Source organism: Arachis ipaensis, chromosome B5, assembly GCF_059453495.1.
Source record: "Arachis ipaensis isolate K30076 ecotype BB chromosome B5, ASM5945349v1, whole genome shotgun sequence".
NCBI lineage: Eukaryota > Viridiplantae > Streptophyta > Magnoliopsida > Fabales > Fabaceae > Arachis > Arachis ipaensis.
Window position 1 is genome coordinate 31,731,665 of NC_142440.1, and position 72,089 is coordinate 31,803,753.

General features: G+C 37.6%; 2 protein-coding genes and 1 non-coding gene across 3 annotated transcripts; 1 reads left to right on the forward strand and 2 right to left on the reverse strand.

Moving 5' to 3' along the window:
• Positions 1-15,898: 15,898 nt before the first annotated feature.
• LOC148563763 (small nucleolar RNA R71) lies at positions 15,899-16,006 on the reverse strand. Its single transcript, XR_015885147.1, has one exon. It is a non-coding gene; the product is annotated as a small nucleolar RNA R71 (small nucleolar RNA).
• An 18,271-nt stretch (positions 16,007-34,277) lies between these two features.
• Positions 34,278-37,072, forward strand: LOC107643452 (uncharacterized). The gene is made up of 5 exons (XM_016347103.3): positions 34,278-34,291; positions 35,060-35,150; positions 35,255-35,359; positions 35,467-35,868; positions 36,980-37,072. The coding sequence occupies exons 1-5, from the start codon at positions 34,278-34,280 to the stop codon at positions 37,070-37,072; spliced, it is 705 nt and encodes a 234-aa protein (XP_016202589.1).
• Positions 37,073-67,414: 30,342 nt separating this feature from the next.
• LOC148563764 (protein FAR1-RELATED SEQUENCE 5-like) lies at positions 67,415-69,378 on the reverse strand. Its single transcript, XM_088488964.1, has 2 exons — positions 68,131-69,378; positions 67,415-67,979 (listed from the first exon to the last, which is right to left on the reverse strand). Exons 1-2 carry the CDS (start codon positions 68,811-68,813, stop codon positions 67,619-67,621), a joined length of 1,044 nt encoding a protein of 347 aa, XP_088345090.1. The 5' UTR covers positions 68,814-69,378; the 3' UTR covers positions 67,415-67,618.
• Positions 69,379-72,089: the final 2,711 nt, after the last annotated feature.

Genomic DNA, 72,089 nt, shown 5'->3' on the forward strand with positions numbered 1-72,089 from the left:
CGCGCGGGTGACGCGATCACATGTAATGGCTAAAAGAGTGAACGACGCGATCGCCTGGGGCATGCGATCGCGTCGCTGGGATTTATGCTAAACGCATGAATCCAGCGTCGTTTCAGCGTAACTATCTGTCTCCCTTGGGGTGTTCGTGCAATCCATACGACGCGATTGCGTCGCTCACGCGGTTGCGTGGGATTGGTTGTGTGCAAGGGACGTGATCGCATGGGGCATGCGATCGCGTGGGTCATTTGTGCGAAACGCACAATGGCCGCACGATTCCAGCCTAACTTTCTGGACGTTGGATCTTTACGCCGATCTCCAGGTCATGCGGCCGCATGGATGACGGGGTCGCGTGGGTAGTGTTTTTCGCAATATGATGCGATTGCATGAGTGATGCGGTCGCGTCGCGCACCCTTTTTTTCTTTTTTTATGCAGTATGCAGAATGCAATGATTAATATGAATGCGATGCAAAATTCCAGGTTCAATATTATAAAATAAAATAAAGTTTTAAAACAAATAAAACAAAATAGAAATTGAAAAAAAATGAACGATCATACCATGGTGGGTTGTCTCCCACCTAGCACTTTTAGTTAAAGTCCTTAAGTTGGACATTGGAGGGGCTTCCTGTTATGGCGGCTTATGTTTAAATTCATCCAAAAATCTCCACCAATGCTTGGAATGCCAATAGCCTCCGGGGTCCCAAACTAGGCATGTAAAGCTCCTGAGCAGCTTCAAACAAATTTTTAGGCTCCCGGAATGACGAATGTCAGAATAGATTCCAGGATCCCAAACTTTGCTTTTAAATCTGCCTCCGTCTTGATCTATATTTTTCCATCCGAGCGGTTTAGAAAGTAAATTCTCACCATAGTGACCAAACGTTTTCCGAGATCCATTCAATTGAACATGATACCAATCCGTGCACTTCAAGTTGGAGCGTGGAACCTTATTGAACCTTGTGCACCAGCTCTGAGCACGAGCTCATTCCCTCTTACTCTTAAAGCCGCAGAGAGCTCTAAGCTGGCCATCTGTTTCAAGCAAACCGTAGTCAAGTGAAAAAGTAAAGTTAAAGGTTAAGAATTGTACCCACTTGAAGCTTGTATTGGGTGGTAATGGCCTTGGGGAAGGTGTTTCCGGTGGTTCTGTAAGTTCTACTCCCTTGTGCTCATCTATGAATTCCTCCACTTCTTTGCAAGGTTCTTCAAATGCATCTGTGTCCTGGTCAAAATCTTCTGTGTCTTCCTCATCACTCGAATCATAGATTGGAGGTTGAGAGAAATCTACCTCTGCATCATCTTCGTATTCATTCGGGGAAGATTCTTCGATCTCAGAGAATTCACTTGCGGATGCAAGTTCATCACTAAGAGAACTTGACTTGTGACTATCATCATCAAGGGAATTTGTCCTGGGTTATTCCGTCTAGTTCTTCATAAACAACTTGCCTTGGGGATTGTGTACTGTCCTCCTTAGCATCAACTATAACGTCCTTGACGGAGTTCTCCTCAGCTCTGAATTCCCATGGAGGTTTAGCGTCTCCTAGATCTTCAACCAACTCTTCTTCTTGTGTAATGACAGCTTCTTCTACTTGTTCTAGTACGAATTCATTCTCTGTCTTGTCCACAGGAGTTTCTAGTATTTCCTTCATGCTACGCTCTTCGTTAGATTGTCCACACGGGGCTGTGGTTGATCCTTGAATGTTCGAACGTCTAGAAGCTAATTGAATTACTGCTTGCTCCAATTGTCGAATGGTTGTTTGAAGCTTATTTACTGTTTCCTTGAGGCGAACCTCTGATCCTTAGGGTGATGGATTTGGACATGAAACATAGGAAAGTGGTGGTGCTTGGGAGTGATTGGATTGGTACTGGGGTAAATAGGGATCAAGTGGTGGCGAATGGTGAAGAGAAGCTTGTGAGTGTGGTGGTTCGAGGTTATGTTGAGAGGATGGTCTATAGGCACGGGGTGGGGCTTGTTGGTAGTTACAAGGTTGTCCACCATATCTGTCAGCTGGGTATGCATTGTAGAATGGTCGTTGTCCATGATATCTTGGAGGGTGTTGTTGCCTAAAGGGTTGATTAGATCCCCTTGGCTCCATCCATCCTTGATTGGTTTGACCTTGATGCATATTCCTGCTGTAACTTTTATTTCCTTCAACAAAGTTAGAACCAAACTCAAAGCGAGAAGGGTGAGAGTTCATAGTAGCAAATAAAATTAAAAAGGAAAAACAGAAATAAATAAACAAGTAAAAGAAAAATATTTACAATAACCAATAATAAGGCACACGTTAACAGCTCCCCGGCAACGGCGCCATTTTGACGTTTAGATTTTTGCCAGTAAAGAATTTCATAAAAACAGTCGCGTTGTAGATATAGTCTCTAAACCGACAGAAATCCCTTCGTACAAATGTTTGATTGTCATAAGTAACAAACCCCTAAAAAATTGATAACCGAAGTATTCAAACCTCGGGTCGTCTTCTCAAGGAACTGCAGGGAAGTATGTTCTTATTATTGGTTATGGAGATTGTAAATTCGGGGTTTCAAGAATGAGGAGCAATGTGACAAATAATTTAAATAGCAATTAAAATAAATAAATAACTGTAAAATAAACCTTTGGCAAGGGATGAGAAATTGGAAGTCCAGATTGGTTACCCTTCTTAATAATAAAGAAGATTGAATCTTAATTCCACTTATTTAACCTTTACTAAAGCAAAGGAAAGTCAAGGGACTAATTAGCTTGATCTTCGAATCCTATTTATTTCCTAAGAAAAGGTTGGGATTATTGAAGTTCAGTTCAATTAGCAAAGATAACAGTTATCAATTATATTGAGCTAAGATAACTCCTGAGTTACTGATTTCTTAAGCAAGACCAAAAGGGGAAAAGTAAATCTATTGGAATAAAGATGTCTTCAGAGTAAAAGCAATAATAGCATAAATAAAAGAAAGCAATATTAAACTGAAATACCTCAAATAACATTAATTCAAATAATCTGGAACATAGAAGAATTCATAAATTAAATGGCAAAGTAAATAATCAACTAAAGTAATGGAATGAATAAAAGTGAAAGGGAAGCTTAAAATAAAGGAACATTAAACCTGGGATTGAGAGTCACTCCTAAAACTAAGAGAAGTCCTAAATCCTAAGAAAGAGAGGAGAGAACCTCTCTCAAGACTAACCTAAATCATGAGAAGTAACTAAATTGGCGAGCTCTATCTGAATGGATGCATTCCCTCACTTCATAACCTCTGGTATATGCCTTCTAGACTTGGATTTGGGCCAAAAAGGGCTTCAGAATTTGCTGGGAGCGTTTTCTGCAATTTCTGGTGCGTGGCCTCTGTCATGTGTCCGCGTGGGTCACGCGGTCGCGTCAATCATGCGGCCGCGTCATATGTGTTTTACTTAAGGCGCGCGATCGCGTCAGTCATGCGGCCGCGTCGCTATCGATTCGCGCTTGGCATGCGTCCGCGTCGCCCATGCGATTGCGTGGATGCCAGTTTCTCCAAAAACTCTGTTTTGTGCTTTTCTTCCATTTTTGTATGTTTTCTTTCCATCCTTTGAGTCATTCCTGCCTTAGAAGATCTGAAACTACTCAACACACTAATCACGGCATCGAATGGAAATAAAGGTAATTAAAATAATTAATTTTAAAGCATAGGAAACATGTTTTTCACATACATCACATAATAAGGAAGGGAAAGTAAAACCATGCAATTAATATGAATAAGTGGGTGAAGAATTGAATAAATCACTCAAATTAAGCACAAAATATATCATAAAATATGGGTTTATCATCCTCCAAGAAGCTTGAAAGTAATGTTTAGGAGGGTAGTGCACAACCTTCAAGGCATGTTTCCTATGAAGAATTGGATGGAATAGATCAAGAGGCGAGTTCCCTTGGTGATGATGAACATGCATCAAGCCATCACAGTAATGAATTTGCATCCACAAGTGAGTTAGAAGAGCCTTCTCCCGATGAAATTGAAAGCAATATCGAGGTAGATTCCTCTCAACCTCATATTTATGATTTGAGTGACGGGGAAGAGTTGGATGAATCCGGTGAGGAAGAGCTTGAAGGTGAAGAATCTCTCAAAAAGATGGAAGTCCTTTGACAAGGTTGGATGGGAGTTGAATATGCTTTGTCAAGATCATTGGAGACTTCTCTACCTAGGTTGCCATCTACTCCTTTATTTGAGTGGGTAAAACTTATCTCTATTAGCTTTTCTGTCCCACTTGAGTTTGGTATTCTTGAAACAGATGGCCAACTTAGGAGGCTTTGTAGAATGAAGCATAAGAGAAGGATGTTTAGTGGTTGGAGTTGCAAATCAAGACTCACAAGGTTGAAATTTCAAGAGCTAAATGCAAGGGTTAGACCGGTGATCACTTGGTTGGGTCTAAGAGAAGAGTTTGGTACCTCATTGAGAATTCGAATTGCTTGCCACCCGGTTGGAACAATGCTGATCCACTTAAAGACGGGTGTAGAAACAAAATTTGGGATCCCGACATACAAGAGGATCAACTTTGGGAGCTCAAAACTTGTGAAGAACTTCACCAAGGCTTGGTAAATTCACTTGGAAATATTGGAGCTTATTAGAAGTCCAAGCGTTGGTGGAAGTTTCAAGATGAGTTCAAGCACAAGCCACCATGACAAGGAGTTCACCAAATGTCCAACTTAAGGACTTTAACTAAAAGTGCTAGGTGGGAGACACCCCACCATGGTAAATTCTTCCTATTTCCTCTTTTATTTATGCTAGTAAGAAGTTGAATTTCCAATTTTAGTTAGGTTTATTTCGTTGAAGTTGTGGTTTCACTTGCTTGATCATGTTTGGCATTGCTTTGGTAGCCTGTTATTTCTCAAGTTTTAAAAAAAAGTGTCAAAAGCGTGCGCGTGGCCCACGCACACGCGTCACATACGACGCTACAATCTCTGGTATAATGAACAGAGAGTTGCACTGGAACCATGCGGGTGGGGTGCCAGGTGCACACTGATAAACCCCATTTTTAGGGTTTATCCTGTGCTTAATTGAGTAGATTTTATCCACTATTCTCACACTTATTCATAGAAATCGCATGTTATACATTTTCTTCCTGATTTTGTGCCATGATTGAAAACATGCTTCTTTGGCCTTTTTTTGCTAATATTAATCCTCTCTTATTACCATTCGATGTCTTGATATGTGTGTTAAGTGATTTCAGAGATTATAGGGCAGGAATGGCTTAGAGGATGGAAAGGAAGCATCCAAAAGTGGAAGGAATACAAGAAGTTGAAGGAACTGCTAAGCTGTCCAGCCTGACCTCTTCGCACTCAAACGGTCATAACTTGAGCTACAGAGATCCAAATGATGCGGTTTCAGTTGCATTAGAAAGCTAACATCCGGGGCTTCGAAATTATTTATAATATTTCATAATTACCCTGACGATAAGTGACACGAATGCGTGATTCACGCGGACGCATCGCAGTGACGAAAAATCAGCGTGGCTGATTTCGCAACCAGCGATTTCTGGGCTATTTTTTACCCAATTTTTGGCCCAGAAAACACAGATTAGAGGCTATAAAGTGGGAAATGCATCCATTCATAAAAACAACAAAATAGAGAACATTCATATTCATAATTTTAGGTTTAGATGTTGCTTTTAGAGAGAGGCTCTCTCCTCTCTCTTAGGATTTAGGATTAGGATTAGGATTTAGGATTTCTATTATGATTATGCTACTTCTCTTCAATCACAGGTTCAATGTTCCTTTAATTTATTTTCTATTTTTATTTATTCTATTACTTTAATTGTTATTTATCTTTTCAATTTGGTTTATGAACTCCATGATAGGATTGATTTTCTTAATTAAGACATATTGAGGTATTTCAGATTTATGATTGCTTTCTTTAATTTATGTTATTGATGCTTCTAACTAATCCAAATTATTTTCATTCGAGTAGATTTTCTTCCCTTTTGGATTTGGTTGAGTAATTGGTGACACTTGAGTTATCAAACTCAGCAGTTGATTGGAAATTGGGATTGCTGATTGATTTGGATCCCTCTAAAGCTAGTCTTTCCATAGGAGTTGACTAGGACTTGAGGAATCAAGTTAATTAGTCCACTTGACTTTCCTTTATTTAGTAAGGCTTAACTAAGTGGGAGCAAAATCCAATTCTCATCACACCTGTTAAGGATAACTAGGATAGGATTTCCAATTCTCATACCTTGCCAAGAGATTTTCTAATTATCAATTTATTTTTCTTGTCATTTAAATTACTTGTTCCTTATTTTAAAAACCCAAAACAAAATATACTTTTTCCATAACCAATAATAAATCATACTTCCCTGCAATTCCTTGAGAGACGACCCGAGGTTTAAATACTTCGGTTATCAATTTTATTGGGTTTGCTTAAGTGACAAACAAGTTTTTGTATGAAAGGATTATTGCTTGGTTTAGAAACTATACTAGCAACGAGAATTTATTGTGAATTCTAAACCATCAATCTTCCGATCGTCACACTCCCCAACCCACGTGCGCGCGTCGCTAACGCGTACGCGTCATCTGCGTTTCTGGCATTCCACGCGTGAGCGGGGGCGACGCGTACGCGTCATTTTTGCATGCCACCTCTGGTACAGCAAACAGAGAGTTGCACTGCCACTGTGCGAGTATTGTGCGAGAGCATAATTCACACCAACACGTACGCGTGACCGATGCGTACGCGTCATATCCTCGTTCTGCAACCCACGCGTACGCTTGCTATTTTCCATTCTTTTTCTTTCTTCTCTCCTTTCTTATTCTTTCCTCTTCCTTTCTCACTTTCTTCTCCTCCCTTCTCATCCTTATTCTCCTTCATTCTCTTTTACTTCTTACATTTGCATACCTTCATTCATGGCATTTTAATTTTGTGCATGTTTTTATTTTCTTTTCTAAGTTACTATTTTTCCATTGGCGTTGCATTTTCTTAATCACTTGTTGAATTTTTCTTCCATTATTTTGGCGCTTAGTGACTTATTTTCTATTGTTGAGTGATATTATTTATAGGTCAATACTAATCTTTTATGACATTTGTATTTCTTGCGCATTGATATGACCTTATATTGTCTTTCATGACCCACTCTCTCTCCCTCATTATTACAATTCTTGCACTATTGATATGCCATTCGCCTATATTGCTTTCTCACTTGCATGTTGTAGCTACCATGTAGTTGAGAACTTCATTATTATTTGGCATTAGCCCACCCATATTTTATTTGTTTACATATCTTTGTTTGTGGGTTACTCTTCTTCCTTTTTCTCTTCTTTCAGGATGGCCATCAAGAAGGGAAACAGAAAACTTCTAAATGGGGCGAACACCAAGTCACTTTGCATAAGCTTTTGAAGGAACTCCGCAGTTGTAGCAGCCCGTCCAATTGCACATCTTTGCATGCACCAAGGACAGTGCAATCTTTAAGTGTGAGGAGGTCGATACCGACTTCCGTAGGTTAGTTACTTTCTTTCCAACACCAATGTTTAATTTTCTTTGTTAGTTAGTTGTTGCACTGCATAATAGATTGCATGTGTAGTTTTATGTCTTACTTGGTTGAAGTGAAGAATTTCTCTTCCAAGAAACTATTCTATAACATTTTACTAATTTGAATTAAAACTTTTATTGAACTTACTTGAAGAAATTTATTTTAGAACATGGTTTAGAGCTCGAACACACAAAACCAGTGAGATTTTTTAGCCTATTTGATTGGTTGCATTTTATCAACCAATATTCTGTTTTAGTGTGTGTTATTCTCTCTAAAATTGTGATCTTTGTCTTGCTTGATTCTATATTCCATTGTTTGATGTATGCATGCATTTGTGTGATTGAGGCCTTTGTTTCACTGAGCTTACATACCCTTTCATTATCCTTTGCAAACCAATGTTGAGCCTATTTCACCCCTTTTGTTCTTTACTTTAGCAAATCATTAACTCTAAGAAAAAAATAATAATGTCCTTAATTTGAATCCTTGGTTAGCTTAGATTAGTGAGAGTGCTCATGAATTAAGTGTGGGGAAATTGGGTTTGGAAATATTTGGTTTGGGAATTGGGTATGTTATACTTTTTGTACAAATGTGAAAAGAATGTTGAGGACATGTTTATGCATTCAATACCTTACTCATATGCATTGAGAAAAACAAAAGAAAAGAAAAAAATAATAAAAAGAAAAGAAAAAAAGAGCAAATAATAAAAGGGGACAAAATGCCCCAAAGTAAATGGTGATAGCAATGCATATGTATTGTACTCAAATTTCAGATGCATGAATATGTGGAAAACATAGTTAATGGGTAGTTCGGTTTTGTATTTTGAATACATAGATTGTCTTAGGTTAGGTGGAAAGTTTAGGTTAATCAAGGATTCGAATTTTAGTCCACTTGACCAAATACAATCCTATCTTGACCCTAACCCCATTACAACCCTTAAAAGACCTCTTGATGTGTGTATTTATGCATTAAATTTTTGTTGACTGGTAGAAGAAGAGCAAACCTTAGAAAGCAAGATTAGTAGAGAACCGAGAGAATTGAACCTCAAACACTTGAGTGATTAGAGTGTATACACTTCCAGTGAGGGTTCGATGCTCGATTCTTTGTTCCCGGCTCTCATAAGCTATCTTCTTTTGCAAGTTTATTTGTATTTCATTTTATGATTTGAATTAGTGGAATCCCGTTCATATTTGTTCTTGGAAGATTTGATTTACTTTTAACCAAGTAGGTAAAAGCATTTTGCATATAGTTGCATTCATATAGATAGGTTGCATTTAATAAATTCTACCATTTCCCGTCACTGCTTTATAGCTTCTCTTGAACTTAGCATGACGACATGCTAATGTTTAAGTATGGGGAGATTGATAAATCCCATTTTTAGGGTTTATCTTATGCTTAATTTAGTGGATTTTATCCATTATTCTCACACTTATTCATTAAATTCACATGTTTTACATTTTCCTTCCTAATTTTGTGCTTTGATTGAAAACATGCTTCTTTGGCCTTAAATTTGTTAATTTTAATTCTCTCTTATTAGCATTCGATGCCGTGATGTGTGTTAAGTGTTTTCAAGTTTTATAGGGCATAAATGGTTTAGAGGATGGATAAGAAGCATGCAAAAGTGGAAGGAACACAGGAAATTGAAGTTTTGAGAAGCTGGCAGCGACGCGCACGCGTGGACGACGCGTACGCATGACTGATGCAGAAGACAAGCGACGCACACGCGTGGATGACGCGTACGCGTGACGAGCGTCATGTGCTGCAATTTACAAAAAATACTGGGGGCTATTTCTAGGCTGCTTTGGACCCAGTTTCAGGCCCGAAAATACTGATTAGAGGCTGCATAGTGGAGCTGGAAGGGGAGAGTGATTCATTCAACATTCATTCACATAATTTTAGGTTTAGATGTAGTTTTCTAGCTCCTCTCTCTAGGTTTTTAGGGTTCTTAGTCTTGCTTCTTCTCAATTTCAGAATTCTACCTTGCTTTAATTTAGGTTTCTTCTACTCTTATTTGTTCTAGCACTTTAGTTATCTACTTCTCTCATTGATTCCTTTATTTTGCTAATTTAGTTCATGAGTTCATGTATTACTCTCAATTTTCATTAATGCAATTTATGTTTCACGTTTCTTATGGTTTAATTGCCTTGTTGTTGTTATTTCCTTGCTTTGGTTAGTCTTAAATTTTGCTATGTCTTGTTAGTTTTCTCTATTTTTATTTTATGCCTTCCAAGTGTTTGATAAAATGATTGGTTGGATTTTAAATTAGATTTTTATGTTCTTAACTTGGATTGATCAATTAGAGACTCTTAAGTTATCAAAATTCTTTTGTTGATTAGTGATTGAAAATTGCTAGTTGGCTTAGGTTTCACTAAATCTAGTCTTTGATTAGGACTTGTGAACTTAAGTTGATTTTGCTCACTTGACTTTCCTTCATTGTTAGAGGTTAACTAAGTGAAAGAAAAAGGCAATTACCATCACAATTGATAATGATAATGAGGATACGACTTCTAACTCTCTTTTCTTGCTAAGAGCTCATTTAATTATTAGTTTATTTTATGTCATTTATATTCCTTGTTCAACATTTTAGAACCCCAAAAATATACTTTCTCATAACCAATAATAAATACACTTCCCTGTAATTCCTTGAGAGATGACCCGAGATTTAAATACTTCGGTTAATTTTATTGGGTTTGCATTTGTGACAAATAATTTAAATATTGATTGAGGTTAATTGTCGGTTTAGAACTATACTTGCAACGCGATATTTTTGTGAAATCTTTACCGACATTTTTCCCTCGTCAATTTTTGGCTCTGTTGCCGGGGAATTACAAATGTGTGCCTTATTATTGGTTATTGTGAATATTTTTACCTTTTTCGTTTCTTTGTTAGTTGTCTCTAGTTTTAGGAGTTTATTTTCATTATTTCGAATTAGTTTTTGTTTTTATTTGCTCTTATTACTATGAATTCTCACCCCTTTGGCTATGAGTTTGGTTACAATTATATTGTAGGAAGTGGAGATTACAATGAAGGCTTGCATCAAGGATGGGAAAATTAAAGATGGGAGGAGCCACAAGGATTTATCAACCCTCTTGGCAACAACCTCCTCCAATGTACTATGAGCAACAACCATTCCATGATGCATACCAAGACAATGGTTATGGTGGACCTCTTCGTGATAATAAACAATCCCCACCATATACCTATGAACCCCCTCGTCAATATAGCCCTCCACCATACTCACAAGTCCCACACTACCAAACATCTTCATATGACCCTAACACATATCCATCATACCAACCACCCTATGAGCCCAATGAACCATATATGGAACAACCCCAATTCCAACCCAGTTACTCCCAAGAATCACTACCTCAATATACACCACCTTCAATTTATGCGAGCTTTCAACCACAATATGATCCTAATTATGTTAGCCAAGTGAAACAAGAGCCACATGATCATTTTAAGGAAGCAATGGATCGACTTCAAGTAACCACCTATCAAATGGAGCGAGAGGAAAGCTGAAAAGCACACGAAGCTCTCATGGCTAACAAATCTCAACTTGAGAACACGGGACTGAAGTGTGTTGTGCAACAAGTGGAAAATATGGAGAGTGTTGAACCACCACATCCTTATCATGATGAACCACCCTCCCATTATGAACCTTTCCTCCCATGCAATGAACCCTCATATCTACCCAAATCTCCAATGGATGACACTCTTGGTGTTCTTCTTCAAGAGCAAAGAGAGATGCAAAGGACGACACTAGAGTTCATAGTTACCTTGACCGAGGTAGTAGATAATTTAGCTTCCCTGCGCTTCGACACTCAAAGTACCCCCATGGCTGCATGTGGAGAATCAATAGAAGAGCGTAGCATGAAGGAAAAATTAGAAACTCCGGTGGAAAATGAGGAATGTGACTTTGTATTGGAACAATTGGAGGAAGCCGTAATTATTGAAGAAGAAGAAGTGGTTGAAGACTTAGGGGATGCTAAACCTCCATGGGAATCCAGAATTGTAGAGTATTCCACTAAGAAGCTTGAAAGTAATGTTCAGGAGGGTAGTGCACAACCTCCAAGGCATGTTTCCTATGAAGAATTGGATGGAATAGATCAAGAGGCGAGTTCCCTTGGTGATGATGAACATGAATCAAGCCTTCTCTCGATGAAATTGAAAGCAACATTGAGGTAGATTCCTCTCAACCTCGTATTTATGATTTGAGTGACGGAGAAAAGTTGGATGAATTTGGTGAGGAAGAGCTTGAAGACAAAGAATCTCTCAAAAAGGTGGAAGTCCTTCGACAAGGTTGGACGGGAGTTGAATATGCTTTATTGATGAGCGGATAATTTATACGCTTTTTGGCATTGTTTTTAGTATGTTTTTAGTAGGATCTAGTTACTTTTAGGGATGTTTTCCTTAGTTTTTATGTTAAATTCACATTTCTGGACTTTACTATGAGTTTGTGTGTTTTTCTGTGATTTCAGGTATTTTCTGGCTGAAATTGAGGGACTTGAGCAGAAATCAGATTCAGAGGTTGAAAAAGGACTGCTGATGCTGTTGGATTCTGACCTCCCTGCACTCAAAGTGAATTTTCTGGAGCTACAGAACTCGAAATGGTGCGCTTCCAATTGCGTTGGAAAGTAGACATCCAGGGCTTTCCAGCAATATATAATAGTCCATACTTTGGCCAAGAATTGATGACGTAAACTGGCGTTCAACGCCAGCTTTCTACCCAAATCTGGCGTCCAGCGCCAGAAAAGGATCCAAAACCAGAGTTGAACGCCCAAACTGGCACAAAAACTGGCGTTCAACTCCACAAATGGCCTCTGCACGTGCAACAATTAAGCTCAGCCCAAACACACACCAAGTGGGCCCCGGAAGTGGATTTATACATCAAATACTTACTCATGTAAACCCTAGTAGCTAGTTTATTATAAATAGGACCTCTTACTATTGTATTAGGCATCTTTGGTCTCAGTTTTAATTCATTGTTCATCTTAGGAGACTATTGATCTCGTTTAGGGGGCTGGCCATCTCGGCCATGCCTGGACCTTCACTTATGTATTTTCATACGGTAGAGTTTCTACACTCCATAGATTAAGGTGTGGAGCTCTGCTGTTCCTCAAAGATTAATGCAAAGTACTACTGTTTTCTATTCAATTCTTCTTATTTCTCTTCTAAGATATCCATTCGCACCCAAGAACGTGATGAAGGTGATGATTATGTGTGACGCTCATCATCCTTCTCCCTTATGAACGCGTGCCTGACAAACACTTCTGTTCTACATGAATTAAGCTAGAATGAGTATCTCTTAGATCTCCTAACCAGAATCTTCGTGGCGTAAGCTAGAATGATGGCGGCATTCAAGAGAATCCGGAAAGTCTAAACCTTGTCCGTGGTATTCTGAGTAGGATTCAATGATTGAATGACTGTGACGAGCTTCAAACTCGCGAGTGTTGGGCGTTAGTGACAGACGCAAAAGGAGGGTGAATCCTATTCCAGCATGATCGAGAACCGACAGATGAATAGCCGTGCCGTGACAGGGTGCGTGAGCATATTATTCACTAAGAGGAGGGGATGTAGCCACTGACAACGGTGATGCCCTTGCATACAGCCAGCCATGGAAAGGAGTAAGACAGATTGGATGAAGATAGCAGGAAAGGAGAGGTTCAGAGGAACAAAAAGCATCTCCATTCGCTTATCTGAAATTCCTACCAATGATTTACATAAGTATCTCTATCCCTATTTTATTATATAATATTCGAAAACTCCATGATTATTTTATATCCGCCTGACTGAGATTTGCAAGGTGACCATAGCTTGCTTCATACCAACAATCTCTGTGGGATTCGACCCTTACTCACGTAAGGTATTACTTGGACGACCCAGTGCACTTGCTGGTTAGTTGTATCGAAGTTGTGACAATTATGAATTAAGATCAGAGCACCAAGCTTTGGAGCCATTACCAGTATTTGTTTGAGCCTGGAGATCACAATTTCGTGCACCAAGTTTTTGGCGCCGTTGCCGGGGATTGTTTGAGTTTGGACAACTGACGGCTCATCTTGTTGCTCAGATTAGGTAATTTTCTTTTCGTTTTGTTTTCAAAAATTTTTCAAAAATATTTCTAAAATTTTCTCATCTGTTTTCGAAAAAAAATAAATAAAAATGTTTTCAAAAAATTTTTATTCAAAATTTTTAAGAATGAATTCTAGTGTTTCATGAAGCATGTTGAAGCCTGGCTGGCTGTAAAGCCATGACTATTCCTTTGGGAATGAGTATGTCAGGCATGTCATATGTGAATTACATGCTGAAGCTTGGCTGGCCATTGGCCATGTCTAGTGTTTTGGACTGGAGCTTTCTTTGAAAGCTTGGCTGGCTAGTGAGCCATGTCTAATTCCTGGACTGAAGCTTTAGACTAACATAGCAAGATTCCTGGAATTCATATTAAAAATTTTGGAATCCTTATTTTTCTTTTTCATATTAATTTTCGAAAAAATACAAAAAAAATCATAAAATCATAAAAATCAAAAATATTTTTCTGTTTCTTGTTTGAGTCTTGAGTCACATTATAAGTTTGGTGTCACCTGCATATGCATCTTGCATTTTTCGAAAATTTCATACATTCATAGTGTTCTTCATGATCTTCAAGTTGTTCTTGGTAAGTCTTCTTGTTTGATCTTGATGATTTTTTGTTTTGTGTCTTTTCATGTTTATCATATGCATTCTTGAATTCTTAGTGCCTAAGCATTAAAGAATTCTAAGTTTGGTGTCTTGCATGTTTTCTTTGCATTAAAAATTTTTCAAAATTGTGTCTATGATGTTCATCTTGGCATTCAAAGTGTTCTTGGTGCTCATCTTGATATTCATAGCATTCTTGCATGCATCACATGTTTTGATCTAAAAATTTCATGCATTGCATAATTTTCATGTTTTTCATAAAAATTTTAAAAATCAAAAAAATATCTTTCCTTTTCTCTCTCATCAAATTCGAAAATTTGGATTGACTTTTTCAAAAATTTTTAAAAATCAAATTGTTTCTCATGAGTCAAATCAAATTTTCAATTTGAAAATCTTATCTTTTTCAAAATCTTTTTCAAAAATCAAATCTTTTTCAAAATTCTTAGTTATTTTCGAAAATTCCAAAAATATTTTTCAAAAAATCTTTTTCTTATTTTTATACCAAATTTTCGAAAATAACATAATCAATTAATGTTTTGATTCAAAAATTTGAAGTTTGTTACTTGTTTGTTAAGAAAGATTCAAACTTTAAGTTCTAGAATCATATCTTGTGATTTCTTATGAATCAAGTCATTAATTGTGATTTTAAAAATCAAATCTTTTTCAAAACTAATTTCAATCATATCTTTTCAAAAATATCTTCTTATCTTATCTTTTTCAAAAATATCTTTTCAAAATATCTTTTCTAACTTCCTAACTTCTTATCTTTTCAAAATTTGTTTCAACTAACTAACTAACTTTTTGTTTGTTTCTTAACTTTTTCAAAACTACCTAACTAACTCTCTCTCTCTAATTTTCGAAAATATCTCCCCTCTTTTTCAAAAATTTCTTTTTAATTAACTAATTATTTTTATTTTTTATTTTTGATTTCAAAAATTTTCGAAAATTACTAACATTTTTCAAAAACCATTTTCAAAAATCACTAACTCTTTTTCAAAATAATTTTCGAAAATTATACCTCCCCCATCCTATTCTATTTATTCATTCATATCCTAACATCTCATCTCACATCTCTTCCATTCGTACAGTTGTGCTTCTTCCTTTACATCACATTCTTTGTCTCCCCCTCTTTTCTTCCACTCACAAAGGGATCCCTATACTGTGGTATAAAGGATCTCTATTATTATTATTATTTTTCTGTGCCTTCTTCTTTGTCATATGAGCAGGAGCAAGGATAAGAACATTCTTGTGGAAGCAGATCCAGAACCTGAAAGGACTCTGAAGAGAAAATTAAGAGAAGCTAAAATACAACAATCCAGAGATAACCTTTCAGAAATTTTCGAACAGGAAGAGAAGATGGCAGCCGAAAATAATAATAATGTAAGGAAGATGCTTGGTGACTTTACTGCACCTAACTCCAATTTACATGGAAGAAGCATCTCCATTCCTGCCATTGGAGCAAACAACTTTGAACTGAAACCTCAATTAGTTTCTCTAATGCAGCAGAACTGCAAGTTTCATGGACTTCCATCTGAAGATCCTTTTCAGTTCTTAACTGAATTCTTGCAGATATGTGATACTGTTAAGACTAATGGAGTAGATCCTGAAGTCTACAGGCTCATGCTTTTCCCCTTTGCTGTAAGAGACAGAGCTAGATTATGGTTAAATTCTCAACCCAAAGACAGCCTGAACTCTTGGGATAAGCTGGTCACGGCTTTCTTAGCCAAGTACTTTCCTCCTCAAAAGCTGAGCAAGCTTAGAGCTGATGTTCAAACCTTCAGACAGAAAGAAGGTGAATCCCTCTATGAAGCTTGGGAAAGATACAAACAGTTGACCAAAAAGTTTCCTTCTGACATGCTTTCAGAATGGACCATCCTGGATATATTCTATGATGGTTTATCTGAGCTATCAAAGATGTCACTGGACACTTCTGCAGGTGGATCCATTCACCTAAAGAAAACGCCTGCAGAAGCTCAAGAACTCATTGACATGGTTGCTAATAACCAGTTCATGTACACTTCTGAAAGGAATCCTGTGAGTAATGGGACACCTATGAAGAAGGGAGTTCTTGAAGTTGATACTCTGAATGCCATATTGGCTCAGAACAAAATATTGACTCAGCAAGTCAATATGATTTCTCAGAGTCTGCATGGAATGCAAGCTGCATCCAACAGTACTCAAGAGGCATCTTCTGAAGAAGAAGCTTATGATCCTGAGAACCCTGCAATAGCAGAGGTAAATTACTTAGGTGAACCTTATGGAAACACCTATAACTCAACATGGAGAAATCATCCAAATTTCTCATGGAAGGATCAAAAGCCCCAACAAGGCTTTAATAATGGTGGAAGAAACAGGTTTAGCAATAGCAAGCCTTTTCCATCATCAACTCAGCAACAGACAGAGAACTCTGAACAAAATGCTTCTAATTTAGCAAATCTAGTCTCTGATCTATCTAAGGCCACTGTAAGTTTCATGAATGAAACAAGGTCTTCCATTAGAAATATGGAAGCACAAGTGGGCCAGCTGAGTAAAAGGATCACTGAAATCCCTCCTAGTACTCTCCCAAGCAATACAGAAGAGAACCCAAAAGGAGAGTGCAAGGCCATTGACATAAGCGCCATGGCCGAACCTGTGAGGAGAGGAGAGGACGTGAATCCCAAGGAGGAGGACCTCCTGGGACGTCCAGTGATCAATAAGGAGCTTCCCTCTGAGGAACCAAAGGACTCTGAGGCTCATCTAGAGACCATAGAGATTCCATTGAACCTCCTTATGCCCTTCATGAGCTCTGATGAGTATTCCTCTTCTGAAGAGAATGAGGATGTCACTGAAGAGCAAACTGCCAAGTTTCTTGGTGCAATCATGAAGCTGAATGCCAAATTGTTTGGCATTGATGCTTGGGAAGTTGAACCTCCCTTGTTCATCAATGAACTAAGTGATCTGGATCAACTGACATTGCCTCAAAAGAGACAGGATCCTGGAAAGTTCATAATACCCTGTACCATAGGCACCATGCTCTTTAAGGCTCTGTGTGACCTTGGTTCAGGAATAAACCTCATGCCCCTCTCTGTAATAGAGAAACTGGGAATCTATGGGGTGCAAGCTGCTAAAATCTCACTAGAGATGGCAGACAGCTCAAGAAGACAGGCTTATGGACAAGTAGAAGATGTATTAGTAAAGGTTGAGGGCCTTTACATACCTACTGATTTCATAGTCCTGGATACTGGAAAGGAAGAGGATGAATCCATCATCCTAGGAAGACCTTTCCTGGCCACAGCAAGAGCTGTGATTGATGTTGACAGAGGTGAAATAGTCCTTCAATGGAATGAGAACTCCCTTGTATTCAAAACTCAAGGATCTCCCTCTGCAACCATGGAGAGGAAGCTTGAAAAGCTTCTCTCAAAGCAGAGTCAACCAGAGCCCCCACTGTCAAACTCTAAGTTTGGTGTTGGGAGGCCACAACCAAACTCTAAGTTTGGTGTTGAACTCCCATATCCAAACTCTAAGTTTGGTGTTGGAGAGTCTCAACAAAGCTCTGCACATCTGTGAGGCTCCATGAGAGCCCACTGTCAAGCTATTGACATTAAAGAAGCGCTTGTTGGGAGGCAACCCAATGTTTATCTAATTCTTATTTTTATTGTTTTTTTTTTCATGTTTTCTTAGGGTCATGATCATGTGGAGTCACAAAATAAAAATAAAAATTGAAAACGGAATAAAAAACAGCAGAAGAAAAATCACACCCTGGAGGAGCATCTGTCTGGCGTTCAGCGCCAGAACAGAGCATGGTTCTGGCGCTGAACGCCCAAAATGGGCAGCTTCTGGGCGCTGAACGCCAGAACAGGCATGGTTCTGGCGTTCAACGCCAGAAATGGCACACAAATGGGCGTTGAACGCCCAAAATGGCCACCAACCTGGCGCTGAACGCCCAGAGTTGGATACAAAGGCATTTTTACATGCCTAATGGGTGCAGGGATGTAAATCCTTGAACACCTCAGGATCTGTGGACCTCACAGGATCCACTCAGGATCTGTGGACCCCACAGGATCCCCACCTACCTCCACTCACTTCTTCTCACCACTCTCTTTCACACAACCCCATAAACACTCTTCCCTAAAAACCCCTCACCAATCACCTCAATCTCTCTTCCCTACTAAACCTTCACCACTCACATTCACCCACTCTTCCCAATAAACCTACCTCATAAACTCCACCTACCTTCAAAATTCAAAACCAATTTCCCACCCAAACCCACCCATATGGCCGAACCTTAACCCCCCCTCCCTTCCCTATATAAAGCCCTCCATTCTTCTTCAAATTCACACAACACAACCCCTCTATACCCTTCTTGGCCGAACCACATCACCCTCTCCCTCTCCTCCATTTCTTCTTCTTCTTCATCTATTCTTTTGTTTATTGCTCGAGGGCGAGCAATATTCTAAGTTTGGTGTGGTAAAAGCATAAGCTTTTTGTTTTTCCATTACCATTGATGGCACCTAAGACCGGAGAATCCTCTAGAAGAGGGAAAGGGAAGATAAAAGCTTCCACATCCGAGTCGTGGGAGATGGAAAGGTTCATCTCCAAAGCCCATCAAGACCACTTCTATGATGTTGTGGCCAAGAAGAAGGTGATCCCTGAGGTCCCTTTCAAACTCAAAAGAAATGAGTATCCGGAGATCCGACATGAAATTCAAAGAAGAGGTTGGGAAGTTCTAACAAATCCCATCCAACAAGTCGGCATCCTAATGGTTCAAGAGTTCTATGCCAATGCATGGATCACCAAGAACCATGATCAAAGTAAGAACCCGGATCCAAAGAACTATGTTACAATGGTTCGGGGGAAATACTTAGATTTTAGTCCGGAAAATGTGAGGTTGGCGTTCAAACTTGCCATACAGGGAAGAGAACGCACGCCCCTACACAAGGAGAGTCAACTTTGATCAAAGGTTGGACCAAGTCCTTATGGACATATGTGTAGAAGGAGCTCAATGGAAGATTGACTCCAAAGGCAAGCCGGTTCAACTAAGAAGATTGGACCTCAAGCCTATAGCTAGAGGATGGTTGGAGTTTATTCAATGCTCAATCATTCCCACTAGCAACCGGTCTGAAGTTACTATAGACCGGGCCATCATGATCCATAGCATCATGATTGGAGAAGAGGTGGAAGTTCATGAGATTATACCTCAAGAACTCTACAAGGTGGCTGACAAGTCCTCCACCATGGCAAGGTTAGCCTTTCCTCACCTCATTTGCCACCTATGCAATTCAGCTGGGATTGACATAGAGGGAGATATCCTCATTAAAGAGGAAAAGCCCATCACTAAGAAAAAGATGGAGCAAGCAAGAGAGCCCAGTCATGGAGCTCAAGAGGCGCAAGAAGCTCATCACCATGAGATTCCGGAAATGCCTCAAATGCACTTTCCTCCACAAAACTATTGGGAGCACATCAACACCTCCCTAGAAGAATTAAGTTCCAATATGGGACAACTAAGGGTGGAACATCAAGAGCACTCCATCATGCTCCATGAAATAAGAGAAGATCAGAAAGCAATGAGGGAGGAGCAACAAAGACAAGGAAGAGACATAGAAGAGCTCAAGGACATCATTGGTTCCTCAAGAAGAAAACGCCACCATCACTAAGGTGGATTCATTCCTTGTTCTTCTTTCTTCTGTTTTTCGTTTTCTATGTTATGTGCTTATCTATGTTTGTATCTTCACTACATGATCATTAGTAGTTAGTAACTTTGTCTTAAAGATATGAACGTCCTATGAATCCATCACCTCTCTTAAATGAAAATTGTTTTAATTCAAAAGAACAAGAAGTACATGAGTTTCGAATTTATCCTTGAACTTAGCTTAATTATATTGATGTGGTGACAATGCTTCTTGTTTTCTGAATGTATGCTTGAACAGTGCATATGTCTTTTGAAGTTGTTGTTTAAGAATGTTAAATATGTTGGCTCTTGAAAGAATGATGACTAGGAGACATGTTATTTGATAATCTGAAAAATCATAAAAATGATTCTTGAAGCAAGAAAAAGCAGCAAAAAAACAAAGCTTGCAGAAAAAAAAAAAGAAAAAAATAGGCGAAAAAAATATGAAGAAAAAGAAAAAGCAAGCAGAAAAAGCCAATAGCTCTTAAAACCAAAAGGCAAGGGCAAATAAAAAGGATCCCAAGGCTTTGAGCATCAGTGGATAGGAGGGCCTAAAGGAATAAAATCCTGGTCTAAGCGGCTAAACCAAGCTGTCCCTAACCATGTGCTTGTGGCGTGTAGGTGTCAAGTGAAAACTTGAGACTGAGCGGTTAAAGTCAAGGTCCAAAGCAAAAAAACAAAGAGTGTGCTTAAGAACCCTGGACACCTCTAATTGGGGACTTTAGCAAAGCTGAGTCACAATCTGAAAAGGTTCACCCAATTATGTGTCTGTGGCATTTATGTATCCGGTGGTAATACTGGAAAACAAAGTGCTTAGGGCCACGGCCAAGACTCATAAAGAAGCTGTGTTCAAGAATCATCATACTGAACTAGGAGAGTCAATAACACTATTCAAAATCTGAAGTTCCTATAGATGCCAATCATTCTGAACCTCAATGGATAAAGTGAGATGCCAAAACTATTCAAGAGGCAAAAAGCTATAAGTCCCGCTCATATGATTGAAGCTATGTTTCATTGATAGTTTGGAATTTATAGTATATTCTCTTCTTTTTATCCTATTTGATTTTCAGTTGCTTGGGGACAAGCAACAATTTAAGTTTGGTGTTGTGATGAGCGGATAATTTATACGCTTTTTGGCATTGTTTTTAGTATGTTTTTAGTAGGATCTAGTTACTTTTAGGGATGTTTTCCTTAGTTTTTTTGTTAAATTCACATTTCTGGACTTTACTATGAGTTTGTGTGTTTTTCTGTGATTTCAGGTATTTTCTGGCTGAAATTGAGGGACTTGAGCAGAAATCAGATTCAGAGGTTGAAAAAGGACTGCTGATGCTGTTGGATTCTGACCTCCCTGCACTCAAAGTGAATTTTCTGGAGCTACAGAACTCGAAATGGTGCGCTTCCAATTGCGTTGGAAAGTAGACATCCAGGGCTTTCCAGAAATATATAATAGTCCATACTTTGGCCAAGAATTGACGACGTAAACTGGCGTTCAACGCCAGCTTTCTACCCAAATCTGGCGTCCAGCGCCAGAAAAGGATCCAAAACCAGAGTTGAACGCCCAAACTGGCACAAAAACTGGCGTTCAACTCCACAAATGGCCTCTGCACGTGCAACACTTAAGCTCAGCCCAAACACACACCAAGTGGGCCCCGGAAGTGGATTTATACATCAAATACTTACTCATGTAAACCCTAGTAGCTAGTTTATTATAAATAGGACCTCTTACTATTGTATTAGGCATCTTTGGTCTCAGTTTTAATTCATTGTTCATCTTAGGAGACTATTGATCTCGTTTAGGGGGCTGGCCATCTCGGCCATGCCTGGACCTTCACTTATGTATTTTCATACGGTAGAGTTTCTACACTCCATAGATTAAGGTGTGGAGCTCTGCTGTTCCTCAAAGATTAATGCAAAGTACTACTGTTTTCTATTCAATTCTTCTTATTTCTCTTCTAAGATATCCATTCGCACCCAAGAACGTGATGAAGGTGATGATTATGTGTGACGCTCATCATCCTTCTCCCTTATGAACGCGTGCCTGACAAACACTTCTGTTCTACATGAATTAAGCTAGAATGAGTATCTCTTAGATCTCCTAACCAGAATCTTCGTGGCGTAAGCTAGAATGATGGCGGCATTCAAGAGAATCCGGAAAGTCTAAACCTTGTCCGTGGTATTCCGAGTAGGATTCAATGATTGAATGACTGTGACGAGCTTCAAACTCGCGAGTGCTGGGCGTTAGTGACAGACGCAAAAGGAGGGTGAATCCTATTCCAGCATGATCGAGAACCGACAGATGAATAGCCGTGCCGTGACAGGGTGCGTGAGCATATTATTCACTAAGAGGAGGGGATGTAGCCACTGACAACGGTGATGCCCTTGCATACAGCCAGCCATGGAAAGGAGTAAGACAGATTGGATGAAGATAGCAGGAAAGGAGAGGTTCAGAGGAACAAAAAGCATCTCCATTCGCTTATCTGAAATTCCTACCAATGATTTACATAAGTATCTCTATCCCTATTTTATTATATAATATTCGAAAACTCCATGATTATTTTATATCCGCCTGACTGAGATTTGCAAGGTGACCATAGCTTGCTTCATACCAACAATCTCCGTGGGATTCGACCCTTACTCACGTAAGGTATTACTTGGACGACCCAGTGCACTTGCTGGTTAGTTGTATCGAAGTTGTGACAATTATGAATTAAGATCAGAGCACCAAGCTTTGGAGCCATTACCAGGATTTGTTTGAGCCTGGAGATCACAATTTCGTGCACCATTTATCAAGATCATTGGAGACTTCTCTACCTAGGTTGCCGTCTACTCCTTTATTTGAGTGGGTAAAACTTATCTCTATTAGATTTTCTGTCCTACTTGAGTATGGTATTCTTGAAACAGATGGCCAACTTAGGAGGCTTTGTGGAATTAAGCATAAGAGAAGGATGTTCAGTGGTTGGAGTTGCAAATCAAGACTCATCAAGGTTGAGATTTCAAGAGCTAGATGCAAGAGTTGGACTAGTGATCAATTGGTTGGATCTAAGAGAAGAGTTTGGTACTTCATTGAGAATTCGGATTGCTTGCCACCCGGTTGGAACAATAATGATCAACTTAAAAACGGGTGTAGAAACAAGATTTAGGATCCCGGCATAAAAGAGGATCAACTTTGGGAGCTCAAAGCTTGTGAAGAACTTCATCAAGGCTTGGTGAATTCACTTCGAAACGTTGGAGCTTATTGGAAGTCCAAGCGTTAGTAGAAGTTTCAAGATGAGTTCAAGCACAAGCCACCATGACAAGGATCTCACCAAATGTCCAACTTAAAGACTTTAACTAAAAGTGCTAGGTGGGAGACACCTCACCATGGTAAATTCTTCCTATTTTATCTTTTGTTTATATTGGTAATAAGTTGAATTTTCAACTTTAGTTGGGTTTATTTAGTTTAGGTTGTGGTTTTACCTGTTTAATAATGTTTGGATTTATTTTCATAACTTGTTGGTTTAAAACAAAAAAGTGTGTCCCACGCGTGCGCGTGGCCGACGCGCACGCGTCACATTGAACTTTGCTCTCTAGTTCAAACAAACAGAAAGTTGTGCTGGAACGGTGCGGGTAGGGTGCTAGACGCACAACCCAACTCATGCGTACGCTTTGCTGACGCCTACGCGTCATTTTCCTTTTTGGCCATCCACGCGTGGGCGTGGCCAATGCGCACGCGTCGTACCTAAATGTTGTCCCAGTACTTATGAACAGAGAGTTGTACGACAAGTGTTCTGAAACTGTGTGTTTCGCACAATTTTCATCCACACATACGCGTGCTTCACGCGTATGCGTCATATTCCTTTTTCTACCTTCACACGTTCGCGTCGACGACGCGTACGCGTGGATTCAAATATGATAACCCCTGGCGCGAGTGCCCTAGCCCATTCGCGTAGCCTACCTCACCCCCCACCAACGTCCCTTTCTCTTCTCCAACGTTCCCCTCTTTTCTTCTTCAAACTCACAGAACCTCCATTACCACCACCATCAACCTCCACCAATCACCACTGCCCACACCGTCCGACGACCCCAAGCCGCCGCCGACCAACCCTCTCTCTTCCCTTTTCTCTTCTTTTCCTTCTTCTTCTCTCTCTCTTCCTCTCTCCTTTTCCCCTTTCTTTCTTTCTTCTTCCATTCTTTCCCGGTTCGTCTTCTTCGCTACCACCAGCTCCGCCACGGCACCACTATAACCGCCGGCGTCCCCTCCACCGTTCCTTCCCTTTCCTCTGCCTATTTCTATTTTGCTTCTTCCCAGGTTCCAATTCCATCTGTTTTAACTTCTGCTTCTATTTTTTAATTTCCTTTGATTAAATTCCATGTTAGTGTTAGTTGATTAGGTTGCTGTTTGATTAGGTTAGCTTAGCTGAATTAGGTGGTTAGGTAGTTAACTGATTTTGTAGTGGATTTAGGTTTGAATTCTGTTGTTTATTCTCTCTGAAATTGGTTTTTCTGTTGCTGGTAATGACTTGCCCTGTGTTAATTTGGTTTCCTGCTGCTGCAATTTCTGTTTTACTTTAAACCACTTACTGTTGTTTCTTGCTGCTGTGCTTTGCTTTGTTTAGTGATGATGATGTTGATATTCTATGATATAGTACATGTTGCTGTTGTTGCTAATTTTGGGTGCTACTGCTGTTTGATGATGCCTTGGTTTATAATGCTCAATTCATATAAAAAGTTATTGTGTTTTGGCTCTTGTTAAACCTATGCTAAGTTCATATGGATTGTAATTGCTGCTCATGTTTGCATATGCACCTTTGTCTATATGATATTATAGTTGCTGGTTTTGCTTGAATCGTTCTGAGATTCATATGAGTTGCTGATTCTATTTGAAATTAAATCTGAGTTGTTGATTTGCTGCTATTTGTTTAATTCGGGAACGCTCAATTTACTGCCGGAATGCTGCCCAAATTTTTTTTCTGAAAACTGTTTTACTCTTAACTTCCACTCATGAATTAACTTTAGTACTTTTGAATTGGGATTTATTTGGTTTGAACCAAAGTCAATTCATGGGGTGATGGGTTTGCATTTCCGTTCCTTTTGGTTCCCTTTCCATTTGAACTTATGATTGACGGAATCAAGGCACTAATTGACGGATTTCTGTGTCAAATAGGTCCTTGGTTAACCAAGTCAATGTGAACCTCTTTTGTGCTTTCATTCCTTCAAGCTTAGTCAAACTTTTTCATTTTCATGGTTCAAATTCGATTTCCACTATCTTTGACCAGAGAAGTGACTTTCATTCAATTCTATATTTGACTTGAACTTGTTTCCTTATATGTAGGTTCTTTATTTTTGTATTAATTGGTGATTTTCACTGGTGTAAACCTTTCTAAATGGTGATTGTTTTCAGTACTCTTTTGGGTTTCACCAAGTGCTCATTTCACTTTCTTCCACACCAATTCTTACAAATTTAGTGATCAATTACATTGTTAATGATTTCAATTCTTTGTGTGCTTCTTGCATTACATATTTCATCGTCAATGATTTGTATTATATGTATGGATGTGAGCTTGCTTGATCTTAAACTTTGTGAATGATGCACGGAATTGTGATCACACTTTTCACAACTCCGGTACAACTAACCAGCAAGTGCCCTGGGTCGTCCAAGTAATAAAACCTTACACGAGTAAGGGTCGATCCCATGGAGATTGCCGGCTTGAAGCAAGCTATGGTCATCCTGTAAATCTTAGTCAGGCGGATTCAATTGGTTATGAGTTTTGATAATTGAAAGATAAATAAAACATAAATCAAAATAAAGATACTTATGTAATTCATTGGTGGGAATTTCAGATAAGCGTTCGGAGATGCTTTGTTGATTCTGAACCTCTGCTTTCCTATTGTCTTCATCCAATCATGCGTGCTCCCTTCCATGGCAAGATGTATGTTGGTGGATCACCATTGTCAATGGCTACCATTCGTCCTCTCAGTGAAAATGGTCCAGGTACAGTTTCTGTACAGCTAATCAACTGTCGGATCTCTCGTCTCGGATGAAAAATACCAGGCACAGCTACTGCACGGCTAATCATCTGTCGGTTCTCACTTGTGTCAGAATAGGATCTCTCTATCCTTTTGCACACTGTCACTGCGCCCAACATTCGTGAGTTTGAAGCTCGTCACAATCATCCCGTCCCAGATCCTACTTGGAATACCACAGACAAGGTTTAGACTTTTCGGATCTCAAGAATGCTACCAATTGGTTCTAGCCTCTACCACGAAGGTTCTAATCTCACGGATTCGAATGCTCTATTGTCAGGAGAGGCAAGTCAAATCCATGGATTAGAGACCCAAGAGACTATACTCCGGCTGTCGTCCAATGACTACGTTGAACATCATGTAGACCGCTTGTGGTTGTCAGGCACGCGGATTTTGGCTAAGCGAGTAACAAAGATAGTGGGTGATTGTCACGGGTCACCCCTTCATTCTAAATTAACTGAATTAAGTACGAGAGTATATCTTGGAGAAGAAGTAAGCGTGAATTGAAAGAGAAACAATAGTACTTGCATTAATTCATGAAGAACAGCAGAGCTCCGCACCTTAATCTATGAGGTGTCGAAACTCCACTGTAGAAAATACATAAGAGAAAAAGGTCTAGGCATGGCCGAATGGCCAGCCTCCCAAATGTGAAAAATGGCATAAGCTTCCTTGAATACAATAGTAAAAAGTGCTATTTATACTAAACTAGTTACTAAGGATTACAGAAAATAAGTAACTAAGTGCAGATAGTGCAAAAATCCACTTCTGGGGCCTACTTGGTGTGTGCTTGGGCTGAGCATTGAGCTTTACACATGCATAGGCCTTTTCTAGAGTTAAACGCCAGCTTGGATGCCAGTTTGGGCGTTTAACTCCAGTTTTGGTGCCAGTTCCAGCGTTTTATGCCAGAAAAGGGTCTCTGGCTGGTGTTTAACGCCAGTTTGGGCCATCAAATCTCGAGCAAAGTATGAACTATTATATATTTCTGGAAAGCCCAAGATGTTAGCTTTCCATCCCAATTAATAACGCGCCAATTAGACTTCTGTAGCTCCAAAAAATCGTGTTTGAGTGCAGGGAGGTCAGAATATAACAGCATCTGCAGTCATTTCTCAGCCTCTGAATCAGATTTTTGCTCAGGTCCCTCAATTTCAGCCAGAAAATGCCTGAAATTACAGAAAAACACACAAACTCATAGTAAAGTCCAGAAATATGATTTTTGCATAAAAACTAATAAAAATATAATAAAAAGTAACTAAAACATACTAAAAACTACCTAAAAACAATGCCAAAAAGCATATAAATTATCCGCTCATCACAACCCCAAACTTAAATTGTTGCTTGTCCCCAAGCAACCAAAAACAAAATAAGATAAAAAGAAGAGAAAATACAATAAATTTCAAAATATCAATGAAGCTTAGTTCCAATTAGATGAGCTGGACTAATAGCTTTTTGCTTCTGAATAGTTTTGGCATCTCACTTTATCCTTTGAAGTTCAGAATGATTGGCATCCATAGGAACTCAGAATTCAAATAGTGTTATTGATTTTCCTAGTTTAGTATGTTGATTCTTGAACACAGCTACTTTATGAGTCTTGGTTGTGACCCTTAGCATTTTGTTTTCCAGTATTACCACCGGATACATAAATGCCACAGATACATAATTGGGTGAACCTTTTTAGATTGTGACTCAGCTTTGCTAGAGTCCCTAGTTAGAGGTGCACAGAGTTCTTAAGCACACTCTTTTTCTTTGGATCACAACTTTTACCACTCAGTCCCAAGCTTTTCACTTGGACCTTCATGACACGAGCACATGGTTAGGGATAGCTTGATTTAGCCGCTTAGGCCAGGATTTTATTTCTTTGTGCCCTCCTATCCATTAATGCTCAAAGCCTTGGATCCTTTTTACCCTTGCCTTTTAGTTTAAAGGGTTATTGGCTTTTTGCTCTTGCCTTTTGGTTTAAAGAGCTATTGGCTTTTTCTGCTTGCTTTTTCTTTTTCTTTCTTTTTCTTTCTTTTTCTTTATTTTTTGCCATTTTTTTTCGCAAGCTTTGTGTTTTTCATTGCTTTTTCTTGCTTCAAGAATCAATTTTATAATTTTTTAGATTATCAATAATATTTCTCTTTTTTTCATTATTCTTTCAAGAGCCAACGATTTTAACATTCATAAACTTCACTATCAAAAATATGCACTGTTCAAGCATTCATTCAGAAAACAAAAAGTATTGCCACCACATCAAAATAATTAAACTATTTTCAAGATAGAATTCGAAATTCATGTACTTCTTTTTCTTTTTCAGAAAACATTTTTCATTTAAGAAAGGTGAAAGATTCATGGAACATTCATAGCTTTAAGACATAGACACTAAACACTAATGATCATGTAATGAAGACACAAACATAGTCAAAACATAAAGCATAAAAACTGAAAACAGAAAAGAAAATAAACAAGGAGATTAAAGAACGGGTCCACCTTAGTGATGGTGGTTTCTTCTTCCTCTTGAAGAACCAATGGAGTTCTTGAGCTCCTCTATGTCTCTTTCTTGCCTTTGTTGTTCCTCTCTCATGGCCTTTTGGTCCTCTCTGATTTCATGGAGGATGATGGAGTGCTCTTGGTGCTCCACTCTTAGTTGCTCCATGTTGAAACTCAATTCTCCTAAGGAGGTGTTGAGTTGCTCCCAATAGTTGTGTGGAGAAAAATGCATCCCTTGAGGCATCGCAGGGATTTCTTGATGAGAGACTTCCTTATGCTCTTGTTGAGGTCTATGAGTGGGCTCTCTTGCTTGCTCCATCCTCTTTCTAGTGATGGGCTTTTGAGATGAATCTCTCCATCTCCCATGACTCGGAGTTGGAAGCAACTGCCTTCCCTTTCCTCTTCCTAGAGGTTTTCCGGCCTTAGGTGCCATTAATGGTTATAGAAAAACAAAAAGCAGAGCTTTTTTCCATACCAAACTTAAAAGGTTTGCTCGTCCTTGAGAAAAAGAAGAAAGAAAGGATTAGAGGAAGAATATATGGAGGAGATAGAAGTGTGTGAATGGTTCGGCCAAGGGGGGGTTTTAGGTGGTTATGATGTGTGAAAATGAAGGAGTGATGAGGGGCTTATATAGGAGTGGAGTGGAGAGGGAATTCTTGTAATAGGGGTTGGGTTTGGGAGGGAGATGGTTTGAATTTGAATGGGTGCGGGTAGGTGGGTTGTATGATGGTTTTGGAGGAGAAATGGAGGTGATTGGTGGAGGTTATTTTGGGAAAGAGTGTTATAGAAAGGTGTGAAAAGGAGAGAAAATTAGTTGGGGTAGGTGGGGATCCTGTGGGATCCACAGATCCTGGGGTGTCAAGGAATTCTGGTCCCTGCACCTTTCTGGCATTTAAACGCCCCTGGATAGCCCTTTCTAGCGTTTAAACGCCAGTCTGCTACCTTTCCTGGCATTAAACGCCAGGCTGATGCCCCTTTCTAGCGTTTAACGCCAGCCAGACACCATTTTCTGGTGTTAAACGCCAATCTGTCTACCAATTCTGGTGTTTAACGCTCAAAATGCTGCCAGACTGAGCGTTAAACGCCCATTCTTCTATCCTTATTGGCGTTTAAATGCCAGTACGCCTGTCCTCCAGGGTGTGCTATTTTTGATGCTGTTTTTGATTCCGCTTTAATTCTACAGCTGTTTTGTGACTCCACATGATCATCAACCTAAAGAAAACATAAACTAACAATGGAAAATAAAATGAAAAAGTAATTAACATAGATAAATAAGATTGGGTTGCCTCCCAATAAGCGCTTCTTTAATGTCAATAGCTTGATAGTGAGCTCTTATAGAGCTTCACAGACACTCAGAGCATGATGGTGGCCTCCCAACACCAAACTTAGAGTTTGAATGTGGGGGCTCTGCTTGACTCTGTATTGAGAGAAGCTTTTCATGCTTCCTCTCCATGGTTACAGAGGAAGATCCTTGAGCCTTAAACACAAGGTAGTCCTCATTCAGTTGCAGGATTAACTCTCTTCTTTCCACATCAATCACAGCTCTTACTGTGGCTAGGAAGGGCCTTTCAAGGATGATGCATTCATCCTCATCCTTCCTAGTGTCTAGGATTATGAAGTCAGCAGGGATGTAAAGGCCTTCAACCTTCACTAAGACATCCTCTACAAGTCCATAAGCCTGTTTCATTGATTTGTCTGCCATCTCTAGTGAGATTCTTGCAGCTTGTACCTCAAAGATCTCCAGTTTCTCCATTACAGAGAGTGGTATGAGGTTAATACTTGAACCAAGGTCACACAGAGCCTTCTCAAAGGTCATGGTGACTATGGTGCAAGGAATTAAGAACCTTCCAGGATCCGGTTTCTTTTGAGGTAATTTTTGCTGAACCAAGGCATTCAGTTCATTGATGAGCAATAGAGGTTCATCCTCCCAAGTCTCATTACCAAATAACTTGGCATTCAGCTTCATGATTGTTCCTAGATACCGAGTAACTTGCTCTTCAACAATATCTTCATCCTCTTTAGAGGAAGAATACTTATCAGAGCTCATGAATGGCAACAGTAAGTTCAGTGGAATCTTTATGGTCTCTGTATGAGTCTCAGATTCCTTTGGTTCCTCATTAGGGAACTCCTTAGTGGTTAGTGGATGTCCATTGAGGTCTTCCTCACTGGAAATCACTGCCTCTTCCTCCTCTATAGGTTTGGCCACTTTGGATATATTGATGGCCTTGCACTCACTCTTTGGATTCTCTTCTATATTGCTTGGGAGAGTACTGTGAGGGATTTCAGTAATTCTTTTACTCAGCTGACCCACTTGTGCCTCCAAATTTCTGATGGAGGACCTTGCTTCAGTCATGAAACTGAGAGTGGTCTTAGATAGATCAGAGACTATGGTTGCTAAGTTAGAGAGGCTCTGCCTCGAATTCTCTATCTGTTGTTGAGAAGATGATGGAAAATGTTTGCTATTGCCAAACCAAATTTTCCCACCATTATTATTATTGAAGCCTTGTTGAGGCTTCTGTTAATCCTTCCATGAGAAATTTGGATGATTTCTCAATGAAGGATTATAGGTGTTTCCATAAGATTCTCCCATGTAATTCACCTCTTCCCTTGCAGGATTCTCAGGGTCATAAGCTTCTCCTTCAGAGGAAGCTTCTTTAGTACTGCCGGATGCAGCTTGCATTCTAGTCAGATTCTGAGAAATCATATTGACTTACTGAGTCAATATTTTATTCTGAGCTAATATGGCATTCAGAGTATCAATCTCAAGAACTCCTTTCTTCTGAGTCATCCCATTATTCACAAGATTTCTTTCAGAAGTATACATGAACTAGTTATTTGCAACCATTTTAATGAGTTCCTGGGCTTCTGCAGGTGTTTTCTTCAGATGAAGAGATCCACCAGCAGAGTGGTCCAATAACATCTTGGACAATTCAGACAGACCATCATAGGATATACCTAAGATGCTCCATTCTAAAAGCATATCAGAAGGACACCTTCTAATCAATTGCTTGTATCTTTTCCAAAAAGCAATGAGCTATCCTGGGTCAGAAGATCATCAAAGGTCTGAATCCTTTCTTGGAGCAAAAGACAAGATCAACGGTTCAGATTGAAGAAGCTTGATGAAAAGGGTTGAGAGAGGTCGATGCATGTTAGTTTTTGGTTTTTCCTCTCTCTTCTCTATGTCCAAACCATTACTGTTTTTGGTTGGAGAAGAAGTTGCTTGGTTGAACCGGTTTCAACTTTGGAAGTTTCTCCTTCTATATTAAGGGTAAACGGCCAAGGGTTGAGATCAAGGAGAGAAAGTGAAAGCACAGAGTTCTCATAGCTTCCCAAGCTATTTGAAGTTCTTCTCTTTTAATGAGTTTCATTTTGTTTTCTTTTTCTTAGTATTGTTTGTCTGAGTCTCATGGTAAAAGGCAACATGGTGAGGTTTGTAAGAAAAAGCCAGTGAGAGGTAAAAGGCAGTGAGCATGCAATATTAGAGAAAAAGCCATAAATGTCTCAGAGTTTCCTTGTACATCTTTCTGTTGTATTTCATGATTCCGTGGGAATTCTCTTGCAAGTTGGGATAGCACTTTACGGTTGAAAGCTAGGTTTTGAGTCCTAGTTAAATTCAGATTGGGTGTAGAATCTAGTTTTGTCCTTGATAGGATTGGGTAGATCCTAGGGAAGGAAATTGGTGTCTGTAATGTTGTGATAACATAGTGAAATTCTATCATTGTTGTGATGGAGACTGGATGTAGGCCACATTGCACTTAGTGGCTAAATTAGGATATATCTGGTGTTAATTCTTCTTCTCTACTCCTTTCTCTGTTTCTACTAATCAGGAGACGAAAACAAAAGTATCTCTCAACTCGACACGAGACAAAACAAAAGTGTCTCTCAACTCATTACAACATTTTGGGTCTATGGCCACGGTTTTTTTGGTCACGGTAAAAAACCGTGACCATAGACGCTCTATGGTCACGGTTTTTTAGGGTGACAAAAAAAGTTAAGGTTACGGTTTTTTTGGAAAGGGTGACCATAGAGTACCTATGGTCACAGTTTTTTAAAAAGGGTGGACTAAAAGGGTCTATGGTCACGGTTTTAAGGGGTGACCTAAAGGGGTCTATGGTCACAGTTTCTTACAGTGACCAAAAAGGGTCTATGGTCACGGTTCTTCAAAAAAGGGTGACCTAAAAAGACCTATGATCACGGTTTCGGAGGGTGACCTAAAGGGATCTATGGTCACAGTTTTGAGAGGTGGCCTAAAAGGGTTTATGATCACGGTTTTGGGGGTGACCTAAAATGATCTATGGTCACGGTTTTTTACAGTGACCAAAAAAGGGCTATGGTCACGTTTTTTCAAAAAAGGGTGACCTAAAAGGGTTTATGGTCACGGTTTTGGGCGGTGACCAAAAGGGGTCTATGGTCACGGTTTTGGGGGTGGCCTAAAAGGGTCTATGGTCACGATTTTGGTGGGAGACTTAAAGGTGTCTATGGTCACGGTTTTTCGAAAGGGTGACCTAAAAAGGTCTATGGTCACGGTTTTGGGGGGTGACCTAGAGGTCTATGGTTACAATTTTAGAGGCTGACCTAAAGGGGTCTATGGTCACGATTTTAGGGAGTGACCTAAAAGGGTCTATGGTCACAGTTTTTTACAGTGACCAAAAAGAGACTATGGTCACGGTTTTTAAGAAGGGTGACCTAAAAGAGTCTATGGTCATGGTTTTGGGTGGTGACCTAAAGGGGTCTATGGTCACGATTTTTGGGGATGACTTAAAGGAGTCTATGGTCACAGTTTTGGGAGTGACCTAAAGGGGTCTATGGTCACAGTTTTAATCATTTGAGTTCTAATTAATTAAGATTTTTATGTATTTTTTATTATTTTAAAAATTTTTTCTTTTTAAAATTTAAAAATTTTAATAATTAAAAACTAATAATAATTTTATACGATTTACTTTAAATATTAAAATTTTAAATCTAATTTTATAAATAAAAAATTAGGTTGAATACTGTTAATAATTTTAAATTAAAAAAGCATTTAAAACTTAATAATATAAAAAATGATTTAATAACTTAATAACGGATGAAAAACTAGCCCAGTGACTAATTATATATAATGCCAAATTTGTTTTAATTATAGTTTAAGTTTTAGCCATGGTATAGTATAAGATAATTGGAATAATATAAAAATTAATTTTGTACACTAAAAATTTAACCATTAAATCGATTATTAAATTTTGTGCTTTAATTAGGGAAAAAATGATGCCGTCTCTTGTTTATTTGAAAAAAAAATTTGAAATACAGTAGCCCAATTCGTAACACTGAAGGAAATTGAAGGAAATTGAACCCCCCCTCTTTCTTCCCCCAATTCGTAACACTATGAGAGTGAGACCTCTGAAGGAAATTGAAACTGCAAAACCCTAGCCCCTTATTGTTGCCGCCGTCCCAAGCTTTTGAGCGCCGCCGCCGTCCCAAGCTCCTCAACGCCGACGCCGTCCCCAGGTCTTCAGTGTCGTCGCTTCTTCCTCTTCCTTGTCTTGGAAAACCCAGAAAGCTTAGCACGTCTTCTTCATCTTCGTTGGCTTCTCTGTTCGTGGCTTGGAGTAGCACGCCATCGGGTCGCCGCTTGCCGTCGTCTCGCCTATCTCGTTGTCTCGCTGGTTGCCATCCGTCGAAGGTTAGTGGCCTCCGCTTCTTCTTTTGAAGTTCTGAAATTGTTGTTCAATCATGGCGGTTCCCTTTTTCTTGTAATCTTCTGTAGTTGCCTGTTGCTGATGGATCTGTCTTATATTTGCGGGTTGGTGATGGCTGTCATTTTTTTTCCCAAATTTATGGATGGCTGGCTTTGTTTCAAATCTTTGTAAAATAACTCATGATTTGCTTTGTTTCAAATATTTATATAATTGTTTCCAAATGTAAATGAATCAAGAGGGCTTTGTTAATTTGTCAATAAATAACTCATTATAAAACTATTGTAGGTATGATGCAGTTTGAGACCTGTGATGCAGTTTCTCTGGACCAATATCACTGATGATCAATCATAGGTATGATGATGAAAATAACATTATATTAGAGGCTATTGTCACGCCCCGTATACTTATTGTTACACTTATGTCACTTAATTAATTTTTTTAAAAATATTCTTTTATTGAATTACACAACTTCACAAACATTTTTTTTCAAGTTTCTATTTGTCATCATTTTTGTTTACTATATATATGTGGTTGTAGAATAAAAAAAATAATCAAAAGGTGCTCACTAGATATTAGTAGAAGCCAATATTCCTCCACCTTGTGCATTTTTGAATGATACTGTCATATCTATTGGTCCTGCTGAATGGACATAGAACATAATTTTGTACTTCTTTCCTTGCTCAATGTTCTGAAATAATTATTAATATTTTGTTATCAGCATCTTCTTCCAACTCTTTTGTTTTAAATTTACTGATTTAGTCTGAATTTTTTGTTCAAATTTACTGATGGCTCTGTTTTGTAATTACTAGTTGCTGATAGCTCTTAATTTTTTTATTCAAATTTACTGATGGGTTTGTTTTGTAATTGCTGGTTTTCCTGGGTGAAGATTTAGTGTTTTGGAATGTTTTATAATGGCACAAAAGTATAAAGACAAATGTTATTCAGAGAGATGATGAAAAATCATCCAATGACTGTACCTGAACTGCATTTTAGAAAATTAGTTCAATTTTGTAGTCTTGATATCATCAAAGTATGTTATTTTCACAACTTTCTTGGCTTTATTAATGGTATCGTGTATTTAACTAACTTTATGTATTTTTACATTGCAATAATATATAGGTTATTTCTGACAAAAATCGTGAAAATAGATCCAAACAAAAATGGAATCATCGAATGGATCCAATTAGTTTTGAATTTACGCGCTAAACTGGTATTATATTTGTGCTTTGCATTTAAGTATCTTTGCATCTTTCATGTCATCTGTGTTGACTTCATCTGTGTTGACTTCGAATAATCTTGGTGGTTTCTTTGTAGCGTGCAAAAAAAGAGGACAATGAAGATCCATCACAGTCTGAGATGTTTGTTGTAACTCGTACTAACAAGAAAGGAGAGACTGATTTGGGAACACAAGAGACGATTGTGAGTTGTTTAGTTTCGTAGAAATGTACACTAAAAGAAATGTGTAAATCATTTTTTTTAAGCATATGCGCACATGAACTTATTTCAATTTTACTTGTGTGTAATAGGATCATCTTCAAAATTGGAAGCAAGCTGGATACAGTGATGATGAAGCACTTCAAACGGTTTTTGGAAAGGAGAGACATGGTAGAGTTCGTTTCTATGGTCGATCAGTCACAAAATCCTCTATTAAAAAGGATAAGCAAATCCGACAAATGCAACAACAACATACTGAAGTGGTTTCAACTATCGAGAAAAATCAAAATAACTTAACTTCCAAGTTGGATGGTTTAACGAGCTTGGTCAAAATGTTGTTGCAACAAGTTAATCCTGGTATGAGTGCGGAACAAGTGCAAGTAATGATAGAAGCTGCCCAACAATCTCCGCCTGATGCAAGTAGTACACCAAATGATGCGAGGCGAAGCATTTCTCCTTCACTGGGATCGAACCATGTGTCAAAAAATATGGAAGTAAGTACTATCAAAATTAGTAGTTAAATTAATAGTGGCTGATTGCTGTTGATGTTAATTTTATTGTTGATTTTATTGGCCTTAAGCGAATTTACAATAGAATCTAGTTTATTATCAAATTAAAAATTTCAACCACTATATAAAATAATTGCACTATTTTATCAAATTAAAAAGATTTTACATGGTCATCAAATTGGACATTTGGCTAATTGGCTCCATGAGTACATATTGAATAAAAGAGTAAGAAACTAATTACGAACTAAGATGCATAACCTACCATTGTTTCCTTTCAGAAGGTATAGAAAAATAGATAAAGCAATAATAATACATGAAGGTGAAGGGGTAGCAATCATCATTGACTCAGTACTCAGTAATATATAGCGTAAATAACAAACAACATGGGAGGAGGGAACAAAGAAAACAAAAGCGAAAGCGTTGTATCCATGGAGATGAACAAGCTCCCCTAAAATCCCGCTTCGAACTTAATTAATGCACCCTATAACGTTTGGACAAATATTATTCGAAATTCTTTGCATCACATGAAGATTAATTCAAGAGAAAAATAATAAAAGAAAGAAGAATACAATACAAATATTTTTTCTTTTTCTATTATTATTATTATTATTATTATTATTATTATTATTATTATTATTATTATTATTATTATTATTATTATTATTATTATTATTATTATTATTATTTTAAATTTGACTTTGTCTATTGATTTCATACTCAATCTGGTTTTTCTGTTTCACTGGTGTTGATTACTTGATTTGTTTGATGGGTTGGAAGCTAATAATAGTATTTCGGTATTACCTTATTTTTTAAGCTTCTATTTTGGTTGTGGTTGTTTCTTTGTGCTGAATTTTTTTGAGTTTTAAGAGACTTCAATAGGGGAGTTAAAGTTCCACTCAAAGATAGATGAAAAATATATAAACATTACCAAATGCTCCTTGTTATAAACCTTAGCAAATGCTCCTTGTTATTTAGTGGTTAAAATTTTCATGTTGATTGATTTATTTAACTTGTGCTCTATTCATTACTCAAATGTACTGCATGCATCATCAAAAACATTTTTGTTCTGTTCTAACTTCTTTATTTCTTTTGCTAGCAAGAGGACATGTGTGAAGAAAATATGTTCTATACAAATATAAGATGGGATGGGTCTTATAATGATTTTGGTTATCTAAATGTATTATTTTGATGTGTTCTTTACATTTTGATAAGAGACTTTATCCGATATTACATGTAATGGATAAATTACACCCTATTTTGATTAATGTTGTAATGGATATCTAGTTTTTAATGAAACTTTTATGATTTATATTTATTGAATTTCTCATTCTTAGATTTATTTTGTGATTATCATCATTTTGGGATGTGATTATGCTCTAAAAAAATTCATAAAATAAAACAGGCTATGGTCACAGTAAAAACTGTGACTATAGATAAGTTATGGCCACGGTGAAAACTATGACCATAGATAAGGCTATGGTCACGACAAAAAACCGTGACCATAGATAAGGCTATGGTTACGGTTTTAAGGAGGGGGTGACCATAGATAAGCTATGGCCACGGTGAAAGCTGTGACTATAGATAAGGCTATGGTTACGTTTTTAAGGTTGGGTGACCATAGAGGCTATGGTCGTGGTGAAAAACCATGACCAAAGATAAGGCTATGGTCACGGTTTAAGGAGGGGTGACTATAGGGGCTATGGTCACGGTTTTTGAGAGGGGTGATGGTGCACGAATTGTGAGTCACACTTTTCACAACTCGTACCACTGACCAGCAAGTGCACTGGGTCGTCCAAGTAATACCTCACGTGAGTAAGGGTCGAATCCCACGGAGATTGTTGGTTTGAAGTAATCTATGGTTATCTTGTAAATCTTAGTCAGGAAGTCAATTATGTTTATCAGTTGAATTGCAAATAAACAAGAGAGCATGGATTAAAGGTTACTTGCTATGCAGTAATGGAGAATATGTTAGAGTTTTGGAGATGCTTTGTCTTCTGAATCTCTGCTTTCCTCTGTCTTCTTGTTCACGCACGCACGTCCTCCTATGGCAAGCTGTGTGTTGGTGGATCACCGTTGTCAATGGCTACCTTCCATCCTTCCAGTGAAAACTACGCTCACGCGCTCTGTCACAGCACGGCTAATCACCGGTTGGTTCTCGATCCAGTTGGAATAGAATCCCTTAATTCCTTTGCGTTTATCACTAACGCCCAGCCTTCAGGAGTTTGAAGCTCGTCACAGTCATTCAATCCTTGAATCCTACTCGAAATACCACAGACAAGGTTTAGACTTTCTGGATTCTCATGAATGCCGCCATCAATTCTAGCTTATACCACGAAGATTCTGATTAAGAGATCTAAGAGATACTCATTCAATCTGATATAGAACGGAGGTGGTTGTCAGGCACACGTTCATGGGTTGAGAATGGTGATGAGTGTCATAGATCATCACCTTCATCACAGTTAAGCGCGAATGAACATCTTAGATAGGAACAAGCGTGTTTGAATAGAAAACAGGAATACTTGCATTAATTCATCGAGACACAGCAGAGCTCCTCACCCCCAACAATGGAGTTTAGAGACTCATGCCGTCAAAGAGTACAAAGTTCAGATCTAAAATGTCATGAGATGCAAAATAAGTCTCTAAAAGTTGTTTAAATACTAAACTAGTAGCCTAGGTTTACAAAAAATGAGTAAACTATGATGGATGATGCAGAGATCCACTTCTGGGGCCTACTTGGTGTGTGCTGGGCTGAGATTTAAGCAATTCACGTGCAGAGGCCATTTGTGGAGTTGAACGCCAGTTTTTGTGCCAGTTTGGGCGTTCAACTCCAGCTTTTGATCCTTTTCTGGCGCTGGACGCCAGAATTGGGCAGAGAACTGGCGTTGAACGCCAGTTTACGTCGTCTATCCTTGTGCAAAGTATGGACTATTATATATTTCTGGAAAGCCCTGGATGTCTACTTTCCAACGCAATTGGAAGCATGCCATTTCAAGTTCTGTAGCTCCAGAAAATCCACTTTGAGTGCAGGGAGGTCAGAATCCAACAGCATCAGCAGTCCTTTTTCAGCCTGAATTAGATTTTTGCTCAGCTCCTTCAATTTCAGCCAGAAAAATACCTAAAATTACAGAAAAACACACAACTCATAGTAAAGTCCATAAATATGAATTTTTCCTAAAAACTAATGAAAATAGACTAAAAACTAACTAAAACATACTCAAAACTACATGAAATTAACCCCAAAAAGCGTATAAAATATCCGCTCATCACAACACCAAACTTAAATTGTTGCTTGTCCTCAAGCAACTAGACAAATAAAATAGAAGACTAATAGGTTGAGAAGCAATAATATCTCAGAGTTTTTGATTGAAGCTCAGATTCTAATTAGATGAGCGGGACTAGTAGCCTTTTGCTTCTGAACAGTTTTGGCATCTCACTTTATCCATTGAAGCTCGGAGTGATTGGCATCTATAGGAACTTAGAATTCAGAGAGTGTTATTGATTCTCTTAGTTCAGTGTGATGATTCTTGAACACATCTTCTTTATGAGTCTTGGCCGTGGCCCTAAGAACTTTGTTTTCCAGTATTACCACCGGATACATAAATGCCACAGACACATAATTGGGTGAACCTTTTAGATTGTGACTCAGCTTTGCTGAAGCCCCCAATTAGAGGTGTCCAGAGTTCTTAAGCACACTCTTCTTTTTGCCTTGGACCTTGACTTTAACCGCTCAGTCTCAAGTTTTCACTTGAGACCTTCACGCCACAAGCACATGGTTAGGGACAGCTTGGTTTAGCCGCTTAGACCAGGATTTTATCCTTTTAGGCCCTCCTATCCACTGATGCTCAAAGCCTTGGGATCCTTTTTATTTGCCCTTGCCTTTTGGTTTTAAGGGTTATTGGCTTTTTCTACTTGCTTTTTCTCTCTTTTTTTTTGTTGCAAGCTTTGTTCTTTGTTGCTTTTTCTTGCTTCAAAAATCATTTTTATGATTTTTCAGATTATCAATAACATGTCTCATGTTCATCATTCTTTCAAGAGCCAACATATTTAACAGGCTTAAACAACAAATTCAAAAGACATATGCACTGTTCAAGCATTCATTCAGAAGACAGAAAGCATTGCCACCACATTTAACTAATTAGAATTTCTCTTATTAAAACTCAAAATTTTATTGCCTCTTATTCAAAAGATCTACTACTTTATTCATGTTTGCTGATGATGAGAAAAATAAACTATAGCTTAATTGGAGATAAAATCAAAATAGATACTGATTACTACTATATGACTCCTAAGGTAAACTTCTATAAGGACACTGTCACAGAGTTAAGGCAGAAATTGGAAATTAATAACCTTTATTCTGGGGGAACGGGGGTTCCTCTGATCCTTGGGGTGCTTGGTCCTGCAAGAGAAGACTTTTGGCGCTTCAATTCCCTTAAGTCACGCCCTTGCTCCTCTTGTTCTTTAAACATATAGGTCAGCATTTGACTGTGTTCCTTATGTTCTTTTATTATTTGCTCCATAGCTTCCCATATCTTAGTAACAGACGTCTCAAGATACTCCCAGTATTCAGCTTGAGGGATCTCTGGGAGGAATTCCTGTGCTCTCTTCTTGATGGGATCATCATGTGCTTGTTGTTTTTCCATTGATGCTTTGGTGATTGGCTTCTCAATTGAGATATACTCAGTTATTCCCATCCTTACTCCAGCGTCCTTGCAGAGTAGAGAGATCACGCTTGGATAAGCCAACCTGGCCTCTTTAGAATTTTTGTTAGCAATTTTGTAGAGTTCAGCTGAAATCAGCTGATGAACCTCCACTTCCTTTCCCACATGATGCAATGGATCATCACTGCTCTTTTAACTGTGACCTCAGAACGGTTGCTAGTAGGCAACAGAGAATGCCCAATGAAGTCTAGCCATCCTCTGGCGACTGGTTTGAGATCCTCTCTCTTGAGTTGATTTGGGACACCCTTTGTGTTGGTGGTCCACCTGGCTCCAGGGATACATATGTCCTCTAGAATCTTATCCAGGTCAATGTCTGCTCTCATCATCCTCTTGTTGAAGGAGTCTGGATCATCCTTTAGCTGAGGTAGCTTTAAGATCTCCCTGATTCTGTCAGGGTGGGTATGAACAATCTTTCCTCTGACCACGGTCCGATAGTCATAGAAGGCAGTTCCAGATAATTTCTGCTTGTCAGTTTGCCACATATTAGCATAGAACTCCTGGACCATGTTCCTTCCCACTTTCGTTTCAGGATTAGCTAGGACTTCCCAGTTCCTGATTCAAATTTGCTCCTGAATCTCCGGATATTCATCTTCTTTCAGATCGAATCTAACTTCCGGGATCACTGATCTCAGACCCATTATTTTAAGATAATGGTCTGAATGTTCTTTAGATAAGAACTTCCCTTGATTCCAAAGTGGTTTTGGAACGCTCTCTTTCTTGCCTCTTGGAGTGAGTTGTTTTCCTTTAGGAGCCATGATCTTAGTGATCTCGGATAAACACACCAAACTTAGAGGTTTGCTTGTCCTCAAGCAAAAGAAAAGAAAGGAGAGGGATAGAAGGAGAGCTAGGTGCAATTGTTGATGGAGGAGGAGGGAGGCCAAACCCAAATTTAAAGGGATGGGTGGGTGGGTTTTCGAAAAATTGGAAAAGATAAGATAAAAAGATTGAGTTGAAAAAGATAAGATAGAAGATATAGTTTAATTTTGAAGAGATATGATAGATTTTTGAAAAAGATAAATCTGAATTTTGAAAAAGATAATATGGAGATTTGAAAAAGATATGGATTAGTTGAAAAAAATTTTAGAGTGAAAAAGATAGATTTGTTTTCAGAAAAGATTTGAAAAGAGTTGGATTGAATTTGGAAAGAGGGATTTTTAGAAATTAAGGATTTTAGAAATCAGGGTTCTTAACATGTTCATGTAAAAATCATGCATTGAAACATAAAATTTGAAATTAGAATGGAAATACGTGTGAAAAAATGAATTTGGCTCCTCCTTGCTATCCTGGCGTTTGAACGCCCAAACACTGCCTGTTTTGGGCGTTCAGCGCCCAAATGCTGCTCTCCTGGGCGTTCAACGCCCAGCTGCTGCCATTACTGGCGTTCAACGCCCAGTGGGTGCCCATTTCTGGCGTTGAACGCCCAGATTGCTACCATTACTGGCGTTCAGCGCCCAGTGGATGCCCATTTTGGGCGTTGAACGCCCAAAATGCGCTTTTACTGGCGTTTTCTTGCCAGTGAGCTCTTTTTCTCTGTTTTGTGTGCCGAGGTCTTCTGTAAATGATTCCTCACCTTAGTGTCAGTGAACTTTATATAAACAAATAAAAATAAAAATAAAAAATAGGGCAAAATACTTAGAGGATTGTTGCCCCATGGCTGGGTTGCCTCCCAGCAAGCGCTTCTTTATTGTCTTTAGCTGGACCTTGCTGAGCTTTTAATCTAGCTTCAGCCTTGAGCATTCTTGCTCAATGTTGCCTTCAAGATAATGCTTGATTCTCTGTCCATTGACAATGAACTTCTTATCAGAATCAATATCTTGAAGCTCCACATAACCATATGGTGATACACTTGTAATCACGTATGGTCCCCTCCACCGGGATTTCAGTTTCCCGGGGAATAGCCTGAGTCTAGAGTTAAACAACAGAACCTTCTGTCTTGGTTCAAAGATTCTAGATGACAGCTTTCTGTCATGCCATTTTTTTATTTTTCTTTATAAAGCTTGGCATTTTCGAAAGCTGTGAATCTAAATTACTCTAGCTCATTTAGCTGGAGCAATCATTTTTCTCCTGCTAATTTGGCATCAAAGTTTAGGAATATGGTTGCCCAGTAGGCCTTATGTTCCAGTTCCATGGGCAGGTGACATGCCTTACCATACACGAGTTGGTATGGAGAGGTCCCTATAGGGGTCTTGAATGCTGTCCTGTAAGCCCACAGAGCATCATCCAAGCTCCGTGCCCAATCCTTTCTACGGGTATTTACTGTCCGTTCCAGGATTCTCTTTAATTCTCTGTTAGAGACTTCAGCTTGCCCATTAGTTTGTGGATGATATGGAGTGGCCACCTTGTGGCGAATTCCATACCGAACCATGGCAGAGTAGAGCTGTTTATTGCAGAAGTGAGTGCCCCCATCACTGATTAGTACTCTAGGGACACCAAATCTGCTAAAGATATGTTTCTGGAGGAATTTCAGCACAGTCTTAGTATCATTGGTGGGTGTGGCAATGGCCTCAACCCGTTTTGATACATAATCAACTGCCACCAGAATATAAGTGTTTGAGTATGATGGTGGGAAAGGTCCCATGAAGTCAATTCCCCATACGTCAAACAACTCAATCTCCAAGATTCCTTGTTGAGGCATGGCGTAACCATGAGGCAGATTGCCAGCTCTTTGGCAACTGTCACAGTTGCGTACAAACTCTCAGGAATCTTTATAGAGTGTGGGCCAATAGAAGCCACATTGGAGGACCTTGGTGGCTGTTCGCTCACCTCCGAAATGGCCTCCATATTGAGATCCATGGCAATGCTAAAGGATCCTCTGTGCTTCTTCTCTAGGCATGCACCTACGGATTATTCCGTCTGCACATCTCTTAAAGAGATAAGGTTCATCCCACAAGTAATACTTTGCATCAGTAATTAATTTCTTCTTTTGTATCCTGTTGTACTCCTTGGGTATGAACCTTGCAGCTTTATAGTTTGCAATATCGGCAAACCATGGTGCTTTCTGAATGGCAAATAGATGCTCATCAGGAAACGTCTCAGAGATCTCAAGAAAGGGGAGGGACGTCCCTTCCACTGGCTCTATCCGGGACAGATGATCAGCCACTTGGTTCTCTGTCCCTTTTCTGTCTCTTATTTCTATATCAAACTCTTGCAGAAGCAACACCCATCTGATGAGCCTGGGTTTTGAATCCTGCTTTGTGAGTAGATATTTAAGAGCAGCATGATCAGTATACACAATCACTTTTGATCCTACTAAGTATGATCTGAACTTGTCAATGGCGTAAACCACTGCAAGTAATTCTTTTTCTGTGGTTGTGTAATTTTTCTGGGCATCATTTAAAACATGACTAGCATAATAAATGACATGCAGAAGCTTGTCATGCCTCTGTCCCAATACTGCACCAATGGCGTGATCACTGGCATCACACATTAGCTCAAATGGTAACGTCCAGTCTGGTGCAGAAATGACTGGTGTTGTGACCAGCTTAGCTTTCAGCATTTCAAACGCCTGCAGGCACTCTGTGTCAAACACAAATGGCATGTCAGCAGCTAGCAGATTACTTAGAGGTTTTGCGATTTTTGAAAAATCCTTTATAAACCTCCTATAGAATCCTGCATGCCCCAAAAAGCTTCTGATTGCCTTAACATTGGCAGGTGGTGGTAATTTTTCAATTACCTCTATTTTTGCTTGATCTACCTCTATTCCCTTGTTTGAGATTTTATGCCCAAGGACAATCCCCTCAGTCACCATGAAGTGACATTTTTCCCAGTTTAAAACTAGGTTGGTCTCTTGGCATCTTTTCATAACAAGTTTCAGGTGATCAAGACAGGAGCTGAATGAGTCTCCATATACTGAGAAGTCATCCATGAAGACTTCCAGAAATTTTTCCACCATATCAGAGAAAATAGAGAGCATGCATCTCTGGAAGGTTGCAGGCGCATTACATAGCCCAAATGGCATCCTTCTATAAGCAAACACTCTGGATGGACATGTGAATGTTGTTTTCTCTTGATCCTGGGGATCTACTGCAATCTGGTTATAGCCTGAGTAGCCATCCAAAAAGCAGTAATAATCATGACCTGCTAGTCTTTCTAGCATCTGGTCTATGAATGGTAAAGGAAAATGATCATTTCTGGTGGCTGTATTGAGCCTTCTATAGTCAATACACATGCGCCACCCTGTAACTGTTCTTGTAGGAATCAGTTCATTTTTTTCATTATGAATCACTGTCATGCCTCCCTTTTTTGGGACGACTTGGACAAGGCTCACCCAGGGGCTATCAGAAATAGGATAAATAATCCCAGCCTCTAGTAATTTGGTGACCTCTTTCTGCACCACTTCTTTCATAGCTGGATTTAGCCGCCTTTGTGGTTGAACCACTGGTTTAGCATTATCCTCCAATAAGATTTTGTGCATGCATCTAGCTGGGCTTATGCCCTTGAGGTCACCTATGGACCACCCAAGAGCTGTCTTGTGTGTCCTTAGCACTTGGATAAGTGCTTCCTCTTCTTGTGAATTTAAAGCAGAGCTTATGATCACTGGAAAAGTGTCACCTTCTCCTAGAAATGCATATTTCAAGGATGGTGGTAATGGCTTGAGCTCGGGTTTAGGAGGTTTTTCCTCTTTCAGAAGAAATTTCAGAGGCTCTTTCATGTCCTCTGAATCCTCCAAATCAGGCTGAACATCTTTAAAGATGTCTTCCAACTCTGATTCGAGACTCTCAGCCATGTTGATCTCTTCTACCAAGGAGTCAATAAGATCAACTTTCATGCATTCTGTTGATGTGTCTAGATGCTGCATGGCTTTAACAGCGTTCAACTTGAACTCATCATCATTGACTCTCAGGGTTATTTCCCCCTGTTGGACGTCAATAAGGGATCGTCCAGTTGCTAGGAAGGGTCTTCCTAGAATGAGAGTAGCACTCTTGTGCTCCTCCATTTCCAGCACAATAAAGTCAGTGGGAAAGGCGAATGGCCCAACCCTGACAATCATGTCTTCAATCACGCCTGATGGGTATTTAGTGGAGCCATCAGCAAGTTGAAGACATATCCGGGTTGATTTAACTTCTTCAGTTAAACCAAGCTTTCTGATGGTGGATGCAGGTATTAGGTTGATGCTTGCCCCAAGATCACATAAAGCTGTCTTGGTACAATTATCTTCCAATATGCATGGTATCAGAAAGATCCTGGGGCCTTTAAGCTTTTCAGGAAAGCTTTTCAGAATGACTGCACTGCATTCTTCAGTGAGGAGAACTCTTTCTGTTTCTCTCCAATCCTTCTTATGACTCAAGATCTCTTTCATGAACTTGGCATAAGAAGGTATTTGCTCAAGTGCCTCTGCAAATGGAATCTTTATTTCAAGAGTCCTGAGATAATCTGCAAAGCGAGCAAATTGCTTATCCTGCTCCTCTTTCCAGAGTTTTTGAGGATAAGGTATCTTGGCTTTATATTCTTCAACCTTAGTTGCTGCAGGTTTATTGCCTACAGAAGTGGTTGAAGAAGCCTTTTTAGAGGGGTTGTTATCAGCATTTGTGTGTGTCTGATCCCTCACTGGCAATTGAGTGCCAGAGTCAGAAGCTAGAGTGACGTTAGACGCCAGCTCCCTGTCTGTTCCTGGCATCTGAACGCTAGAAATGTGCCTATTTTGGGCGTTCAGCGCCGGATCCTGCCCATTTTGGGCGTTCAATGCCAGATTCTTGCCCATTTCTGGCGTTGAACGCCAATCCTGCCTTGTTTCTGGCGTTGAACGCCAGTTGTGGGCATGGTCTGGGCGTTCAGCGCCAGCCTTCCACCAATTTTCTGGCGTTTTAGCGCCAGAATTATTTTTCCCTGGGCTCTTACTGTTCTCAGGTGAATCTTTGGTGGGTTGCTCATTTCTTGACTTTTTGCTGCCTTGAGGTGAGATATTTAATGTCTTCCCACTTCTTAATTGAACTGCTTGGTATTCTTCTGTTATTTGCCTTGACAGCTGCTGCTTTGTTTGCTTAAACTGTTCTTCCATATGTATATTAGCCATCCTTGTCTCTTGTAGTCTATCTTTGAATTCGGCTAACTGCCTTGTTAGGAAGTCCAATTGCTGATTGAATTCAACAGCTTGTTCTACAGGACTGAGTTCAGCAGTTGCTGTTTTAACCTCTTCTTTCATGGAAGGGTCACTGCTTAGATACAGATGCTGATTCCTGGCAACTGTATCAATGAGCTCTTGAGCCTCTTCAATTGTCTTTCTCATGTGGATAGATCCACCAGCTGAGTAATCTAGAGACATCTGAGCTCCTTCTGTAAGCCCATAGTAGAAGATGTCTAACTGAACCCACTCTGAGAACATTTCAGAGGGGCATTTTCGTAGCATCTCTCTGTATCTCTCCCAGGCATCATAAAGAGATTCATTATCTCCTTGCTTGAAGCCTTGGATGTCCAGCCTTAGCTGTGTCATCCTTTTTGGAGGGAAATATTGATTCAGGAATTTTTCTGTCAGCTGTTTCCATGTCTTTATGCTTGCCTTAGGTTGGTTATTTAACCACCTCTTAGCTTGATCTTTTACAGCAAATGGAAACAGTAATAGTCTGTAGACATCCTGATCTATTTCTTTATCATGTACTGTGTCAGCAATTTGTAAAAATTGTGCCAGAAACTCTGTAGGTTCTTCCTGTGGAAGACCGGAATACTGGCAGCTTTGCTGCACCACGATAATGAGCTGAGGATTCAACTCAAAGCTACTGACTCCAATGGAGGGTATGCAGATACTACTCCCATATGAAGCAGTAGAGGGGTTAGAATATGACCCCAGAGTCCTCTTGGACTGTTCATTTCCGCTTAGGTCCATGATGGAGAAAGGGAGATGATGTAAAATAGAAAAAAATATTTTTATTTATTTATTTATTAATTTATTTCGAAAATAAAATAAATCAAAATAAAATAAATAAAAATGAGTAAAAGATTTTCGAAAAAGTGAGGAGAGAGAAAGTGGTTAGGAGATTTTGAAAAAGGTTTTAAATTTTGAAATAAAAATCTGAATTTTTAAAGGAGAGAGAAAAAAAACAATAAGATAACACAGGATTTAAAATTTTTAGATCTGAGGTTCCTTATTTTCGAAAATTTTGGGGGGGGAGGGGGGAAACACCAAGGAACACCAAACTTAAAAATTTTAAGATCAAGACACAAGGAAAACTTAAGAACACTTTGAAGATTCACAAGAACACGAGAACACAAAGGAAGAACACCAAACTTAAAATTTTTAGAAAACCAAAATAAATTTTCGAAAAACACAGAAAAATCAACAAGAAAACACCAAACTTAAAGTTTGGCACAGGATTTAATAGAAAAATTATTATTATTTTTTTTTTTGAAAAAGATTTTAAAAAGGAAATAAGGATTCTAAGATTCTAACACAACAATAATAAGAGACTCTAAACAAAAAAAGAAAAATTTTCCTAATCTAAGCAACAAAATAAACCGTCAGTTGTTCAAACACGAACAATCCCCGGCAACGGCGCCAAAAACTTGGTGCACGAATTGTGAGTCACACTTTTCACAACTCGTACCACTGACCAGCAAGTGCACTGGGTCGTCCAAGTAATACCTCACGTGAGTAAGGGTCGAATCCCACGGAGATTGTTGGTTTGAAGCAATCTATGATTATCTTGTAAATCTTAGTCAGGAAGTCAATTATGTTTATCAGTTGAATTGCAAATAAACAAGAGAGCATGGATTAAAGGTTACTTGTTATGCAGTAATGGAGAATATGTCGGAGTTTTGGAGATGCTTTGTCTTCTAAATCTCTACTTTCCTCTGTCTTCTTGCTCACGCACGCACGTCCTCCTATGGCAAGCTGTGTGTTGGTGGATCACCGTTGTCAATGGCTACCTTCCATCCTTCCAGTGAAAACTACGCTCACGCGCTTTGTCACAGCACGGCTAATCACCGGTTGGTTCTCGATCCGGTTGGAATAGAATCTCTTGATTCCTTTGCGTTTATCACTAACGCCCAGCCTTCAGGAGTTTGAAGCTCGTCACAGTCATTCAATCCTTGAATCCTACTCGGAATACCACAGACAAGGTTTAGACTTTCCGGATTCTCATGAATGCCGCCATCAATTCTAGCTTATACCACGAAGATTCTGATTAAGAGATCTAAGAGATACTCATTCAATCTGATATAGAACGGAGGTGGTTATCAGGCACACGTTCATGGGTTGAGAATGGTGATGAATGTCACAGATCATCACCTTCATCACAGTTAAGCGCGAATGAACATCTTAGATAGGAACAAGCGTGTTTGAATAGAAAACAGGAATACTTGCATTAATTCATCGAGACACAGCAGAGCTCCTCACCCCCAATAATGGAGTTTAGAGACTCATGCCGTCAAAGAGTACAAAGTTCAGATCTAAAATGTCATGAGATGCAAAATAAGTCTCTAAAAGTTGTTTAAATACTAAACTAGTAGCCTAGGTTTACAAAAAATGAGTAAACTATGATGGATGATGCAGAGATCCACTTCTGAGGCCCACTTGGTGTGTGTTGGGCTGAGATTTAAGCAATTCACGTGCAGAGGCCATTTGTGGAGTTGAACGCCAGTTTTTGTGCCAGTTTGGGCGTTCAACTCCAGCTTTTGATCCTTTTCTGGCGCTGGACGCCAGAATTGGGCAAAGAACTGGCGTTGAACGCCAGTTTACGTCGTCTATACTTGTGCAAAGTATGGACTATTATATATTTCTGGAAAGCCCTAGATGTCTACTTTCCAACGCAATTGGAAGCATGCCATTTCGAGTTTTGTAGCTCCAGAAAATCCACTTTGAGTGCAGGGAGGTCAGAATCCAACAGCATCAGCAGTCCTTTTTCAGCCTGAATCAGATTTTTGCTCAGCTCCTTCAATTTCAGCCAGAAAAATACCTGAAATTACAGAAAAACACAAAACTCATAGTAAAGTCCAGAAATATGAATTTTTTCTAAAAACTAATGAAAATAGACTAAAAACTAACTAAAACATACTCAAAACTACATGAAATTAACCCCAAAAAGCGTATAAAATATCCGCTCATCAGGTGACCATAGAGGTTATTGACCGTGACAATAGATAAAGCTATGGTCACGGTTTTAGGTGGGGTGACCATAGAGGCTATGGTCACAGCCAAAACTGTGACCATAAATAAGGCTATGGTCACAGTTTTTGGGAGGGGTGACCTTAGAGGTTATCCGTGACCATAGATATGGCTATGGTCACGGTTTTCGGGAGGGTGACCATAGATAAGGCTATAGTCACGATTTTTACACGTGACCATAGATTAACCTATGGTCACGGTAAAAAAACGTGGCCTAAAGTGCCAGAATTTGAACACTAAAACCGTGAACATAGAAACCGTGACCATAGATAAAAAAAACCGTGACCATAGGTCTATGGCCACGAGAAAATAGGCCACGGTGAAAAAACGGTGACTATAGGTCAAAAACCGTGACCATAGACCTATGGTCACTCTTTTCACTAGCTATGATCACGGTTTTTCACCGTGACTATAGACCCTTTTTTTGTAGTGACTAGACATGAGACAAAAGCAGAAATATCTCCTGAAGTTTCTTTAAAAAGGGCAAAAATTAATATACAGCAAAATGGGGCTAAGATTCAACCCCCCTTCTCTTAGTCACTGATTACCATCAATGTTGAACCAGTATGACTTTCCATATAATACTTAACCCTAATCAAAATCCAAGTACTAACTATGTTGCTCCCTAATCATTTTACTAGTTGCCATTTATCTTTGCCTTTAAAGCTTTACCGACTTTTTCTTCGATTTTTATCTTTTCTTCAACATTTTAATTTTTTTTATCTTTGCCTCACTAATATGTTATTACCACTCCCTAAGTGTTTTATGAAGGTAATTATGAGATTCTGAGCTCAAAGTTGTCTTCCTAAGACTTTTACGAAAAATCGCCTTTTTGCCATTACTTTAATACTTTTAATAAAATAATATTATTAATAGAATAATATTATTTAATATTTTATTATTATTTATTTTTAATTAATATTTTATTATAAAATTTCGAAATTTATATTTTAATAAAAAATATTTTATGAAAATTATATTTTGATATTTATACTTTAACCCCCTAAACTTTTAATATTTATATTTTCCACCCCAAAACACAAAAATATTTGCAAATCAGCCCCTCCCAAGATTAAACCCAGTATTCTTCATGTTCTTGAGGAAACTCAAAGTGTTTTTCATGTTTTTCATAAATTCTTCAGATTCTTTCTCTGATTTTTACCCGTTTTTCAATCTTTTCGGTAACCGATTTTTACCAAAATTCAAAATAAAATTGTAGCCACCAAAGTCCCATATTTTCCACTTAATTTCAACACAATTCAATCATCAATTGTAGTCCTAGGGTTTCGGTTTCCAGCAGCAACAAGAATATGCATTCATAGCTTGAATTTCACCGAAAATCATCAAAATTTCACCAAATTTTCACAAAGAATCAATCATATATGCAACCAATTGTCAACACAACCAAATCATACAACATTTACACAACTCAAACACAATTAATCAAGATTAATTTCACCAAACCCTACCTTGATTTGCTGCTCCTATTTTCGGTTTATGCTTCAAGTGTTCTTAGAGCAATTTTTTCTCCTAAAACACATCAGGAACAACTTTAAATCCTTAAATCCTCAACTACCCAAACCTTAATTAGCATGTTAGGAAGAGGTTTCTCATCTTAATCTTGATGGAAGTTGAAGTTACTTGGCCCTCAAGTCAAGCTAAGCATGATATCTATGAAAGAACATCAAGAAAACTCATGTTTACTATAGTTTCCATGAAAACTGAAGTAAGAAAGGGGATGAATCATCATCTCACCTGATTTTCAGCCATGAAAAGTTACATGGTTATGTAGAAAAAGAAGAGAGGATCATTTTGGTCTAATTGAAATTTTGATTTGAGTTTTAGTTCAAAAGAAATGAAGCTCTGAAGATTTATGAACTAAGAACTTTCTCTCCTTTCTCTCTTAATGATTTTCAGCCACAATGAGGAAATAAGGAAGCTTGGGGTCTTGGGGGTGTAGGGCGAGCTGTGATTGGCTGACTTGGAGATAGATTAAAATAATATTAAAATATCTCCGTTGTATAATTACTAAAATTAGATGTATCGGAACACATGTAAAAACACATCTAGAGATTCGTTTCTGAGCTACTAGTATAAATGACACTAGTAACATGTTTAATATGAGAAAAGAACATATATGATGAGGCATTAGCATTGCTAAAGTCATCAGAGAATGCTGGTGTTAATCTACACCAGTAGACTGTGAACCTGGTTAAACCGATTTCCTATTTTTAACTAAAACAGACCAGGTAATATAATAATAATAATAATAATAATAATAATAATAATAATAATAATAATAATAATAATAATAATAATAATAATAATAATAATAATAATAATAATAATAATAATAATAATAATAATAATAATAATAATAATAATAATAATAATAATAATAATAATAATAATAATAATAATAATAATAAACTAATGTGTTGCACACTTAAGGTCTTTGGTTTGCTATAAACAAAAATAAAATTATAGTCAGATATGTTTCTATTATATAAAACTGATTTCATCTAAGACATATATTTGTTCTTACATTTTTTCCAGCTTGGTTTCTCGCTGCCATTTTTTCAGAAATGAAAAATACACACATAGATATCAGTAAGATACACCCATATATATGAGTCAGATACACCCATAGATATCAGTAAGATACACCCATAGATATGATTTAGATACACCCATATATATCAGTCAGATATCACTCAAACTTGCATCAATATACAAGGTCAAGCAACATTACAAGGTCAAGCAATATACACCTATGGACAAGCAAATATAAGAACAGTTGCAACTGCTGACTATTACAGTATATCAGTTCAGAAATATACACCCAACAATTTGTGCCATATACACCCAACAAATTACCTCATATACACCCACCAAACTACAGAATATACCCCCAAAAATCAGTTACCAGAAGAACTAGAACAACAAGAACAGTAACACCTAGAAGAACTAAGAAGAACAGTGTAACGTAGAACCAAGAATAACATTAAAACCTAGAACAAGTAGAACATTATAAACTGTAAAATGAGACGTAGAGCAAGAAGAATAGTAAAACGTACAACAACGTAGAAGAGCAGTAAAACCTAGTTCTTCAATTTCGAAATGTGGAAAATATACAGGAATGGTAATGTAACGTACCTTGAGTATTATAGCTTTGTTTTCTCTGGAGATTCTTGATCGAGAGTTCTATGTTGTGTTGATGGAATTTTCGAATCTTAGCGACGAAGGAATCAACTAGCATCCAAATAAGAAAAATATTATTCACGAAGGAATCAACTAGCATCCAACATCTCATTCATTAGCTTTTGTTTTTCTGTTTATCATGAGTGACTAAGTCTCTTTTGTTAAGGGTTAGGAGCTTTGTTTGATTTTCATGGATTAGTAATGTGATTGTTTCTTTTATTTTGATTAATGCATTGATACTTTTTCAAGAATTGAGTTTTGTTTTTTATCTTAATCGTTAGAAGTATTGGAAAATATTCTAATTCTGTTTTAGATCTCTTTATTCTCTTGGAAAAGTTAATATAGGGATTAGCTTGAAACTCATTCTCATGATTTTTCAAATTGACTAGGAATAGTATTTTGAAGGTTGTGCAACGTTAAATTGGAATTGTGCTTAACCTCTTTCTCTTAATTAATTTACTGAGGAATTGGCGATTAAACAAGTTAAAAAAAGATTGAATTGCCAATGAATTGGAATTTGATTTTATATGATTTGTCGTGAAATTATTTTGCATAAATCAAAGTAAATAAACATGAGGATTTTCTTTTCTGAAAGTTAAATATCTCTGAAACCTTTAACATCTTTATTCACTGTTTATTTCTCTATTTGTTTCATAAGCATTCATTCACACCAAACATTCCACTTTACTGTTTTTTATTATTTCCAGATTCACATCCTTCCTCTTGCAAAGGTTTGGTTGATCTAATTAGAAGATTCAATTAGAAGTTTGATTGCTCAATCCTTTAATCCTCATGAGAACGATACCCACTCACCGTGATATGACATGAAGTGATTTGGTGCACTTGCCAAGATTAGTGCCATCAAGTTTTGCCTTTTGCTGACATTCATCTTGGTCAAGTTTTGAAGACTTAGAGTATTATTCCCTCGCTTTTGTATCATAGAGGGACTAGGTGAGTGTAAAGTTTAGGCTAATCTGGGTACCAGCTTAGGGACTTCTTGGATAAGTCAGGACCTGGGAATGTCATATGTCTATGTATATGTATATGTATATATATTTATCTTAAGAGATGTGTACTAACAGGGTCTGTAAGCGCTGTATCGATGTATGACGATATGTGTATATCTCTGATTATATTTATGTTTATGATATTAATTATCTCTGTATATATGCTTATGATGATAAATCAATCGCGGTTTTTAAAGAAAAATTTGCCCTGCAAAACAACTATGTTTTAACAGCAAATTAGGCTCATATATTACTTAATAAAGAGTTAGAGTTTTATGAATATATGTAGTAACACTTATTTTTAATATGCTCATGAGGTGCTAAAAGTCAAGTCGTTACTCAGTATATTGAGAAGTCACTCACGCCTTACATCAAGCATCTTCACAGATTGTTTATCCAGTGCTTGACCTCTCCAGCCACAAATTCTAATGTGCGGATCGCTGCGTTGAATGTGGTTATTAATTTCATTCAGTGCTTGCATGGCTCCGTTGATTGGGACCAATTTCAGGATTTGTTGCCGGCCATGATGAGGACATTGACTGAGGCGTTGAATTTCGGTCAGGAGGCCACTACACAGGAGGCGCTGGAGCTTCTGATCGAGCTTGCCAGTATGGAGCCAAAGTTCCTCCGGTTGCAGCTCATGGATGTTGTTGGAGCCATGAGTGTTCACGAGGTATGAGAAGCAGATAGAGGAGGAGAGAAAGGTTAGAGAAAGGCGAGGAGAGTTAGAACTCTGCTGAGTATGAGTTATTTGTATAGAGTAAATAATGGGTATAATGGTAAATTTACTCATCTTTAACATTTTTTGTAACATTTATTGTCAAGAGGGACTTAATTGAAAAAACAAAAATTAGTGTAGGGACCCAATTATTGAAAGAAAAAAAAAGTGTAGAGACCTAATTGAAAATTCGGTAAAACTATAGGAACCAATAGAATAATTAAACCTATATATATGCACACACACACAAAAATGTTATTTATATGCTAAAATAAGCTACTGTATATTTGTGTGTAAATACATATGTTGTTTAACACATTTTTTGTGTGCATTTTATATACAAAAATACTTTGATTTTAACAGAATTAGATTAGTCTAGTGGTTAGTTCACTAATCAACTTAAGCAAGTGTCAGGAGTTTGAATAATGTGTTGTACATACAATAACTCATTTGCCAACTGCAAACTTTTAAATGGATCGAAATTTCGATCCACGACAAATTAATCATTAATATGCCGGATCGCTGAGTTAGAAGATACGTTAAAAAAAACTATGTTTTTCTCTTACAATTGCCAAGAATTGAAAGATTTCAAATAAAATAAAATAAAAAATTACAAAATTCAAGGTTATGACCGGAGGTGATTGATTATTTTGGTGTTTAAAAGATTTACTAATAACATAATCACATTTATCATGTTGGCATTTTCTGTTAACATTTTCTCAAATTTTTACCATCTCGAAAGGACCTTTTTATCTTTTCAATTTTTTGGAATCTTTCTTTGTGCTAGAATGATTCATTTTAGTGATTTACTAAAAAAAGTAAAAAAATAAATAAATAAAATAGAGTAAATATCTACTAAATTAATTCCTAATAAATTTGATTATAAGACAATTAAGTGCTAAAAGATATTAGTATAAAACAATACAATTCACCTTTTAAAATGACATATATCAATTTATCAAGAATTAACTTTTAAAAATTTTTAGATAATAAAAACGGGCCTGCTACACATACAAGCAAAAAGGTCTTACAAGTTATCCAAGCTACCAGCCCACAATCCTTCCAAACGCGCAGTGAACAGCTTGAATGGGGCGTCATTTACACGCGCTCCACTCAAACGGTTACGCTTCACGTAAACCGCCCCTTAATGGTAGACTCTTCCACTTCTTCCACTTCTCAAAGCCATTCAGAGAAAAAGTAAACGTTCCATTTTCGAGCATCATTCGATACTGAAGATATACAACTCGTCACTAAAATTCGAGAATTCCATCAACACAACATAGAACTCTCGATCAAGAATCTCCAGAGAAAACAAAGCTATAATACTCAAGGTACGTTACATTACCATTCCTGTATATTTTCCACATTTCGAAATTGAAGAACTAGGTTTTACTGCTCTTCTACGTTGTTGTACGTTTTACTATTCTTCTTGCTCTACGTCTCATTTTACAGTTTATAATGTTCTACTTGTTCTAGGTTTTAATGTTATTCTTGGTTCTATGTTACACTGTTCTTCTTAGTTCTTCTAGGTGTTACTGTTCTTGTTGTTCTAGTTCTTCTGGTAACTAATTTTTGGGGGTATATTCCGTAGTTTGGTGGGTGTATATGAGGTAATTTGTTGGATGTATATGGCACAAATTGTTGGGTGTATATTTCTGAACTGATATACTGTAATAGTCAGCAGTTGCAACTGTTCTTATATTTGCTTGTCCATGGGTGTATATTGCTTGACCTTGTAATGTTGCTTGACCTTGTATATTGATGCAAGTTTGAGTGATATCTGACTGATATATATGGGTGTATCTAAATCATATCTATGGGTGTATCTTACTGATATCTATGTGTGTATTTTTCATTTCTGAAAAAATGGCAGCGAGAAACCAAGCTGGAAAAAATGTAAGAACAAATATATGTCTTAGATGAAATCAGTTTTATATAATAGAAACATATCTGACTATAATTTTATTTTTGTTTACAGCAAACCAAAGACCTTAAGTGTGCAACACATTTGTTAAGTGATAAATTCAGAAACATGAGTGAGGAGAAGAAAACGATTGTGAGGGATTTGGGATTCGGTGGCTTGATGCACATCCCACCACTAAGGGTGCATCACAAAGTGTTAAGAGAGCTGGCTAACAACTTCAAATTAGGGGAGAACAGAATGGCTAACAACTTCCTTGAAATTACATATCCTTTTTCTTCAGGGTGTATATTCTCTGATGAACGGGTCTGTTTTTGTATTCATTTGGGTGTATTTTTTACGTTCAATTGGGTGTAAGTTGTGTAGTCATTTGGGTTTATTTAAAGTATTCACTTGGATGTATTTTCAGTATTTCATTTGTTGCTTCACAATTGTTGCAGAACATGGCCGTTTCGAAGCACCCAAACCGGGAATTCATATCACCTAAAACCAATAAAGAATTCAGGGTGGAAGACTACCCAATGTTTATTCCCTTCATAGATGCAAAAAAATTAACTTCGCATCGATATGTAAGTTTTCATTTGTAAAATTTGTTAGTACCGTTCTTTACTTATATGCCAGATAAAATAACACACTGTTGAAATGTGGCAATCCTTCATATTTTTGCGCCTGTTTGCTACTCAGGCCATTGGTGGTTATGGGTGATTGATACAACAAAGCGGAGATTTTATATACTTGACCCGCTACACAAGAAAGCTCCAAGCAATGAGAGAAAGCAGCTTAATAAATTCACTGTAAGTTGACTCTGTGTTCTTTATTTTAATAGATAGGTGTATTTCAATTCAATATAAGGTATATGTATGTTTTGCTTTGGGTGTAAGTATATTCTCCTTTGGGTGTATTTCATTTGGGTGTATTACTGATTTGTTTTGTTTTTTAAGGGATATGTAATTTCAAGAATGAGAGCATATGCCGGCGGGGCACCTCTGAAGAAAAAGGAATGAGTTGGAAATTAAAGCAACATACGTTAATATCTCAGGCCAAAAATCAAGGTATAAATTTGTGACTCTGAACATTAAACTTTCCTAAATGAGATTTGTAATTTATTTTCTTCGTTTTCAGCTATGACTGTGCTGTTTACGTTATGAAGTGGCTTGAGTTAATTGAGCCCGAAAACATCAAAAGGGCGAAGTATGAATGGGATAATTGGCCACAGGTAACTGTCTTTAAAACTATATAACTCTGTATTACTTTACTGAATTAATATTGTTGTTTAAACAGAATATACTTTTTAATTGTAGGACGAGGTGGACCACTATAGAGTAGAATATGCTTCGCGGATACTATTCAGTGAAATGAATAAAGAGAGAGATCAAGCAATTAGAGCGAGTAATGCAATAAGACTGTCCAAGCCATCCTCAGTATTATTGAGTCCATTTTGTCAGATAAATTCTACTGATATAGAAACTGAGTAATCTAATTGCTAGCTAGTTTGTAAATTGAACAAATGCTGTAAAAATTTGCCATTTATAAACAACTTCTATTCAATGAAATTTTTTTCCATAGTTAAACTGTCTGTGCTGTTAAACTATCTGTGCTGTATTCAAAAGCTCTGTATTACAGGTGGTAAAATATGAAGGAAAAAATCAAGGCATATCTAAACACAAATTATAAACTTTTACACCCAACGGAAGTTTAATATACACCCAAGATTGCTTAAATATACACCCAAACTGTCTGTGCTGTTAAACTGTCTGTGATGTATTCAAAATGTATGAATTACAGGTACTATAATATGAAAAAAAACATCAAATCAAATATACACCCATAACCTGCGATTTTTTACACCCAAACAAAGTTGAATATACACCCTGAAATCTATCCCCCCCTGATGCTTTGAGCCTAAAACCCTGAACCCTAAACACTTAAAACCTAAATCCTTACCCCTAACCTGTAAACTCTAAAAGCCTAAACCCTTATATTATATATATGTATCTACATGTAAAATGTGAATCACAAGAAAATTCACAAAAATACACTCAAAAGAACAGTGCTTTTACACCCATATTCTGTAACTATACACCCAAAGAGTTATCCCCTGCTGCTGGTACCCTGAACTGATAATTCATAACATGTCCTTGATATTGGCTGGAATTTGAATGCACCACTGATGCAGCATCAAACAAGTTTATCTGAATATAAGAAACTCACATATTATCTAAACTATTAAAGAGAAAAATAAACTCACCACAAATTTAAAGAACATTACTTTTACCTCGCTTAAAACTTTCGTTTTCTTCTTCTTTGTGGCATTTGCAATCTGTTTGTCCAACTTTGAACCTAGTCTATTTTTTGGACGTCCTCTTGTTCGAATCCTTGGCGGGCTTTGAAGCTCGTTAACGGATTCCAAGTTGGCGTCTTCGTGGGATAAAGAAGATGTCCCCTTCCTTTTGGCTTTTAATGATTCCATCTCAGCCATGACGTTATCGTACGCACGGTACAGAACTGCAGTCAGCTCCTCCGATTCGGATGCAAATTCGCAAATATTTTGCGAACGAAAAACCAATTGGTCAAACCTCTTGCTTCTTGGCTCCAACAGTGGCTCGTCGTGGCTGCTCTTGATGTGTGTGTGTCGCCTCTTTACCTTCTTGCTCCATCGTTCCAGTATATATCTAGGTGACACTTGGCTTACTTGTTCAAAGCTTAACACGCTTAGTGCGTGACGACATAGTATCCCTCTCGACTCGAATAATAAGCATTGGCATTTTACCTCGGCTGCAACTGAGTCGTAAGTAACCACAAACTTGTTGAATATTGAGCTGGAAACTTGTTCTCCAACTTTGTATACTGAATAGCCTAGAGCGGAATTCGTTAATCTGGTGATGCAATTCGCCTTTCCTCTGAATTGCGCTTGGACTTTCCTAAACTTTTGATGAGTGTACACATCTTGAAACTGAGCTTCAATGGAGGATTTGGTTGCACACGGTATGACCGTATGAAAATCTGCAGCATCTGATTCTCTCTCTGCTTGCTCCCTCCTTCCGAGGCAATTATCGTATTGTTTGACGAATTGAATAAGCGAGCTGTTCCAGGTGATAAACTTGTTAAAAAAGGAATGCATGCTCTCGCTCCTTTGTGTGCTTCTCATCCCTGCCCAAAAGTGGTGATCCAGATAGATAGGAACCCATATATGACGGTCTTCATACAGATCTGCATAATACACCCAAACACAGACTATAAATACACCCAAAAAAACATGCAATTTACACCTCTGCTGTAGATTTTAAACAAACATTACCTGAAAGCCACTTGTTGTCCACAAGACCAAAATTCAACAGAAAATTATTCCAATTCCTATCGAATGAGCCTTTGTGATAAACCACTATTTTATGGTTTATCTTGTGCTTAATTGAGTGGATTTTATCAACTCTTTACCCACTTATTCATACTATTTGCATGGTTTTACGTTTTCCTTCCTGATTTTGTGCTATGATTGAAAACATGCTTCTTTGATCTTATATTCGCTTATTATTAATCCTCTCTTATTACCATTAGATGCCTTGATATGTGTGTTAAGTGCTTTCAGAGATTACAGGGCAGGAATGGCTCAGAGGATGGAAGGGAAGCATGCAAAAGTGGAAGGAATACAAGAAGCTGGAGAAATTGCTAAGCTGTCCAGCCTGACCTCTTGACACTCAAACAGCTATAACTTTAGCTACAGAAGTCCAAACGACACGGTTCCAATTGGGTTGGAAAGCTAACGTCCGGGGCTTCGATTTGATATATAATTTTCCATAGCTTTCTCAAAGTTAGGCGACGCGAACGCGTGAATGACGCGTCCGCGTCGCATCTGCGAACCTCAACCCGCGCGGCCGCATGGACGACGCCTCCGCGTCACTTGCCCGCGACCTGGATGTAACAGAAATCGCAGAGAGCGATTTCTGAGCTGCTTTTGACCCAGTTCTCGGCCCAGAAAACACAAATTAGAGGGTATAAAGTGGAAGAATGCATCCATTCATAAGAGAGCTCGCCAATTTTTGCTTTCCATGAATTAGATTTAGTTTAGAGAGATTCTCTCTCTCTTTAGGATTAGGATTTAAATTTAGGATTTTTATTCACTTTCAGGATTATCTCTTTTGATCAGGTTCAATATTCCTTTTATTTACTTTTGCAAGCTACTTTATGAATCCTTTCATGTTACAGATTGTTTGAATTAATGTTATTTGAGGTATTTCAGTTTAATATTGATTTCTCTTATTCATGCTATTGTTACTTTTACTCTGAAGACATTTTTATTCCAAGTAAATTTATTTTTCTCCTTTTGATCTTGGTTAAGAAATCAGTAACTCAGGAGTTCTCCAATTCAACAGCATAATTGATAATTGTTACCTTTGTTAATTGAATTGAACTTCCATAATTCCAATCTTTTTTTAGGAAATAAATAGGATTCGAAGATCAAACCAATTAATCCCCTGACCTTCCTTTATCTGAGTAAAGGTTAACAAGGTGGAATTAAGATTCAACTTTCATTGTTATTGATAAGGATAACTAAGGTTGGACTTCCAATTTCTCATACCTTGCCAAAAGTGTGTTTTTACAGTTATTTATTTATTTTACAGTCATTTACTTATTTTTAATTGCAATTCAAATTACTTGTTCCTCATCTTCAAAACCCCGATTTACAATCTTCATAACTAGTAATAAGAACATACTTCCCTGCAGTTCCTTGAGAAGACGACCCGAGGTTTAAATACTCGGTTATCAATTTTAAAGGGGTTTGTTACTTGTGACAACCAAAACGTTTGCACGAAAGGGATTTTTGTTGGTTTAGAAACTATATCTACAACGCGACTGTTTTTATGAGATTCTTTACTGGCAAAAATCTCTGTTTGTCAAAATGGCGCCGTTGCCGGGGAATTGCAAACGTGTGCCTTATTATTGGTTATTGTAAATATTTGCTTTTTACTTGTTTTTATTTTTGTTTTTATTTTTGCTTTTTCGTAAATTAAGAGGTTATTGGTTTTTATTTTAAAATTTTTACCTTATCTTATCTTATTTCAAAAATCAAATTTCAAATTTCAAAAATTCAAATTTCAAAAATTAATTTTCAATTTCAAAATTTAAATAACCTTTTAATTTAAAATTGTTTTTATTTTTGTTTTTAATTTTTATTTGCTACTATGAACTCTCACCCCTTTGACTATGAGTCTGGTTACAATTATGTTACAGGAAGAAGAAATTACAATGAGAACAGGCATCAAGGTTGGAACAATCAAAGATGGGAGGAGCCACAAAGATTTGATCAACCCTCATGGCAACAACCACCTCCAATGGACTGTCAACAACCATTCTGTGAATCAAGGCAATGGCTATGGTGAGCGCTCTTTTGATTATCAACAACCACCACCATACGCCTATGAACCCTCTCCTCAACATAACTTTGGACCACCAAACTCACAAGCCCCTTTCCGCCATTCACCTCTATATGACCCTAACCCTCAACCACCATACCAACCACCTTATGAGCCATATGAACCATATATAGAACCACCCCAATTCCAACCCAATTACTCACAAGAACCACCACTTCAATATTCACCATCTCCATATCCATCAATCCAAGAGCACTATGATCCTATTTATGAAAGCCGAGTGCATCAAGAGACAAAGGATCGTTTCAAGGAAACAGTGGATCGATTTCAGGCAACCATTCATCAATTGGAGCAAGCGATAAATCAATTAGCTTTCCAACGTTCGGACACTCAAGGAACCCCCATGGCTTCATGTGGACAATCTAATGAAGAACGTAGCATGAAGGATATACTAGAAACTCCAGTGAACAGTACGGAGCATGACTTTGTATTGGAACAAGTAAAGGAAGCCGGAATTATTGAAGAAGAAGAAGTGGTTGAAGACTTAGGAGATGCAGAACCTCCATGGGAAAGTCCAGTCATAGAACCCCCTTCCAAAACGTTTGAAATTGATGCTGAGGAGGGTGTACAACCTCCAAGGCATATCACAGTTGAAGACTTGGAGGAGGTTAATCAAGAGATGGAGATTCGAGAAGAAGAAGCACAACCTCCCATGCCCTTGGAAAGCAATGAAGAGAAGATTGAATTGGAAGAAAGCTACCAAGAGGAAGAGGTTGAAATTGAAGAAGCTTGCAAAGAGGTGGTAATTATCAGAGAAAAGCACAAGGGAGTGGAGCTTGCAATTTCATTAAAAATACCTCCCCCTAAGTTGCCATCATCCTTCACAACATTCAAGTGGGAAAAATTCATATCCCTTAGCTTTCTAATCCCACTTGAATATGGGCTACTGGAGACGGATGGTCAACTTAGAGCTCTTTGTGGCATTAAGAGTAAGAGGAAGATGGTCAGTGGTAAGAATTGTCCTGCAAGGTTCATTATGGTTGAAAGCTCAAAGTTTAAATGCAAAGGTTGGTGTAAATCTCAACTGAATGGGTCTAGGAAGTTGTTTGGCCGCCTTAGTGAGAATTCAGATTGCTTGCTACCCGGATGGAATCATGATGATCAACACAAAGACGGGTGCAAAAGCAAGATTTGGGACCCCGGAATTCATTCCAGAAATCAACACTCTTGGGGCCTTGTCACTTGCTTTAACTTACTTGAAGGCTTTCTGCGCCTAGTTTGGGACCCCAGAGGCTACTGGAATTACAAACATTGGTGGAGATTCCTGGATGAATACAAGCATAAGCCACCATAACAGGGAGCTCACCAAATGTCCAACTTAAGGACTTTAACTAAAAGTGCTAGGTGGGAGACAACTCACCATGGTATGATTGTTCTTTTTTTCATTTTTATTTAGTTTTATTTGCTTTCGAGTTTTATTTTATTTTATTATATTGAACCTGGAGTTTTGCATCACATTCATATTAACACTGTATTCTGCATTTTTTTCAGATTTAAAAAAAAAAGAGAGAGAGAGATTTTCGCACGCGACGCGGCAGCGTCGCTGACGCGTCCGCGTCACAAGTGCAATGGGAAGAAAAGAAGACGAACAGAAAGTCACGCGAAAGCGTGGCTGGAGGCGCGCCATTAGCACAAATTAACTCCACGCGACCGCGTCAGGTGGGAACACTGGCCTCCCACGTGACCGCGTCACCCACGCGGCCGCGTGACCTGAAATCGACGTAAAAAGGGTGCATGGCCGAAAGTTGTGCTGGAATGGGGATAGACTCAAGCTGGAAGCCTAAACCCTACCACGTGAATGCGTGCCCCACGCGTTCGCGTCGTTTTCAAAAGATGGTCAGTCACGCGATCGCGTCAACCACGCGACCGCGTCACCCAGATTTTTGGCAAAAAGAGTTTCGAACAGAGAGTTGCGCGACCGCGAGGCTGCACTCGCGCCAATCGCACAAAACAGGCCACGCGGTCGCGTGACCCACGCGTCCGTGTCACAAGCGGCGCACAGAATATCCAGATCAGCCAATTTTCTTATCTTTTCTTCTCTAATCCTTATTTTTCTTATCTTTTCTTATTTCTTTCTTCTTCCTTTCTTATTTTCTTTCACCTCCATTCTATTTTATTTAATTTATTTACATATTTTCATTCATTGCATTTTAAATTTGTGCATATTTTTATTTTCTTTTCTAAATTTTTTATTTTTCTATTGGTGTTAAAAAAAATGTATTCAACTGTTGCATCTTTTCTTGAATTTATTTTGGTAACTTGTTTTACACTGTGGGATGATATTAACTATCTGCCAATGCCAATCTTTTATGATACTTGCACTCCATTTGCATTGACATGAGCTTGTATTGATACTTCCATTACCCACACTCCTCCCCTATGTTACAAATTTTATACCACTGGCATGCCATGGCTTCTATTGTTTTCTCACATACATGTTGAAGTTTCCATGTAAATGAGACCATTATCATTTGGCATTAACCCACCCATACTTCATTTATTTTCTTATCTTTATTACTGGGTTACTTTTTCTTCCCTTTTTCTTTCAGGATGGCCACCCGGAAGGGAACCGGAAGACGTTTGCATGGGGAGACAGACAAGTCCATCTGCAAAATCTTGAAGAAAAGCATCAGTTGGAGCAACCCGTCCACCTGCACATCTCAGCATGCACCGAGGACAGTGCAATCTTTAAGTGTGGGGAGGTCGATACCGATCTCCATGGGTTAGTTATTTCCTGACTCAACACCAAAATTTTTATTTTATTTGTTTGTTCATTGTTGCATTTGCATGTTTGATTGCATATTTGTTTAATTTTGTGCATATTTTACCACTTGGTTGAAGTAATATTTTCTTTTTCAAGAAACCTTTTAGAGCATTTCACTAATTTGAATAAAATTTAATGTTACACTTGTTTGAAGAGATATTATACTGGAACATGGTTTGGAGCTCGAACATACAAAACCAGTGAGATTTTTGAGCCTATTTGAATTGGTTGCATTTTACCAACCAATATTTTATTTTTGGTATGTGTTTTTCTCTCTAAAATTGTGATCTTTGTCTTGCTTAATTCTATATTTCCATGGTTTGATGTATACATGCACTTATATGATTGAGGCCTTTGTTTCACTGAGCTTACATACCCATATGGCCTTACCTTTCATTATCCTTTGCAAACCAATTTGAGCCTATTTTACCCCTTTTATTCTTTATTTTAGCTCATCACTAACTCTAAGCGGAAAACAATAATATCCTTAATTTGAATCCTTGGTTAGCTTAGACTAGTGAGGGTGCTTATGATTTAAGTGTGGGAAAAGTGGGTTTCGAAACATTTAGTTTGAGAATTGGGTGTTATATATCTTTATAAAAATGTGAAAGAAATGTTTAGGACATGTTCATGCATTCAATAATTTAATCATATGCATTGAGAAAAATAAAAGAAAAAAAAATATATATATATATATATAAGAGAGAGAAAAAGAAAGAAAAAGAGCAAATAAGTAAAAGGGGACAAAATGCCCCAAAGTAAATGGTAAAAGCAATGCATATGTACTGTACTTGAAATTAGAATGCATGAATATGTGAAAAATATGGTTAATGGATAGTTAGATGTGGTATTATGATTACATGGATTGTCTAAAGTTAGGTGGAAAGTTTAAGTTAATTAAGGATTCAGATTTTAGTCCACTTGGCCAAATACAATCCTACCTTGACCTTAACCCCATTACAACCCTTAAAAGACCTCTTGATATGTGTATCTATGCATTAAATTTATGTTGATTGTTAGATGAAGAGCAAGCCTTAGAAAGCAAGGTTAGTGGAGAATTGAGAGAATCGAACCTTAAACACTTGAGTGATTAGAGTGTATACACTACCAGTGAGGGTTCGATGCTCAATCCCTTGTTCCCTGCTTTCATGAGCTATCTTCTTACAAGTTTACTTGTACTTTATTTTGTATGATTTGAATTAGTGGAATCTGATTTATATTTGTCTTGGAGAACTTATTTTACTTTTAACCAAGTAGGTAGAAACATTCTGCATATAGTTGCATTCATACAGATAGGTTGCATTTCATACATCCTGCCATTCCTCTTCATCTTTATAGTTTCTCTTGAGCTTAGCATGAGGACATGCTATTGTTTAAGTGTGGAGAGGTTGATAAACCACTATTTTATGGTTTATCTTGTGCTTAATTGAGTGGATTTTTTATCAACTCTTTACCCACTTATTCATACTATTTGCATGGTTTTACGTTTTCTTTCCTGATTTTGTGCTATGATTGAAAACATGCTTCTTTGATCTTATATTCGCTTATTATTAATCCTCTCTTATTACCATTAGATGCCTTGATATGTGTGTTAAGTTTTTTTAGAGATTACAGGGCAGAAATGGCTCAGAGGATGGAAAGGAAGCATGCAAAAGTGGAAGGAATACAAGAAGCTGGAGAAATTGCTAAGCTGTCCAGCCTGACCTCTTCGCACTCAAACGGCTATAACTTTAGCTACAAATGTCCAAACGATGCGGTTCTAGTTGCGTTGGAAAGCTAACGTCCGAGGCTTCGATTTGATATATAATTTGCCATAGCTGCTCCAAAGTTAGGCGATGCGAACGCATGAATGACGCGTCCACGTCGCATCTGCGAACCTCAACCCGCGCGGCCGCATGGACGACGCCTCCGCGTCACTTGCCCGCGACCTGGACGTAACAAAAATCGCAGGGAGCGATTTCTGGGCTGCTTTTGACCCAGTTTTCAGCCCAGAACACATAGATTAGAGGCTATAAAGTGGGAAAATGCATCCATTCATAAGAGTGCTCGCCAATTTTTGCTTTCCATGAATTAGATTTAGTTTAGAGAGAGATTCTCTCTCTCTTTAGGATTAGGATTTTTATTCACTTTCAAGATTATCTCTTTTGATCAGGTTCAATATTCCTTTTATTTACTTTTGCAAGCTACTTTATGAATCCTTTCATGTTACAGATTATTTGAATTAATGTTATTTGAGGTATTTCAGTTTAATATTGATTTCTCTTATTCATGCTATTGTTACTTTTACTCTGAAGACATTTTTATTCCAAGTAGATTTATTTTTCTCCTTTTGGTCTTGGTTAAGAAATCAGTAACTCAGGAGTTATCCAATTCGATAGCATAATTGATAATTGTTACCTTTGTTAATTGAATTGAACTTCCATAATCCCAATCTTTTCTTAGGAAATAAATAGGATTCGAAGATCAAACCAATTAATCCCCTGACCTTCCTTTATCTGAGTAAAGGTTAACAAGGTGGAATTAAGATTCAACTTTCATTGTTATTGATAAGGATAACTAAGGTTGGACTTCCAATTTCTCATACCTTGTCAAAAGTGTGTTTTTACAGTTATTTATTTATTTTACAGTCATTTACTTATTTTTAATTGCAATTCAAATTACTTGTTCCTCATCTTCAAAACCCCGATTTACAATCTTCATAACCAGTAATAAAAACATACTTCCCTGCAGTTCCTTGAGAAGACGACCCGATGTTTAAATACTCGGTTATCAATTTTAAAGGGGTTTGTTACTTGTGACAACCAAAACGTTTGCACGAAAGGGATTTTTGTTGGTTTAGAAACTATATCTACAACGCGACTGTTTTTATGACATTCTTTACTGGCAAAAATCTCTGTTCATCACTTTGCTATGAGAGTTCCAAACAACTTGGTTCATTTCTTGTTCAATATCTGCATGTCCCTTGTACCCGTTTAATTTGCTTGCAATCTTCTTCATGATGTGCCAAATACACCAACAGTGAATTGTTGTTGGCATACAGGCCTCTAAAGCCCTTTTCATTGATGCACATTGATCGGTGAGAAACCCTTTCGGAGCGTTTCCTCCCATGCAATGAAGCCAACATTGAAATAACCATTTGAATGATTCAATTTCTTCGTTTTTCATCAAAGAGCATCCGAGAAGTGTTGATTGACCGTGGTGATTCACCCCGACAAAAGAACCACAAACCAAATTATACCTGAAACAAATTACCATAGTACAGAATGCAAAATCATTAGGTACACCTAACAAATGCTTCGTATACACCCAAAAAACAGCCAATATACACCTCTGCTGCGGATTCATAAAAATACATTAATTTAGCATCATAAACAGGGGCAGTTTGTTACCTGTTTGTATTGTAGGTGGTGTCAAATGAAATAACGTCTCCGAAATACTCAAAGGCAGCTCTACTTCTTGCATCGTCCCAAAAAGCCAGCTTAATCGATTGATCCTCCTCGAGTTCAAGCTCAAAAAAGAAATTCTGATTCTTCTCTTTCATTCTTAACAAATATTTCCCGAATTCATTTGCATCTTCTTGTTCGGAAACATTTCGCACTTCCCTGGTAATATAATTCCTCACATCCTTTTCGATAAAATTTAACTCGCGGTAACCCCCGGCAGCCGCAACAAATGATTGGTAGGTTTTGCTTGGTCTGATACCGGCCTCCTCGTTATTCTCTATTGTACGACAGATGGACATGTTTAGTTTCCTGTGCTGTTTGAGCATCTCTGCTTTACTTGGACAGCAAGGGTGTGAATGATCCAGCACAACCTTTGAAATGATCCAAGCACCAACATCCTTCAATGTGTGTATATAAATTCTTGCAGGACAGTTTAAACCGGCTGTCGGATTAGTCTTCTCGGTCGGAGATATTTTAGATTTCCATTTTCCCTCTCTGCTACATGTAATCAATTGATTCTTAATCTCGTTTCCCTTCCTATTTGTGCTCTGAACTCTTGTAGAAAAACCTGTAGCCTTGGCGTAGTTCCTGTAAAATTTTCCAGCATCTTCAAGGGTGGTAAAGGTCATTCCAACCTTCGGAATAAACTGGTCATCAACAACAGAGAGAGGCTGCAGAATACACCATGTCAAAAACTAAAAATACACCCAATCATGTCTGATATAATACACCCGAACCGCAATAACTCAACTAAAATGACAATAAAAACCATAAACTTTAAATACACAGGCTGCAGTATACACCATGTCAAAAACTAAAAACACACCCAATCATGTCTAATATAATACACCCGAACAACAACAACTCAGTTAAAATAACAGAAAAAGCAGTAAACTGTAAATACACCCACACTTCCCGCAAAAATACACCCAAAAAAATTCTGATCTACACCTGATCGTCTGCTATAAATTTCAGATAATTAATCAAAACTAATACATTACATTCAATCCATAGATTTATCTTCATGCGTTAGTTTGACAGTCAATGTTCAGGAATTATTCACCTACACAATGCTATAAAAATTACTGCAACAAAATTCATAGTAATCCTATGTAAATCAAACCTCAGGAACTTCGTTAGATTCAAATTCATAATCCACTTTGTCTGGATTCAGCTGACAATCTGAGGCTGAATCATCCATTATCTTCAAAACGAGTTCAAAATTTGATTTCAGAAAACAAAAAATCAAATAGAAAACGAAGCTGGAGTTACAGAGAGAGGAACTAACGTAAATGACGAAGAAGAAACGAGTGAGAAAGGAGGGGAAAAGAACGATCGAAGAAACCAGGGGAAGCTTCGCGAGAAGAAGAACGAGCAAATCTGCAAATAAGGAAAACGAAGAAGAAAACAAATCTTTTAAATTTGGTAGTTATATATAGCGCGTGTATACGTTGCAACCATTGGAGCGGGTTTTAGGTTTTATTTGTTAACTAACTTGTAAAGCATACAAGTCGTTAGAGCTTGTATGCAGAGCTTTTCTGTAATTTTATTTAAGAAAAAATTTGTCATTATTCTAAATTTTTATAGACAAAACTAATAGTTTATTGGTCTTTCATAAATACAAAATTAATTCTATTTATTTATGTATAAATTTATCATTATTTTTAACTTTTATGGATAAAAAATAAAAAGAGAAAAGTTCAACCGTGTTAGCCAATAATTTTGTTATATACCAACAGTTTTAGCCAACAGTCTAATACTTTTAGTCGAATAACATATTTTTAACTAACACTTAAAAATATTATTAGTTAATTAATAACAAAAAATAATAAATTATATTAGTATTCTAACATTTTTCAAATAATAAAAATATTATTTTACTCTTATATGACTTTTAATAACTGAGTAATTTTTTCAATTAATATAGCAATATTATAAGACCATATATTATTATTAAACCATAAAAAAGTAAAACTCATTTTATTATCCCATTCTTTTGTTTCCACCTCTGTCTACCACGAGATAATAAGAATCTATTAACAGTTTAAAAATATTTTGAATGGACCAAAAGACCAACCAGTTTCATCACCCCCACCAAAGAATCTAGTGAAAAAGACTAACACAAGATGCAAACACCCTTCTTTTTACAGGTGCGCCCAACACCTTTAAATGGTGGAATTTACTTTACTTTAGGAACTCACGCAGTCATACCTAATCTTTACAATAAATAATAATAAAAACAAAAGACAAAGTAAAAATTCCAAACATATTGCAGTATTATTGATAAATTCTGATTAAGCCAATTAAGGCTATTTCTTTTAAAATATAGAGACTTGCATTGCACTTGATATATATTAGTCCTTCAAAATATGCATGGCTGAGGCTTCTGCTACCACACTACTTAATATAGCCTTCAAAATTTACATGAACAATATATATACGAAGAAACCAATTTAAGTTGGTAGAATGATTAACACATTCTATTTAAATAAAATATTGGAATTTTAATTCTGTTTTGTACATATAATAATTTATTATTTAATAATAAATTATTAAATAAAATTTTGATCCATTTTTTAATTTATCGAATTAAGAGATACAATAAAAAAAATATATATTGTACAAAAAAAATATTTATATAAATGCAAAATCTTTTGTACTTATTTTAAATTTATTTATTATCATAAAGATAAAGTTAAAGATACAAGTACAAACCTTACTTTATTTATGATAATAAGATAATGAGTTCAAAATGATGAGTACACAAATAATTAAGTTTACACAAAATTATGTCCATTTTTAATGTCTAAATACCATTTCTTTCTAAATTCAAAAAAGGTAATTGCTTTACATGCAAGTACTACGACACTGATTTCATTGAATTTGTGACACTCTTGCCTAGCTTTTAATTTCCATCCCGCTAAACCCAATCACAAGATAAGTTCAAGAAACAAACATTGTAAACACTCTCATCACTTAACTGATCATAATAATCAACTTTCTTTTGAGCTTATTTTCTGTGGGACAAGCTTCATTCCTTTTTCTTTTCCTTCTAAATCAACTCTTCCCATAATAAACAAAGTAAATAAATTTCCGCAATTGAGATTAGCCCTTTAATTTCCATGCATGCTGGAATACCAAGAAGCTCAGGAATATATATACACACAAGCATATTATACATATATATATTCAGTCCCAGTTCTCAGAATTGTGTACATGGCTAACATATCTTGTCCCTTCACCGAAGCTTGTCGAAATTCAGAGTTCATTAATAAATAATAATTAAGCTTGGCCAGGAGGTCTACCGGAGTTTCCAGCTCTCCTAATAAAAAGAAAATAATTTCATCAAATCATGTATGTTTTGTTGAAAAATCTAATTTTAAAATGGATAAAATTATAGATGTAGGGTTTTCATATGTCATGAAAATATCTTTCTAAAAAATTTAAGTTGATAAGAGGAGGTATATAAATAATTATATTTCTCTAACATAAATAATTATATGTTTTGGATTGACTTTTTTTTTTGTCCTATGCTAAATTTTTTTTTCTTTTGAAATTTACAAGAATTAAATTCTATACCTTTTTATCATAAAAATTCTGATATCATATCTTAAAAATACTTTTTCCAACAATTTAAATGGATAAAAAAAAGCACATAAATAATTATATCTTTAATAACCTAGGTATAACAATATATTACATAAATAAACTAAATGAAAAATAAGCCAAGTTTAGCTATTTTAAATTTTTTTTAGAAAATTTTGAAAATAAAAGTACCGAAAATAAAACGAAAATCAAATCCTAATTTTTCATAGTGTAAGTCTTGTACTTCATGCATGCTTTTGTATGTTTTGTAATGTGTTGTGTTGTGTCTAGTGCTAAAAAGCAATAAAGAAAGAGAACCA

Coding starts and splice junctions, on each gene's coding strand:
- LOC107643452 (XM_016347103.3), top strand. Junction 35,151..35,254: donor TGAATTTACGCGCTAAACTG/GTATTATATTTG, acceptor GTTTCTTTGTAG/CGTGCAAAAAAAGAGGACAA. Junction 35,869..36,979: donor ATGTGTCAAAAAATATGGAA/GTAAGTACTATC, acceptor TTCTTTTGCTAG/CAAGAGGACATGTGTGAAGA.
- LOC148563764 (XM_088488964.1), bottom strand. CDS start 68,813: ATGACCTTTACCACCCTTGAAGATGCTGGAAAATTTTACAGGAACTAC. Junction 67,980..68,130: donor ACCACCTACAATACAAACAG/GTAACAAACTGC, acceptor AATTTGTTTCAG/GTATAATTTGGTTTGTGGTT.